The 60,393-nt window shown below is 47.4% G+C and overlaps 1 protein-coding gene and 1 pseudogene across 2 annotated transcripts in view; both read left to right on the top strand.

Annotated features, from left to right (window-relative positions):
* The first annotated feature begins 20,392 nt into the window (after positions 1-20,392).
* LOC103698811 (70 kDa peptidyl-prolyl isomerase-like) lies at positions 20,393-39,039 on the top strand (annotated as a pseudogene). Its single transcript, XR_015977068.2, has 13 exons — positions 20,393-21,089; positions 21,215-21,301; positions 36,433-36,692; positions 36,784-36,858; positions 36,940-37,022; positions 37,124-37,317; positions 37,405-37,494; positions 37,589-37,764; positions 37,851-37,971; positions 38,064-38,211; positions 38,335-38,459; positions 38,549-38,672; positions 38,806-39,039. The product of XR_015977068.2 is annotated as a 70 kDa peptidyl-prolyl isomerase-like (transcript).
* A 20,017-nt stretch (positions 39,040-59,056) lies between these two features.
* PRD1 (putative recombination initiation defect 1) overlaps positions 59,057-60,393 on the top strand; it is a 7,130-nt gene continuing 5,793 nt past the window's right edge. The window contains exon 1 of the mRNA XM_039133904.3: positions 59,057-59,723. Within this exon, the coding sequence (XP_038989832.3) occupies positions 59,178-59,723 (546 nt within the window). The 5' untranslated portion in view covers positions 59,057-59,177. The remainder of the gene's footprint in view (positions 59,724-60,393) is intronic.

The raw sequence follows: 60,393 nt of genomic DNA, 5'->3' as shown, positions 1-60,393 counted from the left end.
CCGGTTTTTTATTGGCTGGTTCACACCGAGTCAATCCGACTTCGAACCGGATTAGGTATGGCCCAGCTGCCACTATCTTATTGGTTCAATCTGGTATTGAATCGATACCGAACCGTATCGGACGCCGACCGGTTCTTGGTGTCAGTTTGTCAAACCTTGAGGAAAACTATAATAGCAATGGAGTTGTTCTTTCAATGAGAAAATGAATGCTTTTGGAATTTTTATGTGAATAAGAAAATAAAAGGGTAGCTGTTTAGATTCGAGGTTTGATCAGAAAAGTTAATGAGCTGGTGATTAACCTCTGTCGTTTTCATTTTTCCTTTTGTCAAGAAGGAAAAGTCATTCTTGTTGGGACCTACTTATTGCTGAGTCATCACAATTCTTGATTCAGGGCATTAGAAAAATTTATTGCATACTAATTTTTGTTTCCCTTGAAACAATGTCCCAAAAAAACACTTTCTCTCTCTTAATTTTGGTGCTCAACAATTTTAAGGTATGATTGTCTTGGCAGACGGCATGCTTTCTTGATTCATAGAGCCTATAATGCATAGCTGCACTACATCTTTATCTTAATTGGTGAATGTATATTCATGCATGCACAAGTTGGTTACATTCACATAATATTTATCTTTTAAATGTATTTTACATATGGTATATTATGTTTAATGGATTCTCGCATAGTTCATCAAGTACTACTTGCATGTTGCGACTAATATTATTTATGCTTAAGCCTATCTACTAGTTGGATTGTTAGTTGTAGAAGCACACTTGCTTGTGTTTATAGGTGTTTCATCAGTGATAAGTATTTGTAACCAAAGCAATGATCTGCAGATTCCAAATTTTTTTTGGATTTTGAGATTTAAATTCATCCAAGTCCCCAAGATACATAGCTATGCAGCAATCACCAATTAATCAATTCGAGGAACTTGTACAAACATGAATTTTTTTCTGCCCACACCCACACCATCACACCGGAGATCAGCAGTGATGCTTGATCCCTCTGGCGCTGCGATGGCATCGACAGCAGGGTTCTATGTGTTGATTATAGTAGCTGCCTCCCCTTCATCCCTATCAACACTGTGACTGTCCATGAGCTCTTATCTTTACATGCAACCATTGTTACAACAAAGGCTCGAGGAGTTATTTTAGATATGATTTTGATTCCCAACTGGAATTTTTTGTCTCTCCATAATAGAAACATAATACACCGGTGCTACTTTCAAGCACCACTCTATTTTGCTGAGAGCACCAATCTCCCTCGCAGTCATGGACTGGTTTTTTTTCACTAAATTGGAACTTCAAATTAATAATAGGTTATCGACTATAATAATATTTGTATTATTAATAATAGGTATAATATTAATGTTATTATTACTAATTAAAATAAAAATAGTGGTAGTGTAACAAATAATGTAATAATATAAATATTTTAGAGTAAATTACAAAAGTTTTCTTGAGGTTTATATTTATTATATTTATACCTAATAGTTCGTAAAATTTACATTTACACCCAGTTAAATTAACGGCATTAGTGAATTTTTTATCTTATATAAAAAGTCAAAATTGCTCCTAAGTGGTGAGTAAATTATAAAAAAAAAAATTGAGATTAGAGATAAATTATACTTACATCCAGTAATTTGAAAAATCTACGCTTATCCCTCAAATATTTATTTTTATCCAGCACTTTAATTCATAACTTAATAGAATGTTAACCAATTGTTAATTTAAATGGGACCTAAATGCTATATCAGAAAAAAAATTAGAAAAAGACCAAATCGGCCTTAAGTGATCTAATATCCGTTCAAGGAGAGCAGCTGTGAGGCGCCATGGATCTGGCCTACAAAAAAAACAATTTAGATTTCTCAAGAAAGTAGATACCTCTAATTTTTTTTCTATAGAGAAATAGTATCAAGAGTTTTATTATTTGAGCTAGCTCCGTTCAAGATCCAAGCTAGGCCACGGAACTATAACTTATGCACCTTACAAAAAAAGAGTACACACACACACATATATATATATATATATATGCACATACATGCATAAATATATTCATACATATATATACATATATATATATATATATAATATGCATACATATTATCATGCCTCCAATTTGAGATCGCGAGTCGAGGGTCGCAGCAACTGCCGCATACTCGTAAGAAACTCTCCTCATGAGCATGCAAGGCATCTCATCATGATATCAAAATTAGACAACGAAAATAATTTAACTAATGGTATGCAATCTTTATTTTATTAACTAACATAACTTATAATGTCTCAAAATTTAACATTAGTCTAAGCTAATACATAATTTAAATAAACTCTAATCTAAGATAATTTGTATTGTAGTTCTTCTAATTGCTGTCCCATATTAAAAACTCTGATAGGCTAGTTATGTGAATCTGTAAAAAAAATAAGAAATTGTATAATGAGCTAAACAGCCTAGTAAGCAATGAACACTTAAGTTAGATAAATTAAGCTATCCAATCAATAAGCTATCCAATCACTTCAAAATTTCAAATCTTATTTCATAAATCAATTACTTTTCAAATCATCAAGTTCATCTTGACAACCCAGAACTATAATCACATCATAGTGCCACAGCATAACTTCCACTGGCAGGGTATCGATATGCCAGCGTATAATCCCCACTAGCAAGGTGTCGATACGCTAACGTATAACCCACACTAATAGGGTGTCGATATACTAGCGTACAACTCCTATTGGTAGGGTGTCGATATGCCAGCGTATAACCCGTACTAGTAGGGTGTCGACATATCAGCGTATAACTTCCGCTGGCAGGTTGTCGATATATAAGCATATGGCTTCCATTAGCAGAGTATCGATACATAGTCTGGCTGCGGTCCAAATCCATTTCGATTCAAAATTCTTTTTCTCAAAACATGTTCAGTATTCTAAATCGGAAGATGTGATATAAAAATTAATCAAATATAATCCATATCGAATTTAATATGTTCAATTAAGAATCATACAATATTCTCGAGAGAGGCATATATAACAATAACACTCCATACTTCAAGTTCATGAATCAAGAGTAATTCGATATGGAAAGTATTTATATTTGTTGATAAATCTAGAAAAATGGTTATATTACTTACGTTGATCACAACTCAACTAACAGATCTAATAAATCTCAAAATTCTTCTCAGATCCTGATATTTTAAAAGTATATTTTCAATCAAAATTTATCACAATTATTTCAAGAATAAAATCTTAATTCCAATACCCTCACAAGGTTGACCATGCGAAAGTGCATGACACCCTGGTCAGTTCGGTTAAAGTGAAATTCATCATATCATGCTCGGACTAGGGCATAGATGCTTAATAAAGATCAAGACAATCAAATCTAATAGTATTTAAGAGGAGATAGGATGGGATTGGCATGCCGCCCGACGACTCTAGATCAGGATCCTTCACTAGGGTTAATTCAAAATCATTGCGAAGAGTTCCTACTGGATCCAACTACCCTAGAGAGAGTAGAGAGAAATTTCAGTAGATAGAAACAAGAGAGAGAAAGCATGGAAAAGAGAGAGAATCTTAGTTTGGGTTCAATTAGGGGTCATGGATCAACCTCGATTAATCAACATTTCTGGCCATGAATCAAGAGAGAGAAACTTTATAGAGAAAGAAATAAGAAAGAGAAAGAAAGTGGTGAAGAGAGAGAAAGAGAGGACAAGGTCTCTCTTTAGCTAAAGGAGGAAGAAAGGAGAGGAAGAGGGTGGCTGCATATGGTGCTTCGGGTTAGGGATCCACGGCTGACCAATTAGCGGCCGACAACACCAACACACCCAAAATAGAGTTTTCAGACCCTAGCCCCTTTTCAACCGAGGAACATCATGCATCCTAATGGTCGGAGCTTCAAATATAGTCTTGCCACTGCAGAGGATTGGAGGAAGGCCCCGGCAACAAGCATCAACGGCAGAACCAGCCGAAAAAAAGAAGAAGAAGGTCAGTTTCCATGAAAACAGGGGAAACAGAGCACTCGTTCCTCTTGGCCAAATTTCGACGATCACCGGCCAGAATCAAAGCTTTCTAGGACCACGGAAGGGGGGGAGAGAGAGGCCAATCAAAGTTGCCGGGTTCTTACCTAGCTTCCGACGATGGTTGGCTGCAGCGACGACGCGAATGGTGATTGATGCTCGGAGAGAGCTTCGAAGAAATCTCCAGCAATGAGATTCGTTCAGGCATGGATCTCCGGCGAGGGAGGACGGGCAAGGTGGGTAGGAGCTTTTATAGAGCTCGGCCGCAACCGAAATTTGACCCGAAGTTGGATTCCATCTGACCAACTCGAGGAGGAAGGGGAGTCTTTTTCTCTCTAGGCACATCTGCGGCATGTGCAATTTCATTTTTTTTTAGGCAAGGTGACTTGGCCAAAACAGACTTCTGGCTGCTCAAATGGACCCGGCCCAATTCTGTTCCTGGCTTTAAAAGGCTCCCTTCCTAAAAAATAATTCGTCCATGAATTTTTTTTTTCTTGCACTTTCAAAAAGATAGTGATACATAGTTCTAATCTCACCCTCGAGTTTTGAATATTTCCACTGATCAATACAACTTCATCTTTAGTTCTTATCATAAAATAAAGTTCAATACCTTTAGACTTGATTCTATTTTTGTAGATAATGTAAATGAAGCTTCTTTCTTATAAACAAAAATCAATGTCTTAATTCTGAATAAGAATATTAAGTTTATTTATCAAAATATCAACCGCTCTTGATTAACCGATCTATCACAAGATTAGATCATAAACAACTCTAATCCACCCCTAGTAGAATATTCATCAAAATCAGTTGATAACCTCAATTTTTTTCAATCAGATAGAAGGTTGATATTAATTGAAGAAGTAAAAGCTTCAGATTTTGGAGAAAAGAGTTATACACCAAAATATTCCAGATCCAAGATCAAAATCGATGATCTATTAATTCTAGTCTCAAGGTGTTAAGAATTTTCTTAGCATGACATAAAATTGGAGAATCTAAGATAGTGCAACGACATCCAAAAATCATAACATTTTCTTTTCGTTTATCAAACAAATTCTACTATGCAAGAAAACAAATTAATTCTTTTTTTATTAAAACTTGCCAAATCAAAAAGATAATACTTTTGACTAATTTAGAAAAATAATTCAAACCACTATGCCTTGGCTGCGTACTCTGATGCAAACCACGAAAATTCTTTGGATTCACTAATAATTTTTGATTAAAGAACTATCCTGTATTATGAACTAAAGAGATCCAAAATTTCAATTTTTAGATAAAGCCAAAAAAAACCCTTCGATTCTCATTTTCTAATTTACCTCAAGCACATCCATCTAGATTAACCTTCGAGTCAATTGATCCATTCCAAAACCATCATTTAGGCTAGATACTATAATTCAAAATAAATTAAATTTTAATTCTCTTATCAACTCAACTAGACGATTCCAAGTCAAACTCTTACCAGTAAGAATAACAAGAAGAATTTTCTCAATGCTCCACCAAGTTAAAAGACCTTAAATTAACACAACTGAGTAAAATCGACTCAATCATCTCTCATAGAGTTTTCTTCATCGAGATCTTTAGGATTTATCAAAAATCCTCAATGATAATCATGTAAACTTCAAAAATTCAAATTCTTTACGCAAAATTAGATTTTATCAGCAACCTTAACAATGTTGGCAAAAGATTTCTAGATCAACCTATAAATCCAAACTTTTGAATTAAAAATTATTACACACCACATAATCTCTGATGGACATAAATAAGATCTTTTATTTGGATCTAAGGCTGGTGATAAAAATTATTAATGATTCCACCAACATGAATACTTTATGATTTTAAATTAAAATCAAGTTCAATAAAAAAATAAACCTTGTTGCAAAATCACCCAGCATATTTTTCTTCTACATGCTAGTTTCATTTATAATCCAAATACAGATTCAAACCGCGAAGATTATTCCAATAAAGTACCAAATTTTTTTTTTATAGCCCAAATTCTAAACAACTTCGTATAAATGGATCTTAATTTGCCTCTAAAAATTATCTTCAAAATTAAGCAACATTATGGTGTACCTCCATATCAATTTTTGAATTTCCAAGTTCACTTAAATAACAAATAATCACAATGCATGATAATATTTCATGGTCAATCCTCTTGCACTTAGTTTAGATCCAACTCTAACTAATTTTAACTTGATTCATAGATAATATTCCACAGTTCTTCTAATCGCTCTTCCATATTGAAAACTCTGATAGGCTAGTTCTTTGAATCTATAAAAAGAATAAGAAATTATATAATGAGTTAAATAGCCAATAAGTAATGAATACTTAAGTTAGATAAATCAAGCAATAAAATAATAATATATTGAAATTAAGCATGCAAAATATATTGATCTAGAGCCAAATCAATATGCTATCTAATCACTTCAAAATTTCAGATCTTATTTCATAAATCAATTATTTTTCAAATCATTAAGTTCATCTTGACAGCTCAGGACTATGATTACATCAAAATGCCACCGCATAACCCCTAATGGCATGGTATCGAAAAAAGAAGGTTGTAAACTGAGCCAAGCAACCGTCCTTTCCCTCGCTTACTCCGATTCTAATAACAAAATTAGCACCCTATCTAAGTTATATCTTATATATATATACACACACACACACACAATACATACACACACATGCATATATGTATGAATGTATACATACTTCTTATATACATACATATATAAGAAAAAAAGATAACGACCATTATAGCAGTATAGTTAATTTTATACGAATTCTGTTAAATTACATGATCACGTAAGGGAAGCGGACGACTTGTGAACTGCACTTCCGAAACCGATGCCAGACCCACGCGGCGAACCATGATGAGTGTAGGCCCATCCATGCAGAACCTTTCGTACCTCTTCACTGGAGGGAACGGAGACTGTTGCTGGAAATTGGACCCGGGGGCGACCGTGGGCTGAGAGGGGAGGAGCTCCGCTGCTGGAACAGTAATTGGCGGCTCGTCAGTTGGTGGAGTCCTCCTCGGAGAGTCCTGCAAGGAAGCCGGTGGCCGGGATCTCCGGCGCCGGCCCTCCGATGCTTAAGTCAGAGGGGGGGCTGGTGTGTGAGTGGAGTAAAAGAGAGGAATGTATGTTCTTGTCTCTCCCCCTTTTCTTTCCCCCCCAGGTTCCCTTTTATGGAAGGATATTATGTTACCTGAGAGGTGACAGGGTAAGTTGTCTTTTTTCGTGATAATTGGGCACGATCATGCTCATTAATGGCGTTGTGGAGAATAAGACTGGATCAGACCGGAGTCAGCGAACTGGCATGGTTGATCGGACCTATTGGAGTGGTTGAACCGTCGGCCGTGGTGGGCCTGGGGTTCGTAAACAGCAAGTGCATTAATTGCTGAGTGAACCGGTGATCAGGGAGAGCCATACGCTTTGATAGTCTAGTGATCCGAAGATCATCTTGAGCTGTGTTCATTTAATGGTTGAGCGCATTGGAGACCCGCAGGGGTCATACACATTAATGATAGGACGTGCCGAAAGCCTGCGGAGGTCACGTGCCTTAATGGCTTGACGATGACAACAGAATGCGGTGGAGTCGAGTATCTAGTTGTCAGATTCTCTAAGGGATTAGGCTGGGGTCGAATATTTGGACAAGGCATGGGCTCGGCACCTAGTCGAGCCGAGCCGGTCGCTCAGCGGAGTGCCTCCAATTTGAGCGTTGAGGTCGGGCACCTTTCTGGTCGGCGCTCCCTGGTCGAGCGCCTTTGGGCTGGCACGACGTGGGTTTTTCCCCAACACTACCCCCCGACTTCCGAGTTCCAGCTGGCCACCATCTTGAGCGCGGGAAGTAGTTTTAGTCGGGCCATTACGAGTTAGGAATATTTCGAATTATCGCACGCTTCGAGGCGCTTCTAATAGGCGGCGTCTCTTCTTTTCCGAAACGTCTTATTATTAGGGTGCCTTTCTCGAAGCATCCTCACGTCGTGGGCTCATGATGGGGCCACACGATCCGACGAGGCGCTTCTGTGTTCGAAGCGTCAGCCTGAATTAAATGCGGCGTTCCGACTCTCGGGCCGACACGTGTCACGATCTGGACGAGGAGCGTCGTTCGTTCTTGCTAATCTGGGCCGTTGGAGGGGTCTATATATAAACCCCTACCTGGCCTCTGGCTTTTTCCTTATTGCCTTCTTCTACCTTCACTTTCTCAGTCCGAAACGGCCGCTCCGCCATTACCTCCGGCGAACTCCCTAAGGTGTTTCCCTTCGGAACTTTCTTCCCCCTTTCTTCCTTCTCTCTTTTAATGGGGCTTGGTCCGAATGAGGTTGGGTCCTCTATGGGTGAGTTGGAGGTGGAGATGTGCGAGGAGTGGTTTTTTCCTCTGCGGGGGTTCTGTTTGGAACCCGCTGGGTTGGGGGACCGGGTAACGAATCCCCCTGTAGGCCGGATCGGAGTGTACTCGGAGGCACTCTGGGCCGGCCTACGATTTCCTCTTCATGGGTTCGTGAACGAGTTGCTCGAAAAGTACGAAATCGTCCCTGCGCAGCTCGCTCCGAACGCGTGGAGGACAATCGTCGGGTTCCTGTCCCTGTGTACGGCATTCGGGATCCCGACTTCGGTGAATGTCTTTCGGAGACTTTTTTCACTGAAGTCCAACCCGGAGGATGGAGAGTGGCTTTACATCGCCTTTCGGGCGGGTCGGCCACTCTTCCATGGCGCCCCGTCGTCCATCCATAATTGGAAGAGGAAGTTATTTTTCTTGGGTTCCGAGCGATCATGGGGGTTCGACCCTAGGTGGAGGCATGGTCGGCTCACTAACCAACTCCCCAGGCTTTCCTCGCGCGAGCAGGGAATCCTTGACACCATCCGCAGCCTCGGGGATGGTATTCTTCTAAACGGCCTCGTGAACGAGGAAGCTTTGATCAATATTGGTCTGAGCTCGGCGCGCCCTCCGGGTAAGGGTGGTAACTAGGGAATTCTTCTTTTTTGTCCTCCCTTTCTTTTGCAATATTTGGCTAACTTCTTTTGTTCGTCTTTGCAGATATTGCAAAAATGGTGACCAAGAGTGACGTCCAGTACGCTCGTTTCCAAAAAAGAGCAGCCGAGCTCGCAGGAGAACCAACTGAGCCGAAAAAGAAGGTGAGGATCTCGGCTGCTGCCGAGAAGGGCGCTCCTCGTGCCGAGCGGTCCGAAGCTGGTCGGGGGCCGGGCCCAAGTTCTAGGGGCGCGAGCTCTGCTGGAGCTACGGTGGCGCTCCCTTGCCCGGCGCCAATCTCACAAGTTCCTGGTCGGGAGGAAGTCCCGAGCGCCGACCAAGGAGGGATGGGCTCCACGGCTGTTTTCACGCTCGAGTGCCCTGCCCCAATCTCACAGCAATCGGATCGGCCGCCTGTCCGACCTCAACTCCCCAGTCCCGAGCCGGGGGGCAACCAGGAGGCCGCGGAGCTGGATCCGCTAAACTCAGCAGGGCCTAGCCAACCGGGCCCGTCGGATCATCAGGGACACCAGGAGAGGGTGCCCTACGCTCCTGGCTGGGCGGTCTTCGAGGGCGATTCGGCTCTCGACGACCCTCAGGCGGCGCGCGAAGTTCTTCGGGTCGCGCTGCTCCCGGCCGACCGGGCTAAGATCCGGTCCATGAACTATGGCACTTTCATGGAGTCGACCCTCTGCTCTTCCATCCGAGTAAGTCGACCTTCACATTCGTGTAAGTTTGTTTTGAATTAGATTTGTTTCTCATGTCCCCCTTTTGCAGCGCCTCCACGAAACCAAAACGATGATGCACATAATCCAAGATTATCGGGACCGAGCCCGAAGGCATCAACGAGGGCGTGAGGAGGCCGAGGCGAAGTTCCTCGCATCCGAGGCCGAACAAAAAGTGTTCCGGACGAAATTGGAGGCGGCCGAGGACGAGATTCGGGCTCTGATCGCCGAACTCAAAGAGGAGAAGGGCGCACATGCCTTGGCCAGATCCGAAGTGCGCGCCGCAGAGGCACGTCTGGCCGAGACGACGTCGACGCTCGCCATCCGCGAGCAGTAGGTGAAGGAGGCTCACCTCAAGGCCCAAGAGTCCGAGGCCCGTTCGTCCGACGCGCAGTCCTTGCTCGCCGCCCGCGAACGAGAAATAAAGAATCTGGAGCGGAAGGCCGGGTATCACGAGGCTCGGGAGAGGGAGGCCCGGGAGCAGGCTCAAGACGCCGTCAAGCTCTTCCGTGAATCGGAAGAGTTTCGCAACCTGCTCGAAGAGGAGGGCGTGAACGGGCTTACTCTCGGCTTCAAGGACTTCCGCAACCAACTGCGGCGACTTCTTCCAGACTTCGACCTTAACCTGCTTCAACCAGGAGCGGGGGTCGAGGAGTCAGAGTCGGAGGCGGAAGCTCCGACAACTGACGGGGCTGCCCAGGAGGGCCCGGCCGAGGCTCCCGAGAATGCTCCCGAGGTCGCCGAGGCTGTTCTCGAGGTCGTCGAGGCTGAGGTAGGAACCTCGGTCACAGAGGAACCAGCTGTTCCTGAAGTCGCCGAGGATAGTAGAGCCGAGCCTTGAAGTTTTCCATTTTCTCTATTTTTGTAAATTTGGATGGCCCCTATATTGTTAAGGCCGAGCCCAAACTTTGTACTTGGCCTTCGGGCTCTTTTAAGTGAAATGAACACTTTCTTGACTTGTAATTAATTTATATTTCGATTTTTGGTAGACCTAAGTTTCTTCACTTGGATCCGCTTTAGGTTCCAAGGACTTGGGCTCCGCAGCCTCAATTTCGTTCGCTATATAGTTAGACCTGCGTTTAGGCTCGGTCATATTTATCCAGTCCGAGCTCAGGTCTGGGTTTCTGCTGCCCGGACCTTCGACCGGTGATATCGCGATGCTTATGTCAGAGGATATGCTGAGGCTCGGCAAGCCTTCTCGGGCTTAGCTCAGAAATCGGCCGAGCCCTACGACCAAAGGTTGCTAAACTCGCATTTTATTTGGGCTTCAAACTCGGTCCTTAGGCTGTCGAGGCGGATTGTTGGACTTCTTCCGACAAAACCGAGTTGGATGTCCCGAAGCTCGAGATGAGAATTCATCGAGCTGCCGGTATAAACCGGGCTATAACTCGCTGTCGAGTAGTGCATGCGAGACAGACGAGGTCAGGGCAAGGCCAGGCAATGATTGGCCCGGCCAGGTACCTCGGTGCTGGTCAAGGTTTTATTCAGGTACTTATTTAATCAGAAATGGAGTAAATGAAATAATGTAAGACATTAATCGAAAGGGTACCTGGTACCATGAGCATCTTATGCCGAGGTTATAAACTTTGCTCGGCGATTTTGAGGATGCTCTTTTGCCCGGAGCCCGTTCTCTGTGGACGCCGGCGTAATAGAAGAAACCAGTTGCCATCAGAGGTTTGTTGCCAATCACGAGCGTTTGTTGCCCGGAGCCCGTTCTCTGAGGGAGATCGAGCCGAGCTCGATGCTTGAGGGAGATCGAGCTGAGCTCGATGCTTGATGGAGATCGAGCCGAGCTCGATGCTTGATGGAGATCGCACCTCGACCTCACGAACTCACGAACATCTTCGGGGAGACCACGTAGGTGCTCCATCATCCCGAAGCATCGGGGCATCCCGACCGTGGTCGAGGTATTCGCATCTCGACCTCACGAACTCACGAACTCACGAACATCTTCGGGGAGACCACGTAGGTGCTCCATCATCCCGAAGCATCGGGGCATCCCGACCGTGGTCGAGGTATTTGGCGGAGATCGAGCCGAGCTCGATGTTTGATGGAGATCGAGCCGAGCTCGATGTTTGATGGAGATCGAGCCGAGCTCGATGTTTGATGGAGATCGAGCCGAGCACGATGTTTGATGGAGATCGAGCCGAGCTCGATGTTTGACGCTCCAAGGTTTCGTCAAGGCGCCCGGCTCCGCTTTATGCTGATTGACGAGCTGGTACCATGAGACAATCATTAGGAGAATTGGCGGGTTTGAACAAGTGCACATAAGCTGTCATAAAATGAGATTTATGATCAGAGAATGGAAAACCCCTCGGGGTTCTACTGGTAGTACACGCGGAGATTTTCAGAACTCCATCTTCGTGGAATGGAAGTCCCATCGAGAGACTCCAGCTTGTAAGTTCCGGGCCGCCGGACATGTGTGACTCGGTAAGGTCCCTCCCAATTTGGAGCCAGTTTCCCTTGCTCGGTTGGTCAGGAGGCCTCGGCTCTTCTAAGGACGAGGTCCCCTGCTTTGAAGGATTTGATTTTGACTCTGGCGTTGTAGTACTGCGCTGTCTTTTGCTGGTACCTTGCCATGCGAACTTGGGCGGCCTCCCTTGTCTCCTCGATTAGGTCCAGGTTGTTTCTGAGCTGTGAGGAGTTGGAGCTGGCATCATAGTGTTCTACCCTCGGAGAAGGGAGCCCGATCTCCAACGGGATGACAGCTTCCGTTCCATATGTTAAATAGAAGGGAGTCTCGCCGGTGGGGACACAGAATGTGGTCCGGTAAGCCCACAGGACATTGTATAGGTCTTCGACCCACTGTCCTTTGGATTTGTCGAGCCTGGCTTTGAGCTCCTGCAAAATAGTACGATTTGTTACCTCGGTTTCTCCGTTTGTCTGAGGGTGCGCGACCGAGGTGAAGCGGTGGTCGATGCCAAGCTCGGAGCAGAATTCTCTAAAGCGAAGGTTGTCGAACTGGCGGCCATTGTCTGATATGAGGATGCGGGGGAGTCCGAATTTGCAGATTATTGACTTCCAGACAAAATCCCGCATCTTCTGCTCGGTGATCCGGGCGAGCGGCTCGGCTTCCACCCACTTGGTAAAATAATCGATGGAGACGACTAGAAATTTTCTTTGCCCGGTCGCCAGAGGGAATGGTCCCAAGATGTTGATCCCCCACTGGGCAAAAGGCCAAGGAGAGCTGATGGAGGTCAACGGAGCCGAGGGTCGGCGTTGGACATTGGCGTTCCTCTGGCATCGGTCGCACCTTCGGACAAAGTCCAAGGCATCTTTCTGGAGTGTCGGCCAGTAGTATCCTTGGCGCAGAATCTTATGGGCCACTGCTCGTCCCCCCAGATGATTTCCACAAATTCCTTCATGGACTTCACGCATTGCATAATCAGCCTCTGTCGGGCGGAGGCATCTGAGGAGGGGAGAGGTGAAAGATCTTCGATAGAGCTTTTTCTCGTGCAATATGTACCAGGCGGTGGAGCGCTTCACTCGGCGAGCCTCACGTTCATCACTGGGAAGGACTTCGTCTTGCAGATAGCTGATGAGCTCGTCCATCCAGCTTGGCTCGAACTCAATGCAAAGGGCCTGCTCGAGCTCCTCCGTGCTGGGTTTTTGGAGATATTCCGGTGCCGCCGTTCTGGGAAGCTCGCTCATACGAGAGGATGCCAGCTTTGACAGCTGGTCGGCTCTAAGGTTCTCTGACCTGGCGACATGTTGGATGTGGAAAGAATTCAGGGTCGAGGTGAGGTCCCGTACCTTTCGAAGATATTCCTGCATTGTAGGGTCTCTGGTTTCGAAGTCACCCAGGATTTGGTTGACGACGAGCTGAGAATCACTGAAGGCCCTCAGGTCCTTCACTCCTAGCTCTCTGGCTAGCTTGAGCCCGACGACGAGCGCTTCATATTCCGCCATGTTGTTGGAAGCAGGAAACTCGAGGCGTAGAGCTTGTTCGGCAACCACCCCATCCGGGCTCGTGAGGATGAGACCTGCTCCGCTACCCCCCGAGTTAGAAGAGCCATCGACGTGCAGAGTCCACGCCAAATTCGGGGTCTGCTCTGTTGGCACAGGCTCAGGTTCGGGCTTGGCCTCGTCCGGTACAGTGCATTCGACTATAAAGTCGGCAAGTGCCTGTGCCTTGATCGCCGGTCTGGGTTGATACTCGAGGTCGAACTCTCCGAGCTCGACGGCCCATTTGATAATCCGGCCCGCGCGGTCTGATCTTTGCAGGATCTGCTTTATTGGCTGGTCGGTCAGCACGGCCATCGTGTAGGCTTGGAAATAGGGTCGGAGCCTCCGAGCTGAGACGACCAAGGCATAGACAGTCTTCTCCAGCTTGGAGTATCGGGTCTCGGCATCCCTTAAGACCCGGCTGGTGTAATATACTGACTTTTGGAGCTTGCCCTCCTCCCGAACCAGGACCGAGCTCACCGCTACAGGGGAAACAGCTAAGTACAGGTAGAGGGGTTCACCCTGCCGAGGCTTTGTGAGCAGGAGAGGGGAAGCAAGAAGGTGCTTGAGCTCTTCAAAAGATTGCTGGCACTCGGCCGACCATAGGAAGTTTTTTGGCTTCTTAAGAGTCGCAAAAAATGGAAGGCAGCGCTCGGCCGATCGGGAGATGAATCTCCCGAGAGCTGCGACTCGGCCCGTGAGCCGCTGTACCTTCTTGACTGTCCTCGGAGGCGTCATCTCTTGGAGCGCTCGGATCTTTTCAGGATTGGCCTCGATTTTCCGCTGCGTAATGATGAAGCCAAGGAATTTGCCCGAGGTGACTCTGAACGCACATTTGGCTGGGTTGAGCTTCATTTGGTACCTTCGGAGTGTGGAGAATGCTTCATCAAGGTCGGTCACATGGTCTTGCGCCACCTTGCTTTTCACCAGCATATCATCAACATAGACCTCCATGTTTCGGCCTATTTAGTCTTTGAAGATCCAGCTGACCAGCCTCTGATAAGTTGCTCCGGCATTCTTTAAGCCGAATGGCATTACTTTGTAGCAGTAGGTACCCCCGTCGGTGATGAAGGCCGTCTTTTCTTCATCTTCTGGCGCCATACAGATCTGGTTGTATCCAGAGAAGGCGTCCATGAATGCCAATAGCTCATGTCCCGAGGTGGAGTCCACGAGCTGGTCGATGCTGGGGAGTGGGAAGCTGTCCTTTGGGCAGGCTTTATTCAAGTCGGCGTAGTCCACGCACATGCGCCATTTCCCACTAGCCTTTTTGACGAGGACCACATTGGCGAGCCACTCTGGGTAGGATATTTTTCGAATGAAGCCAGCCTTGAGAAGTTTATCAACCTCCCCGGCTGCTGCTCGTTGTCGTTCAGGAGCGGCACCCCGCTTCTTTTGTCGCACATGCTTGCAGGTTGGCTTTACTTGGAGCCGGTGGACCATGATCTCCGGATCTATCCCCGGCATATCCGCGGGCGACCATGCGAAGACATCCATGTTGTTCCGCAAGAAGTCGACAAGGCGATCTCTTTCATGATCATTGAGGCCGGAGCCGACCTGCACAGTTAGCTCGGGAAAGTTTTCGTGCAAAGGAACTTGGATTAGCAGCTCACCGGGCTCTACCCGATTTTTCTGAGGGCCGACCCGTGCTTCCAAGGTTTCAGCCGAAGGCTGATCTGTTGCTGAGGCCGATACTTCGGCCGGTCGCTTCGCCTCATGGGTCGCCATGTAGCATCGTCTCGCTATCGCCTGGTCCCCACGAACTTCGCCAATTCCTTGGTTGGTGGGGAATCGCATGAGCAGGTGGCGAGTTGAGACCACGGCTCGAAGGGCGTTGAGCCCTGGTCTTCCAAGGATGGCATTATAAGCCGAGGGCAGGCGTATCACAAGGAAGCCCATTCTCACAGTACTTTTCCGGAGGGCGAGCCCGACCGTGACCGGGAGACGACCTCGCCCTCTACTGGGACCGAATCCCCAGTAAATCCGACCAACGGAGCATTCATCCTCCGTAGTTGCCTTTCTGTCATCCCCATTTTATGATAGGCATCAAAATACAAAACGTTCGTCGAGCTTCCATTATCGATTAAGATGCGTTTTACATCAAATTTATTTATAATCATAGAGATGACCACAGCATCATCATGGAGAGTTTCGACTCCTTCCAGGTCTTCATCTGAGAATGAGATGGCTTCCGAGGCGCGTAGGCGCTTCGAGGAGGTCCCTTCCCCTGAAGCTTCTCCGGCCGAGGCCCCGCCTCGGATGGTGTTGATGGTGCCGGCGATGGGCCTATTGGCATTTGGATCTTCAGGTTGTGCGGCTCTCTCCGCTGGCCTTTTCTCTTCATGCCGGCCTCGTACAAACCGATCGAGCACCCCTCGGCGAATGAGTGCTTCGATCTCGTTCCGGAGCTGGAAGCAGTCCTCCGTATCATGGCCATGATCCCGATGGACACGGCAGTACTTTTGGGGATCGCGCCGGGCTCCGAAATCTCATCTCGGGGGCGGGGGCCGAAAATAATCCCGGCCCTCAATTTCCATGAGGATTTCGGCCCGAGGGGCTGTAAGGGGAGTGTAGTTTTCATACCTCCCTTCGGGCATGCGGGCCCGTGGTGTAAACCTCGAGCGGAGCGGTGACCTCTGCTGAGGCGGTCCCCGTAGTCGGGGTGGACTCTTCAGACGGGGCGGATTCTTGGCCCGGCGCGGGGACGGGCTCCTGGGATGGCCACGCTCCTCGCGGCGTCTTTTCTGTTTCTTGGAAGTCTGCTCGGCGCCGCTCCATCTAACGGCAACAGCTTCCTCGGCCTTCGCATACTTCCGTGCCCGAACCAGCATTTCAGTGAGGTCCACAGGGAAATTCTTCTCGATGGAGAAGAGGAACCTATAAGACCGGGCTCCAGTCTTTAGTGCCGACATGGCAATTGACTGGTCAAGCTCCCGGACTTCCCATGTCGCGGCGGTAAATCGGTCCAAATACTCCCTGAGGGACTCTCCCTTCTTTTGTTTTACATCAAGGAGGGAGTCTGATGTCCGCCGCTGGGGCTGGCTGGCGGCAAAGTTGCTGGCAAACTGCCTGCCGAGCTGCTCGAAGGAGGAAACGGTACTCGGCTTCAGCCCGGTAAACCAAAGCCGGGCTGGTCCTCGGAGCGTTGCTGGGAAAGCTTTGCACAGCATGGCCTCCGAGGCTCCCTGTAGGGCCATTAAGGCCCGATAACTTTCCAGGTGGTCAAGGGGGTCGGTCCTGCCGTTGTAAGGCTCCACCTGAGGCATCTTGAATCTTGGCGGGACCGGCTCATCTTCAATCCGTTGGGAGAAGGGAGACCTCGTGGTGAACTCAAAGTCACCATCGCGTCCCGACCTCTTTCCATGGAGTGCCTGAATCTGGCGCTCTAGATTCTCGACCTTCCTGTCGAGCTCATCATTCTGGGGGATCGCCGCGGCGGTCCGCTCCGGTGCAGGTTGCCCTGGGACCGACTCGGCCTCTGATGGTTGTGGCCAGCCACCAGGACCTCTCACCGGGTGCTCTCTCCAGAGGGAGGCCTGAACTTGGGAGTCCTGACCTCGGAGGGGGAATCCGCTTGCAGGAGGCACCGGCTGGACGGGGGCTGGAGGGAGCGGTGCCGTCAGGATGCCCCTAGGTTGCAAGCTTTGGACAGCGGTGGCCAAGGCCTGAACTTGTTGTACCAAGGCATCAAACTACTCCGGCCAAACTTGAGGAGTTGACTCGGCCGGAGGTGGCGAGTTCTGGACAGAGTGTCCAGGACTGAGTGGAGGACGTTGAGAGGCATTGGAAGCTCCCTTACTTCTCAGTTTCATGGCCACGACTCGGGCCCTTCCTCTAGCACCAACTGTTGCTGGAAATTGGACCCGGGGGCGACCGTGGGCTGAGAGGGGAGGAGCTCCGCTGCTGGAACAGTAGTTGGCGGCGCGTCAGCTGGTGGCGTCCTCCTCGGAGAGTCCTGCAAGGAAGCCGGTGGCCGGGATCTCCGGCGCCGGCCCTCCGATGCTGAAGTTAGAGGGGGGGCTGGTGTGTGAGTGGAGTAAAAGAGAGGAATGTATGTTCTTGTCTCTCCCCCCTTTTCTTTCCCCCCAGGTTCCCTTTTATGGAAGGATATTATGTTACCTGAGAGGTGACAGGGTAAGTTGTCTTTTTTCGTGATAATTGGGCATGATCATGCTCATTAATGGCGTTGTGGAGAATAAGACTGGATCAGACCGGAGTCAGCGAACTGGCATGGTTGATCGGACCTGTTGGAGTGGTTGAACCGCCGGCCGTGGTGGGCCTGGGGTTCGTAGACAGCAAGTGCATTAATTGCTGAGTGAACCGGTGATCAGGGAGAGCCATACGCTTTGATAGTCTAGTGATCCGGAGATCATCTTGAGCTGTGTTCATTTAATGGTTGAGTGCATTGGAGACCCGCAGGGGTCATACGCATTAATGATAGGACGTGCCGAAAGCCTGCGGAGGTCACGTGCCTTAATGGCTTGACGACGACAACAGAATGCGGTGGAGTCGAGTATCTAGTTGTCAGATTCTCTAAGGGATTAGGCTGGGGTCGAATATTTGGACAAGGCATGGGCTCGGCACCTGGTCGAGCCGAGCCGGTCGCTCAGCGGAGTCCTCCAATTTGAGCGTTGAGGTCGGGCGCCTTTCTGGTCGGCGCTCCCTGGTCGAGCGCCTTTCTGGTCGGCGCTCCCTGGTCGAGCGCCTTTGGGCTGGCACGACTTGGGTTTCCCCCAACAGAGACTAATAGAAGAACTACTAGTTACCCACACATGCACACAATCAAGTGATGCCGAGAAAGCTTCTCAACTAATGAAACAAGGTTATCTTCACTTGGAACGTATACTGTACTTTATATGGTGATTGGCATGGATGAGATGCAACCAAGTGATCTTGAAGGAAGCTATTGTAGGCCACCAAGGTGGTAGCACGGTGGGAACATGGCTTTAATTCCATCGGAGTAGCTCAAGTTCGAAACGCACGGGCATCGACTATATGTGGGGACCGGATGCCCCCGCTTGGTTCACCCGGTGGAGTCACTATCGATCTGCCGATACCGAGGTGGTACTGGGATGACGTACTCACACATGAATGTTGATTCCAGTAGAGGAAGCCTATGGATTGAGGAGGGTACGCGAAAACTTGTGGCCTGTATCGAATATTTCCTGGTAGAAGGGGAGCCCAGTGGAGGCTGCTACGCAGGTAAGGTTCTCCTCTTTCCCCTCCTTTATTTGACCAAAAAAAAAGAAAAAAAAAAGGAAGCTACGGTCGCAAAAATTCAAGATCAATTGAGGCCGGCTTGTATTCCATTTTTCGTAGGTGTATTATATTCTTTAATTAATTATTTATTTAAAATTTGAATTTTGAACCTCTCTTTCCGTCCAAAAATGTTGGTGCCGAATTTAAAAAATAATTAGTAGAATGAATATTATTGGGATACGAGTGCATTATTTTATCTATTGATTCCATTATAACATCATTGTTATGACACTCAATATTTTAATAACCAAATTTTCGAATCATATAGTATTGGAGAAATAAATCTCAAGTCAGGTTACCACATTGACCAAATAACTTGTATTTTAGGCTGTTCAAATATTGGCGCTCGGTTTTGGGTGGGGCCATGGTGGATAAAAAAAATTCTAATTGTATGAAAAGTACACACTGAAATCAGCAAACAAGTTCAGTTGGGGACAATCTAGTATGAAAAATAATTATCGAAATCAGATTACCATATATGGTACGAAAAGAAAATAAAAGAAATGATAGATCCTATGCCTATTTTACTAAGAAAGAAGATAAAATAAATATCATTGGGAGGTGGCATACTCTTTTTCGTACCATATTATCAAGTAAAAGTAATCTAAAATCGTCATTACTCAATAGAAATGGCCTCTTTTTTTTTATTGAAACCTATAAGTGCCTCTTTTTCATTAGAAAGTATAATATATGGTAGCTTAATATATGATTTTGCTAAATCCAAAATTCTAATTTTCTATCTAAAGATTCATTTTTTTCAAATTAATCAAACGGTGTGATTGTATTTAAATATATTTAGTTAATAAAAAATAAAAAGACTAAAATTAATTTATAATAAAAAATATTTATTAATTTATCTAAATATATTTTAATATTCAAAATGATATGTATTGATAGTCTTTTTTATAAGTTGGCCATAAATGACCCGACTCGAGTGCAAGACAAAAATGGTTCCAAACATTATAATAACTGGTCTCAATAATCCTTAACCATTTTCTAAATTATCCTAATGTATATAGTAGTATATTCTCTGAAAACACTCACTTAAATTTATTAGTATAATATGAAATATACTCAAGTGTTTTGGGCTCATCAAAATCAAATAAGGTAACAATACTCACTCAACAATATGTATTGATAGTTTTTTTATAAGTTGGCCATAAATGACCAATAAATTAATAAAATAAAAAATATTATTTGAATTATTTGTTTAAAAATATTGTTGAAAATTAAAAATATTTCTAATATAAGAAACTTCCAACCAGTAATTTTTTTTAAATAAAATAATTTTTCTATCCATCAAATATGATAAAATTTATTTTTTATATAATTTTTTTAAATAAATGATTTTTCAGATAATGTGGCGTATGTCAACCAAAAGAATGCTTGTGTGGAGTATAATAAAGAAAAGAAGGAAAATGCTTCCTCCCAAAGAAAAAAAAAAAGAGAGGAAAGAACAAACCCCCTCTGGATGCATCTCACTCTTCTCCACCCTCCCACCCAAAGGAACCTCCAAGAACCCGTTCCTCGCTCTTTCCTCGTGTCTGAAATACGTGGGCATCGATTAAATTATGGAGATCGGATGCTTCCTGCTTAGAATTTGGGAGGGCTTATTGATCTGCTGGTAGCCTTGGTGGTGCTAGGTGTGACGTACTCACATAGAGGTTCGCCTACTGTTGAGAAGGGTATAAGTAAAACCGACTGGGATACTCAACATGCGGTCATTTCTGTCCGTATTAAACATTCTCCTAGCAGGATGAAAGCTCAAATGGGGACTGCTATGCGTGGGTGGCCTTGTTCTTTCCTCCAAACCAACCCCCCTGTTTTTTTATAGCAAAAAAAAAAAAAAAACCATTCGTCGCTCCATAAAAACCTCCTCCTCTCTCTCCTCGCGTCCGAAATCCCAATCCAATCGCTCTTCCTTGAATCACCCATTCTTCGATCGTTGCTGTTCTTCGTATTGATATCGTCTTCTTCTTCTTGTTCTTCCTTTTGGTTTGGAAATGGAGGAGGACTTTGATCTTCCGGCGGGCGAGGAGGAGATGGACCTTCTCAACGACGACTACGAGCCCAACCCCATCCTCAAGGTCGGGGAGGAGCAGGAGATCGGGAAGCAGGGCCTCAAGAAGAAGCTCCTCAAGGAGGGCCAGGGCTGGGGCCTGGGAGACCCCTGAGGTGGGCGACGAGGTTGAAGGTATATAAATAATTTTATTTTCCGTTTTTAAACAAGAATTATGAGGTTAATCATCGCGCTGCTTTTGTTTTTCGCTGCAAAATTTGATCTTTCTTTTGATTTGTTTTTCTTTAATTGGATTCTAGTGCATTACACTGGAACGCTGCTGGATGGGACGAAGTTTGACTCGAGCCGTGATCGCGGGACACCGTTCAAGTTTAAGCTTGGCCAAGGTGAGTCTCTCTTTCTCTTTCTCTCCTGAATTAATAGTCAAATGTGATGGCTATTTGATTGACCTTGGGAGGTTTATAATGAATTTTGTTTCAGTGATTTTATTTCTGAAGCATGTCATTACGGCTAATAGATTTGTTACAATGGAAAATGATTATTAATTATGCGATTGGTTAGGAATTAGATTCTTTTTTGGTTCTGTGATATGCTTAGTATTAATTATCTATTAGTTAATTTTATTTAGAAATAGGAAATAAATAACTGTTGCAATAAAAAAATGAGAGCTCCCAATTGAAACGATACATATCAGGGGTTAGTAGCGTAGGAGAGTTAACAAGTGAATCAAGAGACGTTTGATAGAACTTGTATCCATTTCCTTGATCAGTAATGGGATGTTTGTAGGTCCTATGAGTAGTTGCCTGGCTGCTACCTTCCACCTTGTTGGCATTGTCAGGGAATAGATAGAAAACTTTGAGTTGATGTGTTGCTTGTTCAGAATCAATAATTCATAGTGTTGCTGGTGGTCCAAACCGAGAACGATTGGCACTGCGGTGTGAACGGGGTTCCGTCTGAGTTGTCTTGGTTGGTGTTGGTTGCGCTCCACCTTCCGCCAAGAAACCTGCAAACAAGCCTTGCACCACCACCAGGGTGGTGATGGCCCTCCGACGGTCAAGTCAGAGGAGATTGGAGGAGGAGGAGAGGTGATAATCGCAAGTAAGAGAGTGCTCTGGGAGATATTGCTCACCTCCCCCCCTTTCTCCCCCCAGCCGCATATATACCTGACCGGGGGGTCTCTCAGGGGGGTTCGTTATCGTGGGGCACGATGGTGTGGCCACTGACATGGCCGTTACAGGGCGTCGTGGAGCAGCACCGGGTACGGCCATGTCAGGGCATAGTGGGGCTCCGCTTTGTACGGCTGATACAGGAGATCGTGGAGCAGCATCGGATACAGCCGTTGCAGGGAGTAGTGGAGCAGGAGGCCGCGGCGTGCCTCTGGGGAATAGCCTGTCGTTATCAAGAGATCTCCGATTCGGGGTCGGAGCGCTGGATCAAGGGGCAGCCGACTCGGGGTCGGGCTGCGGAGCCGAGGATATCCGACTCGGGGTCGGATTGCTGGATCAAAGGGCAGCCGACTCGGGGTCGGGCTGCGGAGCCGAGGACGTCCGGCTCGGGGTCGGATTGCTGGATCAAAGGGCAGCCGACTCGGGGTCGGGCTGCGGAGCCGAGGACGTCCGACTCGGGGTCGGAGCGCTGGATCAAAGGGCAGCCGTAGTCTTCCTGGGCGCGCGTGCCGGTCACGTGGGGCATGGCGGCTTATTTCCCCCGTAACAGTAGCCCCCCACTTCCGAGCCTGGAACCAGAAGGGGAACAGGTGAAGGGAGTGATGTTTCGGGATTGCCGCCGTTCCTCGGAGAGGCGCGCGCGCTTCGAGCTCCCCGCCCTTTTTATGGCGTATGGCGGTTATTGCCGACCTGGCAGTCTGAGGATTTCGGCGGACATCCTTCCTTAATGGTGTCGATTCGCCTTTGGGGCGCGAGCGACCCTTCGGCAGCCAGGCGTCCTCTGGCGTCATCGAGGCGTCACTTGCCTTTCCGCCTATTTAATCGGGGGCCTTTCCCCGTCCGTCTTCTTCTTTACAGATATTTTCAAGTTTCCCCTTTGCGCAGCTGTTGCTGCCGTCGGACTGTTCACTTGTTTCTCCTTTGGCGCTCTCGGAGCCGTTCTTACCTCTTTTCCGGTGAGTTTTCCCCATTCTTCTACTTAGGGCTCTCCATACTTTCCCCTCTTATACTAGTGTACTCCAGTCGCTCCGGTCTTTCCCCCCTTCCTGTCCCCGTCCTAACCGTAGGTTTATTGGCCATTAGGAATGGGCGAAGTGAGAGCAGACCAAATTAAGTCGGAGCTGGTCGCCACAGATTTAGACAGACTCGTGGCTCGGTACCACCTTCCCGAGGCCTGCAACGCCACGCTCCCGGGGCCTGAGGAGAGGATGTCCCATCCTCCTCCAGGGAAGATCGCCATCAATGAGGGCATTCTCCAGGCCGGGTTCCGCTTTCCCCCTTCGGACTTGGTCATGCAGGTGCTACGGGGTTTAAGAGTGGCACCGACGCAACTGGTGCCGAACTCGTGGCGGGCCCTGACGGTCTTCCAGGTTCTCTGCCGTATGCACGAGATCCCCGCCACCCTGAATGTTTTTTGGGAGTTCTACAGCCTGAGCGGCCACCCCCAGGACAAAGGGTGGTGGTGCTTCGCAGCGCGGCGAGGATGCGGCCTTGTCAAGGAGGCTCCTACCTCCATTCACAAATGGAAGGAGCGCTTCTTTTTTGTTGATGCAGATCCCTCTTGGGAAATCAGGGCGACCTGGGAGACCCCGATGAAGTCTCCGATCGGCCTATCGAGACTATCAAGGGAGGAGTCCGATGGCTTGGCCGCCTTGAAGGGGTTGGTTGCCGAGGGCCAGCTCCCCCCGGTGGCCCGCCTTATTTCTGAGGATACTTTGGTGAATGTCGGTCTGAGCTCAGTCCCCACCGACCGTGAGTCCGCCACCGATTCTTTCTTGACTTTTTCCCTTTTTTCGTCCCGTTCTTTCCTTTGGTTTCTCCGTCTCCGACTATCCCGTCCTTTTTGCAGAGATCGACGACGTCATGCGGTCGGTGAAGACAAAGGCTGTTGGTAGGGCGTCCCTGCTGGAAGCAGCCCAGAGGAGGAAACGAGCTCTTCCGAGCGGGGCCCCACCGGCGAAGAAGTCCCGTAAGGAGGTGCCTCCGACGCCGACCGACGAGTCCGGGCCCACCGATCAGGGAGACGTCGTGGGCACGGACCGGCAGCTGACGCTGTATCAGCCCTCCGGTGGTAAGATTGCCGCTACTCCGGAGGTATCATCCGAGCCTGCCCGAGACGGACGGGTCGGACGTGATCGGTCCCCGACCCGGCCTTCGACTCGGTCAGCTCCTGATGACTCGAGGAGGGACGCGCCGAGGCCCCGACCGAGCGGGACCCTATCAATTCCTGGGGTGACCCCCGCCCCGAGCGCGATCGGCCGGACTCTTCCCCAGGCGATGGATAGGGGTAAGGCTGCAGAACCACCGTCCGGCTCTGGGGAGAAATCGGGGTCTGCCTTCACTACCGATGGCGCCCGAAATCTCATCGAAACAGTGCTGCTGGAGAAGGACCGTCGGCGGGTCCGGGAGTTGGAGGTCTCTGACGTTGGGGCTGCCAGCTGTGTCTGTCTCATGTCGGTAAGTGTTCTTCTGGCCGCTTTTCACCATTTATTGGCTCTGTTGTTCTCCGCCTGACTCCCTTATTTTTCCTATTTCTTAGCTCGCCCAGTACATGATCCGTCTGGAGGAGTGCTACAAGGAACAGGCGGGGCTTCTGGCGAAGGCCGAGGACCGGCTGAAAGCAGTGGAAAAGGGAGGCCAGGCCGTGGCAGGCAGGACGACCGGGGACTTCGAGGCGAGGCTCCGGGAGGCCGAAGAGCGGGCACTCGGCTTTGCTGCCCTCGAGAAGCAACTGTTGGAGGCTCAGGAGCAGCTCAAGGTTGCCTCGGGTCTCGAGGGCGAGGTCAAGAAGGCGGATGAGCGGGCCGAGAAGCAGTCCCGGAAGGCTGCCGACTACCGGGAGAGGTGGGAGAAGGCCCAGCGGTCAGCCGACAACGCCCGCAACCGAACCCGGTCTCTTGAAGCTAAGCTGGGCGAATTGGAGTCGGCCTTGGAGAAGTCCCGTGCGAGCGATCAGGAGCTTCATTCGCGCCTGACGGAGGCTGAGGCTGCTCGCATTGCTGCCGAAGCGAAGCACAAGGAGGCTCGGGCTGAGCTGCTGAGGGTCTCCACCGAGGCGGAAGGCCGGATTGTGGCGAAGGTCTTGGAGGCGAAAGCCCAGATTATGGAGCGGGCAGAGGCGGCGCTGGCCGAGAGGAGTGCGGAAATCGGGCGTCAGGCGGTAGAGGCTTATCGCCAGTCCGCCGAGTTCGCTCATGATATGTCGGAGGCAGTACAGACCTATCGTCAGTCCGACGAGTTTGTCCGTGACGCGTCGGACGCGGAGGCCGAAGCCTTTGTCTTAGGCTTCAAGGAGGGCCTGGCAAGGGTGTCGGCTAAGTACCCCGAAGTTGACCTGAGCGAGATCTCCCTTCTCGACTCCTCTCCGGCGCCATTGCCTGTTGGTTCTCCTGCTGCTTCCCTACCTCCTGCGGACGAGCCCGACGTTCCCGACCCGGGAGTTCCTCCAAGCTGACCTCTTGTACCTTTCGTTGTCTTCTTTTTTTTTGTATATGGCGTTTTGCCAAATTGTATGGGCCTCGGCCCTGAAACAATGAAAATTAATGCAAGTTGAATGTTTCTTCATCTCGCCTTCGTCCTTCTTTTTCTTTTAACTCTCGGTAGCGTCTTGCTGACTCCTGGCTCCCGAAATTCTTCCGGCGCTAGGCCAGGCATCCGAGGGTTAGGCCTCAGGAAACTCTTCCGGCGCTAAGCCAGGCATCCGAGGGTTAGGCCTCGGGAAATTCTTCCGGCGCTAAGCCAGGCATCCGAGGGTTAGGCCTCAGGAAATTCTTCCGGCGCTAAGCCAGGCATCCGAGGGTTAGGCCTCAGGAAATTCTTCCGGCGCTAAGCCAGGCATCCGAGGGTTAGGCCCCAGGAAATTCTTCCGGCGCTAAGCCAGGCATCCGAGGGTTAGGCCCCAGGAAACTCTTCCGGCGCTAAGCCAGGCATCCGAGGGTTAGGCCCCAGGAAACTCTTCCGGCGCTAAGCCAGGCATCCGAGGGTCAGGCCTCAGGAAATTCTTCCGGCGCTAAGCCAGGCATCCGAGGGTTAGGCCCCAGGAAATTCTTCCGGCGCTAAGCCAGGCATCCGAGGGTTAGGCCTCAGGAAACTCTTCCGGCGCTAAGCCAGGCATCCGAGGGTTAGGCCTCAGGAAACTCTTCCGGCGCTAAGCCAGGCATCCGAGGGTTAGGCCCCAGGAAACTCTTCCGGCGCTAAGCCAGGCATCCGAGGGTTAGGCCTCAGGAAATTCTTCCGGCGCTAAGCCAGGCATCCGAGGGTTAGGCCCCAGGAAATTCTTCCGGCGCTAAGCCAGGCATCCGAGGGTTAGGCCTCAGGAAACTCTTCCGGCGCTAAGCCAGGCATCCGAGGGTTAGGCCTCAGGAAATTCTTCCGGCGCTAAGCCAGGCATCCGAGGGTTAGGCCTCAGGAAACTCTTCCGGCGCTAAGCCAGGCATCCGAGGGTTAGGCCTCAGGAAATTCCACTCGTTGGTCGACCAAGGCTGGCGCATGCCGAGGCAACCGGTCGGGGCTTCAGGCTAGTCTGCTCCCGGGATGGTCATCGGGTTAGCCTGGCATCCGAGGGCCGAGCCTCGGGACCTTCCACTCGTTGGTCGGCCAAGGCTGGCGCAAGCCGAGGCGACCGGTCGGGGCTTCCGGCTAGTCTGCTCCCAGGATGATCATCGGGCTAGCCAGGCATCCGAGGGCCGTCAAGCCTCAGGAAATTCCGCTCGTTGGTCGGCCAAGGCTGGCGCAAGCCGAGGCGACCGGTCGGGGCTTCAGGCTAGTCTGCTCCCGGGATGGTCATCGGGTTAGCCTGGCATCCGAGGGCCGAGCCTCGGGACCTTCCACTCGTTGGTCGGCCAAGGCTGGCGCAAGCCGAGGCGACCGGTCGGGGCTTCCGGCTAGTCTGCTCCCGGGATGATCATCGGGCTAGCCAGGCATCCGAGGGCCGTCAAGCCTCAGGAAATTCCGCTCGTTGGTCGGCCAAGGCTGGCGCAAGCCGAGGCGACCGGTCGGGGCTTCAGGCTAGTCTGCTCCCGGGATGATCGTCGGGTTAGCCTGGCATCCGAGGGTTGTCAAGCCTCAGGAAATTCCGCTCGTTGGTCGGCCAAGGCTGGCGCAAGCCGAGGCGACCGGTCGGGGCTTCAGGCTAGTCTGCTCCCGGGATGATCATCGGGTTAGCCTGGCATCCGAGGGCCGAGCCTCGGGACATTCCGCTCGTTGGTCGGCCAAGGCTGGCGCAAGCCGAGGCGACCGGTCGGGGCTTCCGGCTAGTCTGCTCCCGGGATGATCATCGGGTTAGCCTGGCATCCGAGGGCCGAGCCTCGGGACATTCCGCTCGTTGGTCGGCCAAGGCTGGCGCAAGCCGAGGCGACCGGTCGGGGCTTCCGGCTAGTCTGCTCCCGGGATGATCATCGGGCTAGCCAGGCATCCGAGGGCCGAGCCTCGGGACATTCCACTCGTTGGTCGGCCAAGGCTGGCGCAAGCCGAGGCGACCGGTTGGGGCTTCCGGCTAGTCTGCTCCCGGGATGATCATCGGGCTAGCCAGGCATCCGAGGGCCGAGCCTCGGGACATTCCACTCGTTGGTCGGCCAAGGCTGGCGCAAGCCGAGGCGACCGGTTGGGGCTTCCGGCTAGTCTGCTCCCGGGATGATCATCGGGCTAGCCAGGCATCCGAGGGCCGAGCCTCGGGAAATTCCGCTCGCTGGTCGTGCGCTTGTCGCTCGCTGCCCGACGGGGTTTCTCCGTGGCCAGCCGCGATCATGTTTCTCCTTTTCTCTAAGCGTTGCCTGGGGGAACACGAGAAGGGCATTAAACGCTAATTAATGCGTTACCTGGGAAATCGGATCGCCAGCTGCTGCTTGCGAGGAGTGTTAGTTGAGCGGCCGCGATACGCGGGTTCTTCGAGGAGGATACGGCCTGGGCGCGAGCGGAGATATGTGGACCTAGGGGTACATGACACCCGGATTGTCCTGCACAAAGAATGCGGTTTAAGGAGAATGACGCTTAGGAAATCGCGGGGAGATACGCCTCGGGAGCCGGAACGGCTCCGGTTTCAATGCGCCTGCATTTATTGGAGCCACCCGCATCGGAACGACCAGGGGGCCGCAGTTTGGCTATAAATACAGGTGCAGGTACGATGGAGTTTGCCAAGCCGGAGCTGTTCAGGTTGCGATGGATCGCGGACCTCCTCCTTGGCATATGACTGAGAGACTCCTGTTGAAGGAAAGGGGAGGCGCTCCCCTTGCGACTTCAGCCAACTAGCCGTTTCATCTGGGATCAACAAGGAGGGTCTTCCCGGCGGAACTCCGCTCTAGGCGTTTCATCCGGGATCACATCTCCCCTCCTTGAAGTTCAGCCTCCCGATCGAGCTCTGCACCAGACGCTCAGTCCGGGACCGCGCCTCCATATGCTCTTCCCCCTCGAATTCCTTCTCTTTCCTACCACTGGGGAGGATGGAAATATCCTTTGGAGGCGGCGTTCCCCTGGGGGCAGCGGGAGCTTCTTCTGCGGCGGCTCCTCGTCTTTTTGGTGAGGTGCTGGATGGCGCCTCCGGTTAGAAGCACCCACTTCCGGTGGGATTGCAGCTGCTTTGGGTTGAGGGTTTGGGATCCTCGGTCCTCAGCTCCACGGATTCTCCACCTCTTCTTTGCTTTCTTTACTCCCTAATTCCCCTCTGGGAATTCCTTGTAATCACACGAGCACGCCATTGTAACCAGAAATTATTGAAATGAAAAGTGTTGCACCTTTTCAAATTGTCTTTCTAGCCTTGTTGTTCTACTGGTAATACATCCGCAGGTTAGCGGAATTCCAGCCCCTTGGAATTTCTCGGCCATCTAGGGCTTCCAACTGGTAGGAGCCAGGTCGGTTTACCCAACGAACTTTATACGGGCCTTCCCAATTCGGCGCTAGCTTCCCACCTTCCGTAGGTTGAGATGCCTTAGCTCGCCTCAGCACCAGATCTCCAATTCTGAAAAGCTTCGGTCGGACTTTGGAGTTGTAATATCGGGCCACCCTCCGCTGATACATTGCCATCCGAACCTGCGCCATTTCCCTTGCTTCTTCCAAGAGATCCAGGTTCCCTCGGAGTTGCTCCGAGTTGGCCTCGGGTCGGTGTGCGGCTACCCGAGGTGAGGGAAGTCCGAGCTCTACGGGGACAACGGCTTCCGTGCCATAGGTTAGGCTGAAAGGCGTCTCCCCGGTAGGAGTCCGATGCGTGGTCCGATACGCCCAAAGGACATTCTCGAGTTCCTCGACCCAAGCTTGCCCCGTCCGTCCGATCCGCGCTTTGATACCTTGGAGGATTGTCCGATTTGTGACCTCGGCCTCGCCGTTGGTTTGGGGATGCGACACGGACGTGAACCGATGTTCGATCCCGAACTCCTCGCAGAAGTCTCGGAAATGCTTGTTATCAAACTGTCGACCGTTATCCGAGATGAGGACCCGAGGTACCCCAAATCGGACAATGATGTTCTTCTTTACGAACTTTCGGACTTGCGCCTCCGTGATGGTGGCCAGTGGCTCTGCCTCCACCCACTTGGTGAAGTAGTCGATGGCGACAATCAAAAATTTCCGCTGGGCCGAAGCGATGGGGAATGGTCCGAGGATATCCATTCCCCACTGTGCAAAGGGCCAGGGGGCGGTGATTGGCGCCAAGGGAACAGAGGGGACTCTCTGGATGTTGGCGTGGCGCTGGCAGGCGTCGCATTTCCGTACGTGATCCTTTGAGTCTTCCAATAAGGTCGGCCAATAGTAGCCTTGCCTCATGATCTTATGTGCCAGGGACCTAGCCCCCAGGTGCGATCCGCAGATGCCTTCGTGGACTTCGCTGAGGGCGTAAGCCGCTTCCGAAGGGCGGAGGCACCTTAAGAGGGGGGCGGTGAACGAGGTCCGATACAGCCTCCCTTCGTAGAGTACGTAGTGGGTGGACTTCATAACAAGTCGCCGAGCTTGATCTTCATCTTCGGGGAGGATCCCTTCGGCGAGGTAAGCTACAAGCGGGTCCATCCAAGATGGTTCCGGATCAATTGCCATTACCGCTTCAGCCTCGCCGATGCTCGGGGCATCTAGGGTCTCCAGGTATATCGCCCTTGACAAGTTGTGTGCCTCAGCGCCCACCAAGCGGGACAACCTGTCGGCCCTAGCATTTTCGCTCCTTGGGACCTGCTGAATGTCAATACTGCCGAGGTCGGGAATGAGTGCTTGCACCTTCCGGCCGTAGCTCTGCATGGTCGGGCTCCGTGCCTCGAACTCCCCTCGAACCTGCCCGACCACCAGCTGGGAGTCGGTGAAGACCTTCAGACGCCGGATGCCGAGCTCCTTGGCGAGTTTGAGTCCCGTGACTAGGGCCTCGTACTCCGCCTCATTGTTGGTCACTGGAAATCCGAACCTCAAGGCATATTCGGCTATCACTCCATCGGGATTGGTAAGGACCAGCCCAGCCCCTCCACCTTCAGGGTTCGACGACCCGTCAATGTGGAGCGTCCAGATCGGGAGATCGAGGCTGGGTGTTTCCGGCGGCCTAGGTTCCGCCTCCTGCACAGTGCACTCAGCGAGAAAGTCCGCGAGCACCTGGGCCTTGATGGCGGGCCGAGGCTGGTAGCGGATGTCGAACTCACCAAGTTCTACTGCCCACTTCACCAGCCGTCCCGCATTCTCAGGATTGCTGAGGATCTGCCGCAGTGGTTGATCGGTCAAAAGGGTGACAGAATGAGCCTGGAAATAGGGGCGAAGCCTCCTGGTCGCAGTCAGCAGCGCGAAGGCGATCTTTTCAGCCTTCGTGTACCGCGTCTCGGCATCCCGGAGGACTCGGCTGGTGTAGTACACGGGCTTCTGAAGTTTTGCCTCTTCCCGAACCAGTACTGCGCTGACTGCGGTTGGGGAGACCGCCAGGTAAAGGTAGAGCATCTCCCCCTCTTGCGGCTTGGACAGCAGGGGAGGAGACGCCATGTACTCCTTGAGCTGGTCGAACGCCACTTGACATTCAGCCGTCCAGAGGAAGTCTTTCGGGCGCTTCAACACCTTGAAGAACGGTTGGCAACGTTCGGCCGATTTTGCCACAAATCGTCCGAGCGCGGCGACCCTCCCAGCGAGCTCCTGAACCTCCTTCACTTTGGTCGGAGGGGACATATCTTGGATAGCCTTGATTTTGTCCGGGTTGGCCTCGATCCCCCGCTGGTTGACAATGAAGCCGAGGAACCTCCCGGCCGAAGCACCAAAGGCGCACTTCGCTGGGTTTAGCTTCATACGAAACTTCCGCAAGGTGGCGAAGGTCTCCTCCAGATCCGCAATGTGCTGATCCGCATGGCGGCTCTTTACCAGCATATCGTCCACGTACACCTCCATGTTCCGGCCGATCTGCTCCTTGAAGATTTTATTGACGAGGCGCTGGTAAGTAGCGCCAGCGTTCTTCAGACCGAAGGGCATTACCTTGTAACAGTACAGCCCCCTGTCTGTTATGAAGGCCGTTTTCTCCTCGTCCTGTGGAGCCATCATTATTTGGTTGTAGCCGGAGAAGGCGTCCATGAAAGACAGCAGCTGATATCCGGAAGTCGCGTCGACCAGTTGGTCTATTCGCGGGAGCGGAAAGCTATCCTTGGGGCACGCCTTGTTCAGGTCGGTGTAGTCGACGCACATCCTCCACTTCCCGCTCGCCTTCGGGACAAGTACGACGTTTGCCAGCCACTCGGGGTAGCTCACTTCCCTTATGAAACCTGCCTCCAAGAGTTTGTCTACCTCCTGGTCGACCACCCGGATCCGATCCGGGGCACAGTGTCTCTTCTTTTGCTTTACTGGTCGGTGGGTCGGGTCGACGTTGAGGGCGTGAGAAATGACCTCCGGGTCGATCCCAGGTACATCGGCCGCCGACCAGGCAAACACATCAGCATTGGCTCGGAGGAATTCCACTAACCGGAGCCGAGCTTCCAAGTCGAGGTTGGCACCGACCCGGACCGTGCGGTCCGGGCGGCCTTCTTCGAGGGGAACTTCGATTACGCCCTCGGCCGGCTCCCCGTGCCGCAAGGCCACTTCGTCTCTGGCGTCAAGGGACTCGACGCTTAGGGCCTCCATGGGCTTCTTCCCTTTGAGAGTTGCTAGGAAACACTGCCGTGCGGTTGGTTGGTCACCTCGGACCTCTCCAATCCCGGCCGCCGTGGGGAACCGCATGAGCAAATGGTAGGTAGAAACCACCGCGCGAAGGGCGTTCAGTCCGGGTCGTCCGAGGATAGCGTTGTAGGCCGAGGGGACACGGACGACCAAGAACCCGAGTCGCACCGTGGCTTCTGCGGGTGCAACGCCCGCAGTCACAGGCAGCTCAACGACACCTTCGGCCGAGATAGCGTCACCAGTGAATCCTATGAGGGGGGTGGATGTTTTGTGCAACAATTGTCTGGACAAGCTCATCTTTTGGAAGGCCTCGTAAAACAAAATATCAGCTGAGCTTCCACTATCCACAAGAACACGCCTTACATCATAGTTTGCCATAGTGAGGGAGATCACCATGGCGTCATCGTGGGGGGTCTGAACCCCCTTTACATCTTCATCACAAAAAGTGATTACATTACCGACCCTCTGCCTCTTCGCGACGGCTGCCCCTGACGCTTCAGTCGAGCCCCCTGCGTTCCTCACGGGCCGAGAGCAGCCCCCAGTGATGGTGTGGATCACTCCCGCAACGGGTCGATTCTGCTCCCGAGGCTCCTGAGGGGCCGGGTCGGCCGGACGCGGGTCTGCCGGGGGACGTCGGTCGTTTACATATCGACCGAGACGCCCTCGGCGAATGAGAGCCTCGATCTCGTCCCGAAGCTGGAAGCAGTCTTCGGTATCGTGGCCGTGGTCTCGGTGGTACTCACAGTACGCCCGAGAAGGCCTCCTCCCAGGGATCTTCTTCATCTGCCTCGGGACCGGGAGGTCCTCCCGCCCCTTGACCTCCATGAGGATCTGGGCCCGGGGGGCCAGGAGTGGGGTGTACCGGTTGAAGCGTCGGTGCGGGGAACGAGGGCGTGTGGCGCCGTGGTTCCTTGCTGGTGACGGGCTTCTGCGCCGGCGTTGAGGCGTCGGGCTCCTCCTCTGGGGTGCCTCTTTTCGCCTTTTCTTCCCGGGCTTTAGAGGGGCCTCGGCGGCCTCCTTGTTCCGGTGGGAGGCTGCCTCCTCGGCGTCTGCATACTGGTTTGCCCGAGATAACAGCTCCGGGAAGCTCCGCGGCAGGCGTTTGTCCAGGGAGAAGGTGAGTCTGCCCTTCCGGAAGCCACGCTTCAGGGCTGAGAGAGCCACTTCCTGGCTCAGGTTCCGGACCTCCAGTGTAGCCTTGTTGAAGCGGGTGAGATAATCCCGCAGGCTTTCTCCCTCGTTTTGCCGGACATCAAAGAGGGAGTCGGAGACCAGTCGCCGCCTGCTACTGACGGCGAAATGGCTGATGAAGAAGCGGGTGAACTGGTCGAAGGACTGGATGGAGTTAGCCTCCAGGCCGGCGAACCATGCCCTTGCCGGGCCACGGAGGGTCGCCGGGAAGGCCTTGCAGAGGAGCGGATCCGATGCTCCATGGAGGAGCATAAGAGTCCTGAAACTCTCTACGTGGTCCCGCGGGTCCGCCGCCCCGTCGTAGGGTTCGATCGCCGGCATTTTGAACCCCGGCGGGTTCGGGGTCCGCAGGATCCTCGAGGCAAGCGCCGGCTGGGAGGAGATCTCCAAGTCAGCGAAGGGATCTTTGGAGTGGCCCTTCAGGACCTGGAGTTGTCTGTGGAGATCGTCCACCCGCCGGTCCAGGGAGCGCGACCGGTGGGTGGGGGACAAGGAGCGGCGCGAGGGGGACCGACTGGAGTGCGGGCCCCTCGAGGACTGGGGTGTCTGAGAACGCGCCCGGGTCCGCCTCTCGTACCCCGCACAGCTCCGATGAGAAGGTCCTGGCAGAATGGACCGCACTCGAGAATCCTCCTCGCGCCGGCACTCCTCTCCATGGGAGAGGAAGGAGCGCGGGTTGTGAGGAAGAGGCGAGTGCTCGGGGGGCAGCGGCTCCTGAGCCCGTTGCGGCACCCGAGAGATCACACCCTGCAGATTCTGCACTGCCTCCGCGAGGGTGCGAACCTGCTGGGCTAGCTGGTCGAACTGAGCAGCTTCGACCGTCTGAATGGGAGAAGGGGCGGTGGAATGCTGCTGAGAGTGCGTTGGGGACGCAGCAGCCTCTCGGCCGGAGGCGCGAGAGGCTCCGCGACCGGAAGCATTGGAAGCTCCACGACCACCTCGCCGTGCCATTACGATCGTTCTAAGATTCGTCCCTTCCTCTAGCGCCAACTGTTGCTGGTGGTCCAAACCGAGAACGATTGGCACTGCGGTGTGAACGGGGTTCCGTCTGAGTTGTCTTGGTTGGTGTTGGTTGCGCTCCACCTTCCGCCAAGAAACCTGCAAACAAGCCTTGCACCACCACCAGGGTGGTGATGGCCCTCCGACGGTCAAGTCAGAGGAGATTGGAGGAGGAGGAGAGGTGATAATCGCAAGTAAGAGAGTGCTCTGGGAGATATTGCTCACCTCCCCCCCTTTCTCCCCCCAGCCGCATATATACCTGACCGGGGGGTCTCTCAGGGGGGTTCGTTATCGTGGGGCACGATGGTGTGGCCACTGACATGGCCGTTACAGGGCGTCGTGGAGCAGCACCGGGTACGGCCATGTCAGGGCATAGTGGGGCTCCGCTTTGTACGGCTGATACAGGAGATCGTGGAGCAGCATCGGATACAGCCGTTGCAGGGAGTAGTGGAGCAGGAGGCCGCGGCGTGCCTCTGGGGAATAGCCTGTCGTTATCAAGAGATCTCCGATTCGGGGTCGGAGCGCTGGATCAAGGGGCAGCCGACTCGGGGTCGGGCTGCGGAGCCGAGGATATCCGACTCGGGGTCGGATTGCTGGATCAAAGGGCAGCCGACTCGGGGTCGGGCTGCGGAGCCGAGGACGTCCGGCTCGGGGTCGGATTGCTGGATCAAAGGGCAGCCGACTCGGGGTCGGGCTGCGGAGCCGAGGACGTCCGACTCGGGGTCGGAGCGCTGGATCAAAGGGCAGCCGTAGTCTTCCTGGGCGCGCGTGCCGGTCACGTGGGGCATGGCGGCTTATTTCCCCCGTAACACATAGCATCTAGTAAATTGCAGTGGAAAGGATCCAAGTTAGATAAGTGATATCACATAAATCCTTGTACGGAGATAGTATCCATAATTTTCCCATTACTACGCGTAAAGAATAAACACCATTTTGGATAATGGGTGTGTAACAACCCAGGACCTCACCCAAAATGGCTAGCTGAAAAGTATTTTATGGGTTATTTAGTCTTGTATAAGTACCTAAGATTTTCTCAGCGAATAACCGATGTGGGATTAAATACACGCTTGCATGAGTCCTCACATACTCCTTCGTTTAAGCCCTAATATCCTCGTCAGGCTAAGGGTCTAAATCCATTTAAATCTAATCATAAACACCATGATCGATACGTGGTCAACCTCACTAAGCTCATGCTACAATGTCTTCTGGTCCACATGAGTCATAGGCCGGGTTCGCTGTGATACCATTTGTGGTAACCCAGGATCTCACCTAAAATAGCTAGTCGGAAGGTATTTTTTGTGTTTCTTAGTTCTGTATAGGTACCCAAGATTTTTCCGGCGAATAATCGATGTGGGATTAAACACATGCTTGCATGGATCCTCGAAGGGTATTCATGAAATTGCATGGAAGACATTTTTGTGTGGCTACTATAGTTTGACTGCGACATTTGCTAATTGATTGCTAATAATAACTAGCTGAGTGTAATGAACTGAGTATTGCTAATAATAACTAGCTGAGTGTAATGAACTGAGTGTTGACAACACCGACTTAGAAGAGTCCCTGCATATAGTGTGGTACTTTTCATGCTCAGAGTTGATCATAGTGAGAAATTTAGAAGGAAAACTGGATTCACCATGGTTTTTTTAAAAAAATATATATATATGACAGGCCTGTCTTTTACTGATCACTTTCATTTAGTGTTTGCTCCTGTTGTCAGTTAGCTTAGCAATGTCGCATTTGCAGTTATGAGAATAAGACTTATGCTCTGTCCCACCCCCCACCCCCCACCCCCCCCCACCCCAAAAAAAAAAGCGAAAAAGAACCACCCAAAAAAAATAAAAAGAAAAACATGGCAGTGGGACCCCTGATCGTTTTTTAGTTGACCAATGCTGCATGGTAACTCTAGTCAGGGTCTTTTGCGTGGTGACTTTTTTAATTCTTCTTTTAGTATGGTGATAATGCTTCATCTGCAAAGTCTCTAGTTATTGTTTGCAATAACATGGTGGTTGTTAAAGCTTAGCATTCCCTGCAGTCCTATCTAAAAGTTAGGATTGCCTTTACTCTATTTGTTTCAGGCCATGTAATAAAGGGATGAGATCAGGGTATTAAGACCATGAAGAAGGGTGAGAACACCATCTTCACCATCCCTCCAGAGCTGGCATATGGTGAGTCCGGCTCTCCTCCCACCATCCCACCCAATGCCACTCTTCAATTCGATGTGGAGCTGCTCTCCTGGACCAGTGTAAAGGACATATGCAAAGATGGAGGCATTTTCAAGAAAATACTGAAAGGAGGAGAGAAATGGGCAACCCAAAAGATCGGGACGAAGTTTTTGGTATGGTTTCTTGTCCTTATCTTTTGCATCCTTGTGTATCCTTCTATTGTTCCCTGTTGAGCTTTTCCTAAATTTATTTCTCTTTATGCAGTAAAATATGAGGCCAGACTTGAGGATGGAACTGTTGTCACCAAGTCTGATGGAGTGGAGTTCACTGTTAACGATGGTTAGCATCTCCCACAGCGGTATTGTTGTGGGATTTTGTTTTTTCCTGGATGTCTTGTGGCATTGTCTTTCTCTTTTCCAGGGTACTTCTGTCCTGCACTATCAAAAGCTGTGAAAACAATGAAAAAGGGTGAAAAAGTAACTTCTCACCGTTAAACCACAATGTGAGTTTAAATTAGCGATTATAGAACCTTGCTTATTCCCCAGTGCCAAATTTTATTTGGATTTCTAACATCCTCATGGCAATATCCTTTTCATGGACAGATGCATTTTGGTGAGAAAGGTAGGCCAGCATCTGGTGATGAAGGTGCAGTGCCACCAAATGCAACCTTTAATGTGGAACTGGAATTAGTCTCTTGGAAGAGTGTCACTGAGGTTGGTGGTGATAAGAAAATCCTTAAGAAAATTCTGAAGGAAGGAGAGGGCTATGAACACCCGAATGATGGAGCAGTTGTAAAAGGTGAACATTCATCAATAATATTTTTGCTCTCTGTGTAGAGGTCGTCATTGCAGGCTCTCTAAATTTATTGAATTTTGATCTTGGCAGTGAAATTGATTGGAAAGCTGGAGGATGGGACTGAATTTGTGAAGAAGGGTTATGATGGGGAGAAAGCATTTGAGTTCAAAACAGATGAAGGTAATATTTCTTTTGTAGTAAAATCAAAGTTTAAGATTGTCCTGGTATATAATAGTGCGATGCTAATAGTTACATGGGCTTTGATGTTGAGCAGAACAAGTCATCGAAGGTTTGGATTGTGCTGTGATGACAATGAAAAAGGGAGAAGTTGCTTTGGTGACAATTCCACCTGAACATGCATTTTCTTCAACTGAATCAAAACAGGATCTTGCTGTGGTTCCTCCCAATTCAACTGTGTATTATGAGGTTGAGCTTGTATCATTTGTGAAGGTTGGTAGGGTTTCCCTGGTCCATGACTTCTCTGTCAACAGTCCTTATCCTTGCTAATCTGTAATGTTTTCCACTCTGATATTCAGGAAAAAGAATCATGGGATATGAACAATGTGGAGAAGATTGAAGCAGCTGGGAAGAAAAAAGGGAGGAAATGCATTGTTCAAATTGGGCAAATATGTCAGGGCCTCCAAGAGATATGAAAAGGTGAGCTATCATCAATTTTTTACCTAGACTACCATGTCGTAAAGATTTGTCATGTTTTATTAATTGGCTTGTTATATGATTTCTAAACTCAGGCCGCCAAGTTTGTAGAATATGATAGCACATTTAGCGAAGAGGAGAAGCAGCAGTCCAAGGCACTGAAGGTTACGTGCAATCTTAAACAATGCAGCGTGCAAGCTTAAGCTTAAGGACTACAAGCAGGCAGAGACGCTTTGCACCAAGGTATTGGACTAGACCCGCATCTTGGTTTCCGGTTCTCATCATGTGAACATGTACTTAAAAGCAATCAGATTCCAGAATCCAGACATGAACTAAACTCTTGGGCAAAACATTTGCAAATGGTAGGTGTTGGAGATTGAAAGCAGGAATGTGAAAGCTCTTTACAGGAGGGCACAAGCATACATGCAACTTGCTGATTTAGATTTAGCAGAGTTGGACATCAAGAAAGCACTCGAGATCGATCCCGGTAACAGTTATATCTCTGTTGAGTGATGAATATGTATTGTATATGAGTTTTCAATGCAATTACATCTGTTATTGATCTCTGTTTGGATGAAATCAGAGACGTCAAGCTAGAATACAGGACTCTGAAGGAGAAAGTGAAAGAGTATAACAAGAACGACACCAAGTTCTACGGCAATATGTTTGCTAAATGGAGCAAATTAGAGCATTTGGAATCCAATGTAAGACATCATTCCAATTTAGTCACTTCTCATCTGTCCCTAGTTTTCTTCTTCGCCGGACTTTCTCTCCTTTTCTGCACCGTCTATATGCCTGAATGATCTCGGTAATGACTAGTTGCCTCTCTAATTGCAGAAATCTGAGAACCAGGCAACGGCAAAGGAGGCAGAACCTATGAGAATTGATAGTGCAGCCTGAAAGCATGTAAAGCAGCACAACTCAGATTTATTACTCTTCTTTAAAGAAGGGTGTATTGGGTTTCACTCTTTTGGTCTTGACTCTTGATGTCATGTTTTGGGTCTGTTCGTATCTGCGGGTGATAGTAGTCCAACATTTTATGTAAACAATTAAAAAGATGCTAATTGGATGCAAGGGAGCTTATATCTGGTTTAGTTTATTGGTTTAGTATAACAATTTTTTTCGGAACCAAGGAGCTTCGTCGCTCTTTGTGTCACGCCCCGAGCCCGAGGCGCGACGCCGCACGCCCGCACGGCGGGCCGCACAGGCGTGCAAGGCATCGGATCATATCAAAGCAAATACAGATATTCAAAACTGACATAATTATTTAAATTTACTCAAAAGCAGTCTTACAAAATTTCAAATAACATATGCTTACGTAAGTCAAATACTTTAATCAATCTAACTAAAGGACCAATAATTGAAGGAATCGTCGGAAAATCTAACGCACTTCTCAATTCCGTGAGATCAAGCCTCTGAATCTGAAAAATGGAGAAAATAGAATAATGAGCTACACTAGCCCAGTAAGCAACAAAATACCCCAGAGTGGGGTCAGAGCATATCAGATCAAAATACAGAATAATATCTGGAATAAATCATAAATAACATCGTTTTGTTGTTTTCAAAACTTATTATCATTTTTCCAAAAACTCTTATACCAGAATCTCAACATAATAGGCTACGGCCACGTAACCCAGTGGCATGGGTTGCACAAGGTGCCAAACACCACTATTATTAAGCACCGGTGGTACGGTGTCCAAATACCACTATTCTAATCACCGGTAGTACGGTGTCGAAACCGGTTCCTCACAGATTACAAGTCGACAGGGCCAACGTATAATCCCCATTGGCGGGGCCAGAACAGAACAGATCATAGCCATGCTGAGAATACATATATATAAAAACAGATTTCATAAATTTTCCAGTCATAGTTTACGGAATTCAAAGCATAATTTCCAGAAATTTAACATGCCAGACCCATTTTACTAAATACAAAATATATTTCAGAATTTAATCTATTTATCAAATAATTTAGAAATCACACTCGAAGTATTAAGTTATTACCTCTTCTCGCTTGATTCCTACTTCAGGTAGACGGATCAGGTTCACCTGTTAAAGTTTAATTAATTTCTTGTTAATTTCAGACTAAGCAAAATTCAAAAATAATACTATTGGACATGGCCCAACAGAGCCCAAAGTTGGCCCATAATAGGCACGGCCTGATAGGGCCCATATCGGACTCGGCCCAATGGGCCCGCATAGACTCGGCTAAATAGGGCCCCCAAGGTTGGCTTCTAATTTGTTCATTTATACAATAAGATTTATTGCAGGGACTAATACTTAATTACAGGGTACTATTCTATAATAAAACTTGAGTGAGGGGACTAAATAAATATAGTTGGGGGCCTTTATGTGATAAATCTTTCCTATAGGGATCAAATACAAATTACAGGAGTCCCTATTTCTGAAATAGCATACTGCCACGGGCTTAACTGCAAAAAATCTGTTTATTGGTCAAATGGGTTTGGGTTTCGGGTTCGGGTTCGGATTCTCGGGTTTGATCTGGATCCAAGTTGGGCCCATGGGGGTATTGCCCAACTGGGCCCAACCGGACTGGACTGGGCCCAAGTTGGGCCTGCAATGGACTGGGCCCAACGGCCCAGTTTGGCCCGTGATGGGCCTCCTCCTTCCCCAAACTCCCCCCCACGAACAGGGGGAGAAGAAGAGACGGAGGAGAGAGGGAGGTGGCCGGCGGGGGTGGCCGGCTTGGGTGGCCGGGGGCCACCCCTCGATCGACTGCCAGCCAGCCGCCATGGCGGCCGGCGGCGTTGCAGGGACCGACGGGGAGGAGAAGCAACCGAGATGATGATCTCGGCCGCTTGGGCTGAAACAGAGGAGAGGAGGATCTCGACGGAGGAGGGCTTACCGGCGGTCGACGGAGGTGGCAAATCCCGGCCGATGGAGGCTCGGTCCGGCGTCAAGCGACGGCGGCGATGTTTGAAGCCGAGGGGTTGGATCTCGGAGCAGGGGAAGCTCGCGGAGGGGATCCGGGCGGCGCTCGGTCGGGAAGACACACCGATCGGAGAGGAGGAGGAGGGAAGGAGGAAAGAGAAGGAGGAAGAGGGCTCGGTTTGCCCTAGGGAGGAGGATTTGGGGGGTTTTTATCACCCCCCTCGTGATGGCTCTTCGCCGCGAAGATCGCGGCGGCCGAGCGAGATCCGCGGCCGCGGTTCGGCCGCGGATGAGCTGGAGGGGGGGTGCCGCGGGACTAGCGACATCCCCGCCCCGATCATCCCCGGAAGAGCCGGAGAGGATCGCAAATCGCGATCCTCTGTTCCGGCCTTCCAAAAAGAGAACGGGGCTGAAGTCAGCAGGGGCTGCCGACTTCAGCCCGTGTCTCACATTCTCTCCCCCTTAGAAAAATTTCGTCCTCGAAATTTAACATACCTTAGCTTGCAAAAAGGTCCGGATATTTTTCCTTCATCTTGTTCTCCAGCTCCCACGTGGCTTCACGTTCTGAGTGATTGCTCCACTGGATCTTAACATAAGGAATCGTGTGCCTCCTCAATACTTGCTCTTTTCTATCAACCACACGTACAGGCTGCTCAGGATATGTCAAATCTTCTCTAAGCTGCAAAGGAGCCACTTCTACCACATGGCTCATATCTGGAATATACTTTCTTAACATAGAAACATGAAAAACGTTGTGGACTCCAGACAGTGAAGGTGGGAGTGTCAATTTGTATGCCACAGCTCCTACTCTTTCTAGAATCTCAAAAGGGGCCCACATAGCGTGGACTGAGTTTTCCACGTATTCCAAATCGCATCACCCCTTTAACTGATCAAATAAGTCATCAATTCTTGGTAGAGGATACTTGTTCTTTATTGTTACTTTATTTATCTCTCGATAATCAATACATAATCTCATACTACCATCCTTCTTCTTTACAAATAAGACTGGGGCTCCCCAAGGTGAAACACTAGGTCTGATGAAACCCTTATCAAGAAGATCCTGCAACTGCTCCTTTAATTCTTTCATTTCAACTGGAGCCATTCTATAGGGGGTCTTAGAGATTGGTGTGGTACCAGGAATCAAATCAATTGCAAAATCAATTTCTCTATCTGGTGGCAAGCTAGGGAGGTCTTCCGGAAAGACATCGGGGTATTCATTTACTACTGGGATATCTTCAAATCTTTGATCTGACTGTCTAGTGTCAACCACTGTGGCAATATATGTCATACTCCCCTTTCTAAGTAGTCGCTTAATTTGCATAGCAGAAATAATTCGAGGGGAGGTATATGCACCACTGCCGATGAAGCTGAATTCAGTATCTCGAGGGATCTAAAATTTTATCCGCTTTTCATGACAGTTAATGGTAGCAAAGTGTGATGCTAAGTAGCCCATACCGAGAATTATGCCAAAGTCATGCGTATCTATAACTATCAAATCAGCAGGCAAGTCTTTACCTACTATCTGAACCGGACAAGTCTTGCAGACCTGATTACCCATCATCCCACTTCCAGCAGGGGTGTTAACATGCAAATCATACTCTAACAGCATGCAAGGTAGATCATGTTTTCGCACAAATATCGATGACATAATGAATGTGCAGCACCAGTATCAAATAGTATATAAGCATAAACAGAAGCAACCGGTAGTGTGCTGATCCCTCAAAGGATAATGACTAACCTTAGAGTCAAATTATTATGTTGCTAAGAATATGATTCACAAAATGAACATGTACTGATAATCATTAGATAGCAACGATTTATCTCAAAAATGATTTGTATCAAATCGCAAAAGTAGGTCTAAGAAGGCAAAGTATTGATACCATGATTCAATATGCCACAAAGCCTTTAACTTAAACTTATAAATCATAAGATGAGAGCAAATAATGCATGGTTTATTCAGATATTTAACAAATTAGACCATATTTGGTCATCAATCAACTAACCCGAGTCATGATACGTTCAAATTATCATTATTATTATTATTTTCTTAGCATACCCAAAAATAGCAAAGTCTATCCAAGAAATAACATAATCATATCAGGATTGACCTGAGAATCAATAGTGTTCACCTTCCCCTATTAACAAAATCTTTCATTATTGAATTGTTGGGAACCCGCCCATGCCGCTGATATTTCAAAAATTTTTCAGATGGCAGCGGAATCGGCATACACGGGTTCGACGTTCATCGCATGAACGCTTGTTTCGAGACCTTTCGTAATTAGGTAAGAATTAAATCCTTTTAAAACTAATAGGAAGATCAAATCTTCACCTTGCGCGGGTAGATGATCACCGCGAATCTGAATTCGTGGTTTTAGGAAGAGGGTTCGCTTGAAGCCGTTCAAACGTCCGGCCTCTACGGGTATCCACACGAAGCAGAGGACCGATCAAAGCTTTCTCGTCTCCCCGGGGTGCTAGCTCCCTTGCAGAGACTTCCTTTGATGGCTGATCTCCTCTCTTTCTTTCAACTCTTGAAAGTGCTTGAGAGGAGGAAGAAGAAGAAGGGACTCAAGGAAGAAGAACACAGCTTCTGCAGCCTTCTTTCTTTTCCCTGCGTTGGAAGAAGGATTGGAGGAAGAGGATGACGCCAACGCTTGGACTTTGCTCTCTCTTTGCTTGCGGCTGAACCAAGAGAGGAGGGGGCTGGTGGCGGCAGCAAGAGGAGGAAGAGAGCTCTTGGCTAGGGCGCCGGCCTCATGCCTCCTTATAAAGCCATCTAGGGTTCCTACAATCTAGGAGCCCTAGACATATTGCCTAAGAGGGAAGGGGGGCGCCGGCCCTTCTCTTCATGCCGCACTCAAGGAGAGGAGGAGGGGCGTGAACCCTCCTTCTTGTGATGCCCTAATCCTCTTCCAAAAAGGATTGGGTGCCTCTCTTATGGTTTAATCCCAATCCAATTAGGATTAGCCAAATTGGGTTCAATCTATGCTAGTCCTAATCCAATTAGGATTTGAATGAACCATGACTCAATTGAACTCTTCAATCCTAATCCAATTAGGAGTCATGTTGATTCATTAGATTAATAATTAATTTAGACTTAAGGAATCCTAATCTAATTAGGATGTATTTAATTTTAGTCCTAATCCAATTAGGACTCTATTTGAATCCGAAGTCCTAATCCAATTAGGATTTCTAGGAATCCTACTCCAAGTAGGAATCCAATTTTAATTCAAAATTCCTAATCTCATTAGGATTGTAGGAATCCTATTCCAAGTAGGAATTCCAGTCCTACTCCAACTAGGATTCCCAGCCCTAATCCAATTAGGACTCTAGGAGTCCCTCCCGAAGTAGGATTTGTGTTTAAGTCTAATTAATTAATTCTCTTTGTTTCTTCTTCAACTTCTTATCAATCAAATTGATTTCTTGTGATTCCTAATCACGATTTCAACCATCGGATCGGTCAATACTTCTAGTGTGTGTGACCCCATAGGTTCTATTCTGACTGGTAGTGAGATATATTGTGATCTCTATCACTATATCATTGAAAACTCCTTTCAATGGGTTGGAACGATTCCAACTCAACTCATTAGGGTTTATCGATCATCAAGATAATCCCTATGAGTCCCACCATCCACCAGTGACACCTAGCAGCATGTAGTGGCTACCCAGCAGAATGGAATGATGAACCTCTAGGTGCAGTTAACATGTGATACAGTCCTACTATCGTGGATCCCTACAGGACGGAGGTCATGGACAACTCGTCAAACCCCATCGTCTGTCATATGTCAAGATTTATTTGACTCGAGTTCGATAGTGAAAAACTCTTTCTCCACTGTGTATACTGCCCCGGCCGAGGTCTTACGAACTCAGTCTTATAAATCACATAGGATCTCTCCTTATCTATCAAGGTCGATAGATTCCATATAGGTGCATACCCTACTCCTACAGTGAACTTACTGCAGCCAATCTACACTGCATGGACCCATATGGCTAGGGACCATGTATGTGTGCAGTCAAACTACAATAACCCCACTGTGAGCAGCCGAAGCACCGCAGGTCAAAGGACCAGTCACACTACTGCAACATCAAGCAAGTCACTGACGAGTGGATAGACATCCAAGTGACTTCTTGTATTGGTCACGCTCAGTACCCTTGTTCTCTAACAAGCACCTGCACTATCACTTCAGTGTCCCTACACTGTGGACTCAAGTCTCGTCCATCCAGAAGGAGAGTGATCTGTGCACTGATCGGATCGATCACCGTCCTCGTGATGATCCTTTGATCAGGAGCATTTAGAAATTAATCACCAATGATACATGGCTCAAATTCTCAACTCTTGAGAATATGTATCATCATCTTATTAATTTCTTGGACGATTCATAGACACATAAACAATATGAATGAAAAAGATGTCTTTTATTTATTCAATAATAAATAGTCAAGTACAAAATTATGTCCCTAGAATCAACAATGTGTCAGCCAAATTGGCTTCTAGGGCATACATCTAACAATCTCCCACTTGCACTAAAGCCAATTGGTCATATATCTTAGGCCCATCTTCTCAAGGTGGGCTTCAGTCTTTTGCTGACTCAGCTGCTTAGTGAAAGGGTCTGCCACGTTATCCGCGGAGTCTACTCTCTGCACCTCTACATATTTCTTCTCCACATAGTCGCGTATGAGGTGAAAGCGCCGCTCTATATGCTTAGACTTCTGATGAGACCTTGGCTCCTTAGCAAGGGCTATGGCGCCATTATTATCGCAGTAGAGTGTTATGGCATCTGATGTCATCACATCCAACTCTGCAATGAATTTCTTGAACCAGAAGCCTTCCTTAGCAGCTTCAGAGGCGGCGATGTATTCGGCTTCCATAGTAGAATCAGCAATGATCGGTTGTTTAGAACTCTTCCAATTCACCGTACCACCATTGCACAAGAACACGTATCCAGATGTTGACTTCCTGTCATCGACATCAGTCATGAAGTCTGAATCTGTGTACCCTTCTACCTTTAACTCTGATGATCCTCCAAAAACCAAGAATAAATCTTTAGTTCTTCTCAAGTACTTAAGAATATTCTTCACAGCTGTCCAGTGTTCTTCACCTGGATTCGACTGATATCTGCTTGTGACACTTACAGCAAGAGCTATATCAGGTCGTGTACATAGCATGGCATACATGAGGCTTCCTATTGCCGATGCATAAGGAATCTTGCTCATGCGTTGAATCTCCTCAGGTGTGTCGGGGCACATCTTCTTGGAGAGATGAATTCCATGCCTTAGGGGTAAAAGACCCCTCTTGGAGTTTTCCATGCTGAACCTCTTCAGCACCTCCTCTATGTACATTTTCTGTGACAGGCCAAGCATCCTTTTAGATCTATCTCTATAGACCTTTATTCCCAAAATATAGGATGCTTCCCCAAGGTCTTTCATGGAGAATTCTTTTGACAACCAGACCTTGACCGAGGTTAGCATGGGAATATCATTCCCAATCAGGAGAATGTCATCTACGTACAGTACGAGAAAAGCGACAGCACTCCCACTAACCTTTTTATAAACACATGGTTCCTCCTCGTTTTTGATGAAATCAAACGTTTTGATTGTATCATCGAAACGAGTGTTCCAACTCCGAGATGCTTGCTTTAGTCCATAGATGGACCTTTGCAGCTTGCAGACCTTGTGATCTCTATCACTGGAAGTGAAACCCAAAGGCTGTTCCATATAGATATCTTCATCAAGATATCCATTCAGGAAAGCAGTTTTCACATCCATCTGCCAGATTTCATAGTCATGAAATGCTGCAATGGCAAGCAATGTCCGGATGGATTTTAGCATGGCTACAGGTGAAAAGGTCTCCTGATAGTCAATACCTTCGCGCTGACTATACCCTTTCGCCACAAGCCTTGCCTTATAGGTCTCTACCTCTCCATCCGAACCTATTTTCCTTTTGTAGATCCATTTGCATCCAATAGGTACAATACCTTCTGGTGGATCTACTAAGGTCCAGACTTGGTTGGAATGCATGGAGTCTATCTCTGACTTCATAGCTTTCAGCCATTTCTCGGAATCGATATCAGATATCGCCTCGTTGTAGGTTTTGGGATCCTGTATGTGATCCCTATCTCCCACTAGGAACATTTCCTCGGTATCCTCTTCTAGTATACCTAAGTATCTATCGGGAGGATGGGAGACCCTACTAGATCTACGAGGTGGTTGAGGGACATCGTGTACTGGCTCTGTATGAATGGGTTCTATAGGATCCATGACTCGTTGCTTTTCAGAGACTTTCTCTTCAAGCTCAATTTTCCTCCCACTGCCACTATCAAGGATAAACTGATTTTCCAAGAAGATGGCATGACGGCTCACAAACACATTGTGATCCTCTGAGACGTAAAAATTGTATCCTAATGACTCTTTAGGATATCCTATAAAACGAGCACTTATGGTCCTAGCCTCTAACTTGTCCGCCTGTAGTCGCTTGACGTGGGCCGGACACCCCCAAATCTTGAGATGACCCAGACTTGGTTTCTTACCATGCCATATCTCATACGGTGTGGTAGGAACGGATTTAGAGGGAACTCTATTCAATAAATAAATCGCTGTGAGTAAGGCATCTCCCCAAAGGAACATAGGTAAATCAGTGAAGCTCATCATGGACCTGACCATATCCAATAGGGTCCGATTTCTCCTCTCTGACACCCCGTTGAGTTGAGGTGTACCCGGAGGTGTCCATTGTGAGACTATGCCGTTTTCTTTGAGATAGTCCCGGAATTCCCCACTAAGGTATTCTCCTCCCCGATCTGATCGAAGAGCCTTAAGAGGTTTTCCAGTTTGTTTTTCTACTTCATTCTTGAACTCTTTGAACTTTTCAAAGGATTCAGACTTGTGTCTCATAAGATACACATACCCATACCGTGAATAATCATCGGTAAAGGTAATGAAGTAAGAATAACGTCCCCTGGCTAGCACATCGAATGGGCCACATACATCTGTATGTACTAGGGTAAGTATTTCAGTGGTCCTCTCCCCATGTCCTACAAAGGGTAGTCTAGCCATCTTTCCTTGAAGACAGGACTCGCAAACTGGATATGACTCGGAAGTCAATGAACCTAAAAGCCCATCTTTATCCATTTTGTTCATTCTATCTTCTCCAATATGGCCAAGTCTGAGGTGCCACAAATATTTTTGGTTTATCTCATCTCTGGATCTTTTGGATCCTTTGGCACTCACATCTTGCTCGGTAACATTCACAGATACATCCATATGTAAATGGTAGAGACTGTCAATCATAAAACCACGTGCGACTATTTTATTTCTTAAATAAATAGAACAGCAGTCTTTGTCAAATGTAAAAACATGACCTTCCTGTGCTAGACATGAAACAGAAATCAAATTTCTGCTAGCAACAGGTACATAATAACAGTCTCTAAGTATTAAACTAAATCCAGACGGTAGTCGCAGATGGTAGGTGCCCACAGCCACAGCAGCAACTTTTGCCCCGTTGCCAACCCGAAGGGTTACCGCACCTTCCGCCAGCCTTCTACTTTCCTTTAGACCCTGCATGGTAGTGCACAAATGAGCACTAGAACCAGAATCTATAACCCAACTAGAAGTAGAAGAAACCGTTAGATTAGTTTCAATAATGAGCAAGTCTATACCTTCTGAAGGTGTGTCACCTTTCTTGTTCTTTAGGCTCTCGAGGTATGAAGGACAGTTTCTCTTCCAGTGGCCTTCGACATTGCAGTGGAAACATTTTCCTTTGTCGTTAGCCTTTTTCTTTTGAACTTCCTTCTTTGGCTTCTTGTCTTTCTTCTGCTTCTTTGCAGGCTTCTTTTTCTTCCAAGTAGACTTTCTCTTGGAACCAGAAGTCAACTCAGCAGCGAGGACATTGCCCCTTGAACCTTTCAAGGCTCCCTCAGCAGTTACCAACATGTTGATTAGTTCAGTCTTAGTGCATTCAATCTTATTCATGTGGTAGTTTACTATAAACTGACCAAATGAATCAGGAAGTGACTGTAGGATCAAATCCACTTGCAATTCCTTGTGCATGTCCATACCGAGCTTCTCAAGCTCCTCTAGGTCCTTAATCATGGTCAGACCGTGATCATGGACAGACTGCCCTTCGCGCATCTTCGCTTTGAAAAGCCTCTTGGACACTTCAAAACGAGCTGTGCGACTCTGCTCACCATACAACTCTTGTAGGTGTGCCAGTATGTCCCTAGCAGTCTTTATATTTTCATGCTGGCATTGGAGTTCATTAGACATAGATGCCATCATATAGCATTTTACTCTAATGTCATCGTCCAACCACTTTTTATGCATCTCACGCTGAACATCAGTGGGACGTGCTGGTAATGTGGGGATATCTGAATCGAGTATATAGCCTATCTTCTCACAGTCCAAAACTATTTTGAGATTTCTAAGCCAGTCCTTGTAATTGGTTCCAGTCAGTCGGTTGGTCTCAAGAATACGGGTCAAAGGGTTTGAAGCCGACATTGTATCTGCAGAGAGTAAAGATTCTAGTTAGACTCTTGTACTTGATCCTAATCTGTCCTAAGGTCTTTTAGAACAAATATGACTCCCACTATTTTCTCGAATTCCTCACACTCCCCTGGTAGGAAAACGGAAATCCCACACGACTAGGGTTTCTAGTGGGTACTGCGGTCCCACCAATTCACATGCCACCTCACCTAACAGTTATTGGTGACACATAGATGGATGAGTGTACAACTCTTGTACAATGCTTCTCAAGCATGTTGCAGTGCAACTTGGTCTCTAAGCCATGAAGACCTCACCTAACAGTTATTGGTCCCATTTCTTAGTTAAGTCAGACCCACCGTATAACCGTAGGAATAAAGTCGTCATTGGGTCCTCACCTAACAGTTATTGGTGCCCAACCCCACCTTTACCCTACAACATCTCATGTCTATAGAGAGGTCCAGCCCCCCAATGCAACTTGACCACTGTATCCAGCCGAGACAAGTCAACATCAGAAAGGCCTTAGCAGCTCTACTACAGTGGAAGACCTATTGACTTAATATTGGTTAATCAGGTCTTAGTGTTTGCAACTTGAGCCTTTCATAAGAGGTAATCGAACAATTGGCCAGGTAAGCAGGTGGGAGGCTCCCCTTACTCAGAGAGTAAGGTCCTAATTAAGTAACCACCTTTCATGCTTTCCTAGACACCAATTAGATCAATTAATCTAATATGACTTGCTCATGTCGGTTCACTCTCGACTTGATTGAGGAGGTTTTGATTTAGGTCTCAATTGGGTTTGCTACATCACATGTAGACCTATCTACCCGACTCTCATTCACATCACATGCAAACGGCGCATTGCAGGCAGTTATAATCGCGGCAATAATTAAAGCTAAACTTTAACTAGGTGATGATCATGGATTCTAATTAGGTCGTATTACAAGCACATGCACATCAATCGATCAAGTGGTCTTCAACTCTTGAATTTGATCCAAGCTTCCTTGATTCGATCCTTGATCAACTCTTGATCCCATCGCCATCAACCGCTTAGATCACCTTTCATCTCATGCCTTTGCTTCAACTTGATCGTTGATGTACATCACATCACAGAAATACAACCAGATGTAAAATAAAAATAAAAATAATTTACATCTCCTTTTAGGAGGCACGCAGGCCTCTCAAAACATCAAATAAGATGCATGCAAGCATCTGAAAAATTACATGACATCGCAGATCACATCGCAGGTCATTACATTTGATACCAAAAAGGGTTGAATCCTATGATCATCACCGTATGCTACAATTATAATTTCAGATCTGAAAACTAACTGATTATATCATGACATAGGTCGCTGATCATGCTAATCATGATTCTAAACTTTGTAATCCCATTAACAATGCAATTAGAATCATCTTTTTATCACATAAAAATCAGCATGTAAAAATCAGCACCCCTGAAAAAATCTGCATGCAGAATTTTTCAGCATGCATGATCATTTAATTTTCAGATCTAATATGCCTTTAGATATTTAATTCTTACCTTAATCTACGAAACCTAGGCTCTGATACCACTGTTGGGAACCCGCCCATGCCGCTGATATTTCAAAAATTTTTCAGATGGCAGCGGAATCGGCATACACGGGTTCGACGTTCATCGCATGAACGCTTGTTTCGAGACCTTTCGTAATTAGGTAAGAATTAAATCCTTTTAAAACTAATAGGAAGATCAAATCTTCACCTTGCGCGGGTAGATGATCACCGCGAATCTGAATTCGTGGTTTTAGGAAGAGGGTTCGCTTGAAGCCGTTCAAACGTCCGGCCTCTACGGGTATCCACACGAAGCAGAGGACCGATCAAAGCTTTCTCGTCTCCCCGGGGTGCTAGCTCCCTTGCAGAGACTTCCTTTGATGGCTGATCTCCTCTCTTTCTTTCAACTCTTGAAAGTGCTTGAGAGGAGGAAGAAGAAGAAGGGACTCAAGGAAGAAGAACACAGCTTCTGCAGCCTTCTTTCTTTTCCCTGCGTTGGAAGAAGGATTGGAGGAAGAGGATGACGCCAACGCTTGGACTTTGCTCTCCCTTTGCTTGCGGCTGAACCAAGAGAGGAGGGGGCTGGTGGCGGCAGCAAGAGGAGGAAGAGAGCTCTTGGCTAGGGCGCCGGCCTCATGCCTCCTTATAAAGCCATCTAGGGTTCCTACAATCTAGGAGCCCTAGACATATTGCCTAAGAGGGAAGGGGGGCGCCGGCCCTTCTCTTCATGCCGCACTCAAGGAGAGGAGGAGGGGCGTGAACCCTCCTTCTTGTGATGCCCTAATCCTCTTCCAAAAAGGATTGGGTGCCTCTCTTATGGTTTAATCCCAATCCAATTAGGATTAGCCAAATTGGGTTCAATCTATGCTAGTCCTAATCCAATTAGGATTTGAATGAACCATGACTCAATTGAACTCTTCAATCCTAATCCAATTAGGAGTCATGTTGATTCATTAGATTAATAATTAATTTAGACTTAAGGAATCCTAATCTAATTAGGATGTATTTAATTTTAGTCCTAATCCAATTAGGACTCTATTTGAATCCGAAGTCCTAATCCAATTAGGATTTCTAGGAATCCTACTCCAAGTAGGAATCCAATTTTAATTCAAAATTCCTAATCTCATTAGGATTGTAGGAATCCTATTCCAAGTAGGAATTCCAGTCCTACTCCAACTAGGATTCCCAGCCCTAATCCAATTAGGACTCTAGGAGTCCCTCCCGAAGTAGGATTTGTGTTTAAGTCTAATTAATTAATTCCCTTTGTTTCTTCTTCAACTTCTTATCAATCAAATTGATTTCTTGTGATTCCTAATCACGATTTCAACCATCGGATCGGTCAATACTTCTAGTGTGTGTGACCCCATAGGTTCTATTCTGACTGGTAGTGAGATATATTGTGATCTCTATCACTATATCATTGAAAACTCCTTTCAATGGGTTGGAACGATTCCAACTCAACTCATTAGGGTTTATCGATCATCAAGATAATCCCTATGAGTCCCACCATCCACCAGTGACACCTAGCAGCATGTAGTGGCTACCCAGCAGAATGGAATGATGAACCTCTAGGTGCAGTTAACATGTGATACAGTCCTACTATCGTGGATCCCTACAGGACGGAGGTCATGGACAACTCGTCAAACCCCATCGTCTGTCATATGTCAAGATTTATTTGACTCGAGTTCGATAGTGAAAAACTCTTTCTCCACTGTGTATACTGCCCCGGCCGAGGTCTTACGAACTCAGTCTTATAAATCACATAGGATCTCTCCTTATCTATCAAGGTCGATAGATTCCATATAGGTGCATACCCTACTCCTACAGTGAACTTACTGCAGCCAATCTACACTGCATGGACCCATATGGCTAGGGACCATGTATGTGTGCAGTCAAACTACAATAACCCCACTGTGAGCAGCCGAAGCACCGCAGGTCAAAGGACCAGTCACACTACTGCAACATCAAGCAAGTCACTGACGAGTGGATAGACATCCAAGTGACTTCTTGTATTGGTCACGCTCAGTACCCTTGTTCTCTAACAAGCACCTGCACTATCACTTCAGTGTCCCTACACTGTGGACTCAAGTCTCGTCCATCCAGAAGGAGAGTGATCTGTGCACTGATCGGATCGATCACCGTCCTCGTGATGATCCTTTGATCAGGAGCATTTAGAAATTAATCACCAATGATACATGGCTCAAATTCTCAACTCTTGAGAATATGTATCATCATCTTATTAATTTCTTGGACGATTCATAGACACATAAACAATATGAATGAAAAAGATGCCTTTTATTTATTCAATAATAAATAGTCAAGTACAAAATTATGTCCCTAGAATCAACAATGTGTCAGCCAAATTGGCTTCTAGGGCATACATCTAACATGAATAACATAGACTTTCATCATAACATGTTACCAAAACACAGTCAATATTTTTGACCAGTTTAAATTTACTCAGTTAATCAAATTTCTGCTGCACAACTCAGATCAATATTTTCCAAACTTTCTTATTGATCCCACATCATCAGCAAATTTTTTTTTTTTTTAATATCCAAACAAAATTTTATCCTTGCTTCCCAAGTACACTAGATCATGATTAACCCTTAAGATAGTTATCGTATTTGTACCATCATATAATCAAGCAATCATATTCTAGATCCAAATTTGAACTAAGCCAATTCTAGTTTTCCTTAACAATTCCATTATACAAGTTGATATTTATTCGAAGCTTCGATAATTAAAAGATTCTCGATCGATTAACTTACTCAGGAGCTTATTTAATCATCCCGAATCTTTTCTTTTAGGCTAAACTTATTTTGGCCTCTCATGAAATCCCCCTTGCATTTCTCATACGGTGATACAAAATCCATAATCAACTCATAGCCTTGATTTATAAATATTTAACTAACAAGAATCTAATAATCTGGTTCAAAGATTTACAAGAAATTCCACAAAGATATAAACTCTATGATTTTACATTGAGATCAACTCCTCAAATAAGTAAAATATTTTTATTTGCAGTACTGCAAACATTTCGGGATCTTGTAAATCTACTAGACTTAGAGAATCTACTAATAACACAATGATATCCATATCGATCAAAATCAAAAGTATTATACTTTCCAATAATCTTTTTTTTTATATTATTTTTAACAAGGAAAAGCATCAAGAACTTTTCCAAATCAAACAAGTCCTATTTTCGACCAACCCAAAAACATTTTAATCCACCAATATTCTCAAGATTTACTAATTGACTTTCCATCAAAATATCAATCTTAATTGTTTCAAGTCTCAAGTAGAGCCAAATAAGAACTCTTAAGTCTCATCCCCAAGTATATTTTCCTTCTATATACGAGCTCCATGCATGATCCACATACAGATTTCAATGAATATTTTCTAGTCCAAGCTTTAAACATCTTTTTATAGATGAATCTTAAATTGCTACCAAAATAATTAACTTCAACTAGAAGCAATATCCACAGTGCCTGATATCAAGTTAAACTTCCCAAATAATTACATTGCACGATAATATCTCATGATTAATATTCCTTCACTTAATTTAGTCAAAATCTAATTAATCATTGAAATACAAATTGCTCTACCAAGAAAACTCTCAGAATAACTTATTCACACTTTGGTTACAGCCATAATTAGGTTGCATTTTAATTTTAGCATTTCAAAATTCTGATAAAATAATATAAATTTATCAATAGCAAAAGCAAATAAATATCTTCGTCTAATGGCCTAATGTCCACCCATCTCTCAAACTTTCCGACGAATCCTAAAGATCCTAAAACTTAAGCTCCATCAGAATTATTTCAAACACAATCCCTAGGAATCTGAAACCTAAGCTCTGATACCACCAAATCTGTCACGCCCCGAGCCCGAGGCGCGGCAGACGCCGCACGCCCGCACGGCGGGCCGCACAGGCGTGCAAGGCATCGGATCATATCAAAGCAAATACAGATATTCAAAACTGACATAATTATTTAAATTTACTCAAAAGCAGTCTTACAAAATTTCAAATAACATATGCTTACGTAAGTCAAATACTTTAATCAATCTAACTAAAGGACCAATAACTGAAGGAATCGTCGGAAAATCTAACGCACTCCTCAATCCCGTGAGATCAAGCCTCTGAATCTGAAAAATGGAGAAAATAGAATAATGAGCTACACTAGCCCAGTAAGCAACAAAATACCCCAGAGTGGGGTCAGAGCATATCAGATCAAAATACAGAATAATGTCTGAAATAAATCATAAATAACATCGTTTTGTTGTTTTCAAAACTTATTATCATTTTTCCAAAAACTCTTATACCAGAATCTCAACATAATAGGCTACGGCCACGTAACCCAGTGGCATGGGTTGCACAAGGTGCCAAACACCACTATTATTAAGCACCTGTGGTACGGTGTCCAAATACCACTATTCTAATCACCGGTGGTACGGTGTCGAAACCGGTTCCTCACAGATTACAAGTCGACAGGGCCAACGTATAATCCCCATTGGCGGGGCCAGAACAGAACAGAACAGATCATAGCCATGCTGAGAATACATATATATAAAAACAGATTTCATAAATTTTCCAGTCATAGTTTACGGAATTCAAAGCATAATTTTCAGAAATTTAACATGCCAGACCCATTTTACTAAATACAAAACATATTTCAGAATTTAATCTATTTATCAAATAATTTAGAAATCACACTCGAAGTATTAAGTTATTACCTCTTCTCGCTTGATTCCTACTTCAGGTAGACGGATCAGGTTCACCTGTTAAAGTTTAATTAATTTCTTGTTAATTTCAGACTAAGCAAAATTCAAAAATAATACTATTGAACATGGCCCAACAGAGCCCAAAGTTGGCCCATAATGGGCACGGCCTGATAGGGCCCATATCGGACTCGGCCCAATGGGCCCGCATAGACTCGGCTAAATAGGGCCCCCAAGGTTGGCTTCTAATTTGTTCATTTATACAATAAGATTTATTACAGGGACTAATACTTAATTACAGGGTACTATTCTATAATAAAACTTGAGTGAGGGGACTAAATAAATATAGTTGGGGGCCTTTATGTGATAAATCTTTCCTATAGGGATCAAATACAAATTACAGGAGTCCCTATTTCTGAAATAGCATACTGCCAAGGGCTTAACTGCAAAAAATCTGTTTATTGGTCAAATGGGTTTGGGTTTCGGGTTCGGGTTCGGATTCTCGGGTTTGATCTGGATCCAAGTTGGGCCCATGGGGGTATTGCCCAACTGGGCCCAACCGGACTGGACTGGGCCCAAGTTGGGCCTGCAATGGACTGGGCCCAACGGCCCAGTTTGGCCCGTGATGGGCCTCCTCCTTCCCCAAACTCCCCCCCACGAACAGGGGGAGAAGAAGAGACGGAGGAGAGAGGGAGGTGGCCGGCGGGGGTGGCCGGCTTGGGTGGCCGGGGGCCACCCCTCGATCGACTGCCAGCCAGCCGCCATGGCGGCCGGCGGCGTTGCAGGGACCGACGGGGAGGAGAAGCAACCGAGATGATGATCTCGGCCGCTTGGGCTGAAACAGAGGAGAGGAGGATCTCGACAGAGGAGGGCTTACCGGCGGTCGACGGAGGTGGCAAATCCCGGCCGAGGGAGGCTCGATCCGGCGTCAAGCGACGGCGGCGATGTTTGAAGCCGAGGGGTTGGATCTCGGAGCAGGGGAAGCTCGCGGAGGGGATCCGGGCGGCGCTCGGTCGGGAAGACACACCGATCAGAGAGGAGGAGGAGGGAAGGAGGAAAGAGAAGGAGGAAGAGGGCTCGGTTTGCCCTAGGGAGGAGGATTTGGGGGGTTTTTATCACCCCCCTCGTGATGGCTCTCCGCCGCGAAGATCGCGGCGGCCGAGCGAGATCCGCGGCCGCGGTTCGGCCGCGGATGAGCTGGAGGGGGGGGGGTGCCGCGGGACTAGCGACATCCCCGCCCCGATCATCCTCAGAAGAGCCGGAGAGGATCGCAAATCGCGATCCTCTGTTCCGGCCTTCCAAAAAGAGAACGGGGCTAAAGTCGGCAGGGGCTGCCGACTTCAGCCCGTGTCTCACACTTTGTTTAGCTGATAAGTAAATAAGTTCGAGTTGTTTGGTGCGTGTTTTCATGGAAGATGCTGCTGGTGATTAATATTATGGTGTGGGTGCAGTTTTGTATGGGTTATAATGTAGCTTGATTGATATACTGGTAGGAGATGTTGATTTTAGAGAGAGAACGCTTCAGTTTAACTCAGTGGAGCCTCTCCCTATTATAAATAGAGCAAGGCTGGAAAGAAGGGTGCAAGTGGATTGTTTAGACTTGGAAGACAAGGGTTCTCCAGTAGAGTACAATTTGCTTGTAAAGAAGGGAACATGGTTCATTTGCATGCCACTGCAAATGTACTGAATCAAAGGAAAACTTTTATGAAAAAAAAATAGGGGATCATCATGGAACTGGCATCCAAAGCATGCAACTTATTACTATTTGAGCTGTACATGGGAAAATAAGGCAGAGCTCGAGAAGTTCATCTGAGCTTTCTAGTCTTAAATGGGAGAATCTGGCATGGAGAGCATTATGTCGTAAATCTTCTAAGACCATATATATATATCCTCTGAAATTTGTCACTCAATGCTACACAGACTACTTGCCATTTTAAAAGAGCTTTTATATAGATGATAAGCACCTTTGTTTTCGTTTAAACCGGATTTATTTATACCAAATTAGTAAAAATATCCAATATAGCTGTTTCGTAGTTTCCATATAATTAGCCATATATATATATATTTCAATATATATATTATTTTTTAGTTTGCAGTTTACTGTTAGCTTTTTTATAAATATGTATTATAATAAGCAGTTTCATAATTTTGTTCTAAAAGCATCACCGGCCGAAAGACAATTTATTCCGCTTTTTTTAGGAGTGGTTTAAAATGCTGGCCTTTTAATCTCAAAGGCAGGTACTCAAGAGTGGTGCCTTTTTTTTTATTTTTTTTAACACTATCCTACCTTGACTTCTCCCATCCACCATGGCTCACTTCTCCGTCTCTATGGCATTATGTTTTGGCTTGCTTTGCGTTGCATAAAGGGTGCTCCAACCCACATTCTTGCATGATCTATACATTCTCTGTACAGTACTACTAAGTAAATAATATAACGAGGTTTGCCTCTCTCCGACTGCCGAAAAGAAGGGATTTTTTATGTAAAACATTAATGTGGCTTATTTCTACAAACCAAGCATGCGCAATCCTTCTAAAATAAATAAAAAAAATAAATCTCAATACAGATAAAGAAAAATAATATTAAAAATAGTTATATATTTCCTTATTTATTTATAGATTTGTATACTTTTTTATATTTATCTATTCTCGGAAAATGATGTAATGAATATTTTCTTATCTAATTGTAGTAGGTATTTTTTTTTACTCTTTTACTTTTTGTTAAGACATTTTCTTTATTATTTTGCATAAGAATTTTAGTTTTTTTAATTATCTAGTTAACAAAATGGTGGTGAGAGAGAGAGAATGACTAACTCAAATTTTGTTTCTAGCATGATCTTATAAAAAGGAATTTTTTTTTGTATTTTATTATTTCCTTATAGCTGGTAGTTTTGTTTTTTTTTATTTGACTTGCTATGACCTTTTCTTATATGCAACCAGCTTTTTATTTTCTTCCTTACTTTGTTGACAATCATAGTTTTATTTTTTGTTCAACTATTGCTATTTTTAATTAGATAAAACTTTTATTTATCTAAAATCAAGATTTTAATTTTTTTATATATAGCTGAATAGAATGGGTAATGTAGAAAAGTGGAAGGATATTTTCATTGCCAAAAAATGACATATGAAATACAGGAGAAATATCCTTGATTTCAAAACTTATATTTTTAATGTAGTAGAGAGTAGAAATTTGATAACTAAATATCTTCTTGTTACAAAATTATTAGCTAATATGACTCTAATTTTTCAATATGATTTGCTACTTAAAAGCGCCAATAAAAATCAATATGCCAAAATCTTGATGGATATAACATTATGAATTATTTACTGTAATTGGTCGTTGTCTAGTTTTACGCTACATAAAAAGAATTATATGAATAAAATTTATCATTTATCATTTTGAAATTTTCATTTATTGGAACCGTTGGGTATATTTCTGATATCCATTTCTAAGGTTTTGACTTTTGGCCCAGATACTGGCATCCACTGTCGCCATCGTTATACGTAAACGTACTCCGGCGGAACATCTGAACTCTTCGCTCGTCCTGCATAAATATACCCGTCGAACTCTTTCAAAAATTTCAAATTCCAGCTAGCGAGCGATGAGGCGAAGAAGAGTGGAAGAAGAGGAGGAGGAATTCGAAGCGGCGGAGCTCTCGCCGGTGCCACCACCGCGTCCACCGTCGGCAGAGGACGAGGAGGAGGACGAGGACGAAGAGTTGGCGCCGCCAACGTGCGGGAAGGGCCACCGGTCGTCGCTGGCTGTGGCGACGGCGGAGGGGGGGTTCATTTGCCTTGCGTGCTTCTCGGCGCTGCTGTCCGATCCCTGCTCCCCCTCCCACCACGTCTCCTACGCCCTCTCCCAGCTCTCGCTCGCCATCCGGAGCCCCGCCTTCCTCCGCGCCCTCCACACGTGCCACCCCCACCTGCTCGTGTCCCCGCTCGTGCGAGCTCTCGCCGCCACTGATGACGAGCCCCTCGCCCGCCAGCTGATCGACCTCGTCTCCGATCTCTGCTACCGCTGCTGCGGCGGTGGATTCTCCGCCTCCACCGCCGCCGCCGCCTCCGTGTCCGGCGATTTCATTGCCCGGATCGCCGATCTCCTCTCTTCCGGCGCACTCGCGTGGAGCCGACGCCAGGTTTATATGGTACTGTTTCCCCTCCTCATCTGTCGGTATTATTTTTTTCCCGCCTTTTTTGCCGGCATTTAAATCGCGGGAAAGATTAAATTTTCGAATATTTGGACCCGGAATGGAAACTTTGGGGAACTTATGGCGGCTACGTTTTTATTTTTTGTTTCAATAATGGCTTTTTTCTACTCAAGCCTTTGTTCACCAAATGAATAATTATATTCTCCAGCTCACGTAGAAATTTATACTTTAAAAATACAGTTTTGTTCAGATCAAAACCAAACATTGTCAAATAATAGCTCTTATTCCCGTTATATCATGGCTGTTATAATGGAATAGCAGTTTGATGATATCCACTGTTTAATTTCTATTTTAGGGCCTGTTTATAAATCTATCAGGATTGGACTGGATTTCCTATTGGATTCATTGATTAGGCAATCTAGTTGGGTATAGCCTATTAATCCAGTGACCTTGCAGCCCAAATCCTATATGGATAAAAAAAAAGGACCTCCATGAGTCTTTTTCTCTTCATGCATTCTGACAAGCTCGCAGGCTGGCGGGCTAGAAGGGCCAACACGCCAGATTCTTGTAGAATATTGCTTCATGATATCCAAACAGGCCCTTATTATGATAAAGCAAAATGGGAGGAGTTAGGATATGTTTGGTTGGAAGAAAACCGCTTGGAAAA

Source organism: Phoenix dactylifera, chromosome 4 (genome assembly GCF_051530095.1).
Source record: "Phoenix dactylifera cultivar Ajwa chromosome 4, Ajwa_hap1_PhDact_Kaust_v1.1, whole genome shotgun sequence".
NCBI classification, from domain to species: domain Eukaryota; kingdom Viridiplantae; phylum Streptophyta; class Magnoliopsida; order Arecales; family Arecaceae; genus Phoenix; species Phoenix dactylifera.
Note: the sequence above shows the minus strand (reverse complement) of the source record. Positions and strands in the feature narration are given on the sequence as shown.